Here is a 72,089-nt window from a genome sequence, read left to right as displayed (position 1 = left end):
GATGCACCTATTATGGTTACTGTTTATGCTTCATATTATTATTATTATTATTATTATTATTATTATTATTATTGTATTTCCAGAACATGAGTTTGATAGTGTGGTTTACAGACTAAACTTAAACGTAAGTCTTCAATCAGTACATAGACAAATAAGAAAAGCAATGTGAAACTAAATGTTATTATGGCAGAGCGGCTAAAGCCATCTAGCGGTAATTTTGTTTTAATGCATCCTGATTTTCAAACTTCCAAAGCAAACAGGTTTGATTTTAATATGATGATAACCGGCTGTAAAACACATAATACATTTAATTCATCTGTAGTCTGGCGCTTTTTTTTTCTTGTTTGTGCCTCACTAGTCAAAAAAGTCACTGACCGCTACTGAATAAATTTCATTCTGCACCAATTGTGGATCATCCTTTCTGAAACAGAAAAACATATTTTGTGATATCTTTATCGCCATCTTTTCAAAATGTGTTACATGTTAGTATCCATTCTAATCTGTATGCTCATGTTTTAAACTTGAACGACTTTGCAAGTTAAATGACACTGCACCAAAATTTATGGATTTTCAGAGATTATATAAAGCAATATAAATCCCTGACTCCTTCAGATGGTTTGCAGATTTTCTAGATACCATTAGAAAGCACTATTAAATGCCTGCCACTGTTTCTCTATTGTCAGATGATGATTAAGCACAGGCTTTACAATTAAGCTCTCATGTACCTGTTTATTTAACATACTAAATTAATAATAAAAAAAGGGATTCTGTTCAGTTCTAAATTTGCATTTGATTTAAAAACAAAAATGTCACTAACTGTAGCAGGGAGAGCTGTACACCTGAGAACAGAGAAAAATGCCCTTGAAATCACAGACCTTCAACTTTCCATTGTGCAAGAGGGCACACTAAATATACACTCCATTCAGAAGCTTTACTAATAATCCTGCATGATTCCTTGGTATAAGCTTAACTTTACAATATAAAGCCAAGGATCTTTCACTTCAGTTAAATAAAAATCAGAGAAATCTGCTGGAAATCTGCTGGAAAAGGTCAAAGGCTTCTTTCCTTATTGGATTTTATCCAAACAGGTCTGCTGCACTGCATTGCTTCCACATTTATTGTCTTTTTTTTTATTATCTCTGTCCTCGATTTCTTTTACTTCACAGGTGCTGGTACAAAATAAGTGTGTTATTTTTTCAGGCTTCTTACGGCTTATCTATCTATCTATGGATAAGAACATGGTTCAAATTATATATGATTAGTACCAGCATGTTGTCTCTGACATGCACTCTTTAAACTAGGCATAGCATCTTTCCATTCCACGTCAGTTTTAGTCACTGAAGGTAAGACGATGCACACATAGATGCAGTAACCATTGTCAATAACCACATATTCCCCCCAGAAGAAAAGGAGAAATCAGTAGTTTCCTTGACAGTTTTTTGGCATTCATTTCTATTTTCAGGGGGTCCAGTCCCTGTACAGTATATTGGTTCTGACAAAAAGGCTTCACCTACTGCTGAACTGATCGGATCACTCATGTTGTGTGTGTGTGACCTGTGACAGATTCAAACTCAGCCTTGAATATGTTGAAGCCAGGGCTATATAACTGCCTCATCCTCCATTGCTAATGAATAATGCTTTAACCAAGTGCAGCGAGCTGATAAGAAATATGCAGTGTCTAGTGTTTTGTACAAATCGAAGCTCTGCTCTCTGTTACTTACCAGTGGGGACCATGATCTACTCAATGAGGAGAGTAATGCTGTTTTTGTAGTGCCACACAATGGGGCAGTTTTCTAAACAAATGCTTATTATTATTATTATTATTATTATTATTATTATTATTATTATTTATTATTATTTATTATTATTTTTTTTATTTTTTTTTTTTTTACTGACTTGCATTCAATTAAACTGTTTGAGAAAATATCTTTCCCACTGTGTCCACAGTTATGTCCACCACAAAATAGATTCTTACAGTTCCTTTCCACTGATTTCCATAAGCAGTTGTGGCGAGGAGTGGTGTGTATAGTTATTAGGCATGGCGCTGATCTTAATAAGGTAGTCGACTACATCACAAAGGGCCCCTAAGAGATATGTTATGTTCACAAACTACAACAAGGTACTGCGCATGTTCTCTTAATTTGGAGAGCAACCCGCTAAGCCTGTGACTACCCCAGAAAGAATGACAGCTACTCCATATTAAAATATATAACCAGTTTATTTTTCTAATATAAAATACAATTTTCATATATCCAAGGCAATATAACACTATTCACCCTGGTTCCCTTACCATCTGGTTTGCTGGAGGTGTGACCAGTCTGTTTAACAACAATCACCTCTGGCTTTTCCTCTTTAAAATCTCTAATTTTCTTGCCCCCATTAGAGATCACTACCCTTAATTTACAACAATCCAACTATTTACTATGAAAATATGAATTATAAAAGGCAGGTTAGTGTAGGGTTAAGTAATTGCAGGAAGGCAGACATTTAATCATTCTGCAATGAACCTGGTCATGAAACTTCCTTAATCAGATCAGCACTTGCCACCTTTGACAATTATTTAAGGCAAAATTGAAAAAATAAAAAACTGAATAAAAGCTATGTTTGACTAACTAGGTAACCATTTGTCGCCTTTCAATTTTTAAAATTTGCTGACACTAGATTAGTTTTTTTTTTTTTTTTTACAGAACAAAATGCCTTTAGGCAGTTCATTGGTTCAATCCTAATGGTACTCATGATAACACTTTAAACACTTCCAAGGAACTGGCAGAACTCATTTTCCAGTTTAGGTTGAATGTCTCTGAGCAGCTATCCATTCAAACCCATTGTAGGTCACTTCTCTGTTGTCAGAGTTGACTGTCCAGTTTATTAAAGAGTACAATTATTTCACTGCATCACTTAGTCCTGCCTCAGGTCTCCTATTCGTTGGGAACTTTGTTTGGATCAATATATTGGGGAAAATATTCATTAATTTCCTGATCAGTGATATCTGGCTTAATCGTAATTCTGTAGACCCTGTTCTTGCCAATGTTACATTAATATGTTTGGTCTACACAGTTTCACTTTACAGGATCATAGGGATATATATATATATCTATATATATATACTATATATATATATATATATATATATATATATATATATATATATATATATATATACAGTAATTGGCAAATAGAAGGTTGTTTATAATCAAGAACAATGGAAATAGCTGGGGATATGTCTATTGTTGTTAATAAAAATGATTATTAATTTACCACAGTGTAATTATAGAGTTAACTAATGTTAAAAAAATAAAACTGTATTATGGTGTGGCACGAAAAGGGTTAAAACCAGTTCTTGTGTTTCCAAAAAGGTAACGCGGACACGGCTGTAAGGGAACTGCATTTCCCAGAGAGACTAGCACAGTCAGGAATTGGCAGCTTGAAAAGCTGGTTCAATTTAAGACGGCGCTGTACTAGTGTTGAGGGTGGATAAATCAGAAAGCAGGTTCTACACATAGACTTTGTTTTTAAACATGTTATTCACCAATATAAAAGTTTAATGTTTAACGGTCCATTTAATCAGCACTTGTCAGACGCGTCAGGTCCAATTTATTTTCACACACACTGTTAACTTTACACGTGTTGTTTATATATATATATATATAATATATATATATATATATATATATATATATATATATATATATATATATATTTTTTATATATTTTTCAGAGTAAAACAGGTTTAAAAGGCATTGCATAGCAAAAGGACATCTTCTTTGTTTGTGTCCGTGTTATCTCTGTGGTGCAGGGGCTCTATTGCTCAAGACCGCCCCTTTTTTCGTCTTCTCTCGGCTCCTATCATTCTCACACGGCCACTGAAATGTTTTCTTGGCTTTTTCTGGAGAAAAAAACTAGAGACCCGTGCTTGCCATCTTTCAGACCAGAAAGGGAAAATTGTAATGTTGGACTTGGTCCGACATAGGTCCGCAAAGGGTTAATGCCCAAAGTGGAACAAGTGATAATTATGGTTTCAGGAAGCAATCTGGGACTGTGTTATTAAAAGAACATTAAGCAGAGTTATTAGGGTTATTATTTTAATGAACTTTTAGTTGGGTTTTGACCAAAGGACTGCATAAAGCAACGGCCCACTTAAAGGGCACTCCCTTAATGTATGTTTATGAGTTTGAACTTTGATTTATTTGTTAATAAAAGAATTACCAAAATATTATACAAAATTTCAACTTTAAATGTCTAACTTTTTTGTTGAGCATGAACATCCATGCTTTCGCTCTCCTTTTGAAGTGTATTATGCATGTTCAATAAGAATGTGCAATGACTCTTTAATAATACACAGCCCATGTTCTGATTATGATTAAGAAGTATTTAAAATATTGTCTATTCATAATTTTTTTCTTTTAATGCACCAGTGAACATGAGATTTAGCGTAAGGTGAATTTTTCAATAAGTCCCCATGTGTAAAACCAAGATAAACACACTCTGTTGGGTTTGCCACTGCAATTAGATGATGGATTTTTTTTTTTTATTAAAAAGTTTAAGGTATTAAAAGTTCATTACGCTTCTCAAAGACACTTTACCAAGAATACTAGAAAGCTATTCAAGCAAACATGGGCCTGTGTTAATATTTAGTATGTTTTCTTCTGTATATATTGATAGTTGATATATCATTGTAACATAAAAATCTGACTTACAAATGGGCTATTTAAATTTATTTTTGGCAGGTGGAAAGAGACAAGACCACTCATTAATGTATAGGTTACTGAAGCCCTGTGAAGAAAACATTAGTGGGGAACTGAAGTTGAATGGGGAGGTTAGGACCACTTCAAAGGCATACTAACAGTTTTCCTAAAATGTATGTTTACATTACAAATAATAAAGTATACTGTGGAATAAAATATACTTGGTAATCAAAGCATTTTTCTATAATACAAATGGCCTCATTTACGAAAGGCCCCTTAACTTTATGGTGTGGGATAATTGCAATTACTGTGCATGTTAATGATTTCCGTATTTACGATTGCCATTTTATTAATTGTCGCGTGCGATACTTGGCATAGTATGGCACGCACTAAAGTTAGCGCTTCACGCTATGGTAATCAGAATGAATATGTGAATTTTATGGTAATGCTTGCTGATGTATTAAAATAAGCATCCAGCTCAGAATGAAATGAGCTATATTCACATGGCATTTACTAAAGGGCGAATTAAACCACTGATAGGCACATTATTTAAAAATATTTTTATGGGCTGAAAACTAGTGATGTGCAGTTTGATTCTTTTTACTGACACGATTCATTTGAATCATTCAGTTTACTGAATCAATTCAACAAATTTGTTGAAGCTGACACCCTGGGATTCTTCAAGAAGCTGCTTGATGAGATTCTGGGATCAATAAGCAACTAACAACCAAACGAGCAAGATGGGCCGAATGGCCTCCTCTCGTTAGTAAACTTTCTTATGTTCTTTTGTTCTTATTTGTTCATTTGATTCACTAGCAAGGGCCATTTAAGTTAAGACTTTTCATTTGGTGGGCTGCACTGTAGAAAAATAAATTTAAAAAAAGTTACACATCGTAATGTACCTGAAAACATCTATAGAAATTGTATGTAGGCCAATATACTCAAATATACTACTTTACACAAACCATATTACCCCCACTGCATGATTCCTAGTCATCAATAAGTATACAGGCACGGTAACAATCAATTCATCAACATATTACTTAATGTATAGAAATAGGCAGATATAACTAGAAACATCTTTCTTAGAACACTGACAAGAAAAAACTCAATATCACAAATGTCATATACTGGAGGAAATAGAAGAGCATTGTATTTTACTTTCAATGGAAATCTCAAACAGTAAAAAATAAATATTGTGCGCATTAAATTATTGCTCACAATACATGTAGTGTGCAGGGTATGGTATGTAAATTAATGCGTTCAATTAGTAAATGGGGCAATAAGTTTAGATTTATTACGCACATTAGGCTCACTACTTCACATGTGTGCTAACTCCAAATTTGCCCTTTTGTAAATGAGGCCTGAAAGGTTGAATTTTCCTCTCAGTTTCTGGACTCTAATCCATGTGACTGGCACTTGTCTTAAGCAATCGGTCATCAGTCACTTACAGTAAGACCACATTGATCATATATTTCTAGTCAGATATGTCTGTTATTCCTAGAGGTGGTACTTGATTTTCTGGTTGCAGTCTGACAGATTGTCTCAAATATCCCTTTCAAACACTGATAATGCTTCTATCCTTTTTTAACTAAAATGACTGCCATGTACTTCAGACCCTACTTTAGGTGCATATATACAGTTAAGGAGATACTTTATTTGATCTACATTTTCCAGCTTTTAAATGTCTTACCTGTTTAATAACCTATTATGTGTGATCTGTTTCTGCTTAGATAATTATTTGTCATGCATATACAAAAAAAAGAAAAAAGCTTAAGAAAAGACTCTTCAATGATGATCTATCATTTTATTTGCAATTGTATTAGCTTTCAAAGCCTGAGTTGTTTAGCAGTTTTTTTTTTTTTTCAGATGCACAAACTAAACCAAAGGTAAATTTGAATTTAAGGACAGTAGAAGATCACCAAGCCTCTCTCTTCACAATAGGTCCTGACAGCTCCAGACGCAGAGCAGTCTTCTATCATGATGGTGGAATGTTAACAAGATGCAAGGTCGAGGGTTGCTAATGATTTATAACCTCAAATACAGATGTGATTGACATATGAAAGAAAAAGCCATGCAACACATGCCAAACTCAGCTAATTACAGAGCATTTATCAAATGTTTCTATGCTGCCTTATTCTGGTGTTGGCAGATGTACACTATTTAACTACCATTAGACAAGCAGCTGATGAATGCCTGCAGTGTATATGTTGAAGACTCTCTGCAGCGTCCACTAAAATCTAAAAAGTTATTTACTGGGGCTCAAGAACCTTTATTGATTCGAGGATCAATACTTTCTAAGGGGACCATTATGTTTTTACGCCTTAAATGCTTAACTGTACCCTGTGGCCCTGCAGGGGGAACTCTATTGATTCTGAAATAAATGAGAGGCTAGTGTGAACACTTAATCATTGATATTTGAAACCATTGAGATCAGAGCATTCTTCAAATGCATTTCTAACTTTTAAAAGCTGGAATAGGCATGGTGTTTGCATCCTCTTTCAAAGTTTTTCGTTTGCTGATCAATTTATAAGCAGACGTATATTTTCTAAGAAGATATCTTTTATGCATAATTCTCTGCATTTTTATATACAAATATGTTAAAATATTGAAGAGCATCTTAAAACAGCATATTCTAACATCGCAGTTCTCAACTATTGGGATGCACCCTTAGTGGGTGAGTCAAACAGTTAAGGGGAAAGTGGCACGAGTTTGTATACAGAAAATAAACCAGATTGATAAACCAGATTGTCAAAGTTCTTATAAATGTAATGTTGGTATTTTTTTAAATATATTTCTTTTTTTAGAACTGGAAAGCTGTACATAATAAAGCAGATAACCAATCACCAGCGATTGTGTTTTAAGGCTAAATACATGCCACATTACAGGTCTATCATTGTTCTAGAGTTCTATAATGTGTGTGCTAAATCAAGCATTCTGTGGTATCTGAGACACTTAAAAACCTGCTTTGATCAACTGCTGGACCAGTTAATCCCTGTCAGTTGATTTACTCTGGCAGCAAAACCACCAAAAAAGGCAGATTGCTTTTTCATAACATGGCATTAGAATTCAGTCAAATCCATTTTGTTAAATAATTTGACTGAACAAATGCATTGGCAACACTAGGGGGCAACATCAATCTCCCTGTACAGCAAGTGCATGTGTGTTGGGGGGGGGGGATCGTATTCTATATTATTGATACAGTGGTTTAAAAAAAAACCTTAAATAACCGAAGATTAAAAAAATATGGAACTATTTAGTACCAAGACATTTTGTAAGCATGGGGCTGATTGGGGTAAAAATGGGGCATACAGCCCTTGCTTGTGTTTGTTGGAGAGAAGTTTTTATAAGGTTTATGTTTTTAAAAACAGCTTGGCACCTTTGTAACGAGTTGTTGTATTGCAATAAATGAACACAAAATATTTTCTGAGGAGTGGCTGTTGCTATTGCTGCAGCAAAAACATGTTTGCCTAATGGTTTGCCTAATGGGAGCTATTCACATGGAACTAGCCATTAGCAACATCTTCTAGCAGAGTCATTTATGTTCTTAGAAAAAAGGAAATGCATTACTTCAGTCTAGCTTTAAAAATGATGTCTGCGTTCAATCCAAATAAACTAGTTTAACTCATATGGGAAATGTACTGCTTAATACATTGATACATTTAAAACGATCATTAAAAAAAACAAAACATTGAGAAGCATGTCCCCTCATGAAAATAATAAGTAAAAAATATTCAACGTATGATACGATAAGCTATGTGCTTGAGGAACAACAGTGATTAGAAACTCACAATGAATAACTTAAGGGATAAGTTATCACTCATTTTAAAGAGCGCTCAGAGAAATGAGTACGGTAAGAGTAGTCACGCGAGATATTGACTCATTTCCTTCGGTAATCAGGACAGTCAAGCATTGTGTATGCGTTGTGTAACTGTCGCTCTCTTCTGCATGTAAAAGGATATGCATGTGGGGTGTCAGAGGTTGTTTAATCAATTATAATTATTAAAAGCTATAATTCATGCATCTCAGCCTTTCCTCATTTAATAACATCTTCTCCCAACTGAAAATACAATAAAATCTCTATGATCACACAAGAGAGTGAATGGAAGAATGTAAATTGTTGATTAGGATATAGTTTTTTTTCCATTACAATATTTTGTGATTAGGTCACAAAATGAAATGGAGAAAAAAAGCATCTAATTTAAAAAGGATATGACTGGCATGATGGCAAATTGGTGCTAACACTTTTGTCCAGCAGTTCAATTGAGTAACTATCATTATAAGTTCCCTTGAAGACTGTCAATCAATGGTTTGGTTTACATATAGTTTAGAAACTCCAAATTCTCTCTCCGTTGTCATGAGAACGTGACACAGCACACACATATCACACATTCCTCACACTATGGCAAGTGCTCGGCCTAAAAACAGTAAGGCTAGCAAGATTGGACTAAAAACTAAAGTTTTTTATTTATTTATTTATTTTTTGCGTGGCAACAAATTTGAAAGCCATACCATATTTCACAAGACTACAGATTCTGTTTGTGATGTAACCTTGCAAAACTTTCTACAATAACTAAAGGCCATACCAAGCAATTATTTATTAACCACTAAAGATCTGCTGGAAGTAGGCGTGGCAAGTTTCTCTGACCAACATAAAAAAAAAAAAAAAAAAAAAAAAAAAAAGCATACAAGGGGTTTGGAGTCTTCTTCATTTAGTATTTTAAAATGATTTACATATTTATTTGTTTTTATATAAGCAAGGTTCTAAAAAATACTGAAATTACTACAAATTAAAAAAACAGCCCCTATCAAAAAAAATAAATACCAAAGCCCTTTGCAAAGCATAAAAAGATATGCTTTATCATTTACACAGTTCTTATTTTAATGTTCAGTGATTGGACAGCTGACTGCTTTAACCTTAACAGTAAGATAAGATGAAATTTGTATTACACTAGCCTTAAATAGCATCTATCATAAGTATCTACCAAGAAAACAAAAGTCATGTTTAATACCCCACATTGTATTAAATTAGCATAGCTGGGAATTAGAGGAAGTGGATTCCTATATTATTGATGCGGGCCACCGACATCAACACCCGGCTTGAGTGACCGAGTATAGAGTGAAGAATATTTATACAAAAAATATATTATATGAAAGTAAGGAATTGTTTTAACCTTGTGTGATCCTATGTCGGACCAGGTCTGACATTACAATTTTGCCTTTCCAGTCAAAAAGAAAGTAAAGCACGGGTCTCTAGTCGTTTTTTCTCTGGAAAAAGCAGAGAAAACCTTTCAATGGCCGAGTGAGACCGATAGGATCCAAATGAAACCAAAAAAAAGGGAGTATCTCATAGCCCCCTGCATTACAGAGGTAACATGGACATAACAAAGGAGGTAGCTGCTTCTGCATACCAGCGCTCAAAGAATATCACAGACATTCACAGAGCTTTTTGAGACAAATGGCTTCTGTTCTTAAAGAATATACACAGCTATGACATATTATATCTTACAATTGAAAAGTTGAAACAATGTCTCAGTAGTTTTCTGCCATCAGACTCCACCCTGATAACCCTCACACATGCATTCATAAAATGTTACCATACCTTCCTCCTCATCACGAGAAACCGACAAATACTACCAACCTGTCACCTTCTACTTAATTTCCCTGTACCTGTGTTGTGAATGAACAGCACCAACAGTATTATGTAGTAACCTTTCTCTTACAGACCTTCTCCACAGTGTACTCCCTTAGCACAGAGAGCTCAAGAATGATTAGTGCCTGCTGGTCCTCTGATTAGATTACTCCATCTGGACAGCGTTGACTACAATGCAAGCAGGCAACTGGTAAAGTCCTAGACAATTGCTGGTTGGCTACCATATTCATAATTTTAACACAATGCACTTTATGTTTGGCAGTTTCAGACATATTCTCCCTATTACCACCATTTGATTTACATATTGCCTTTCCATACATCCACCTTGAGTACACTCAGCTTTGTTTACCTTCGGCCATTCAGGTAGTGTTATTGTAGCTGATCTGAAATTAACAATACATTGAAAGATGTCACATTAAATGACAATGACTAGGGATTAACAAGTTTCAGGGCATTTCAATGAATAATGTAATATCAAAACAAATCCATTCCTCTAAAAGGTGAGTGCTACAGGGTTTTAGTAGGTTTTTTTTTAACTAGTAAAAAACATACTAAGATGGAACATGTAATTTATAATCTACTTTAAGGAGCAGCAGATGCATGTCTTTTGGTTCACAGAGTGATGTTTGACCCTAGTAAAGCCACAGCAAGCTTTATTAAAGCATAATGAAAGCATGGGTAAGCACTGTAAACAACAGCAAGGTATGGCAGACCAGAGTATATCCATGGGAAAGACATGGTAAAACTGCAAATACAAAGTGCAAAAATACCATGGTAAACTTTAATAAGGGAAGAGATGTCAAGGGGCATTATTTTGTAACCCAACGCTGAAACTACCTTTGTAAGGTATTGTGGCAAAGTGTGGAGTGGATACAGGTGAGTGCAGTGCAGAGCAGATTAATCACGCAGACAATTGCTTTCAGGTACAAGGGTGTTTTATTAATGAATGACAATGTCCAGTGCCCGAAGGCAAACACCAGTAAATAATAAATGTTGGAGTGATACAGCGGTGTGTATGTAGGTAAGTCCAGGTTTTTACACACACTAACACTAAACACAAAACAAGACAGTGAAGTGATATTACGTGCTAGTGGTGCAATTTACAGTTCTGTGAAATGCAGGGGTGAAATTGATGTCTGGGTTGCTGCTGGCTTGCGCTACAGCTCTGGATAGTGTTACTGGGAGTCTATTGAGACAAACAACAGTTACAGCTGACACTAACAAACACAAGACAAACACTCCTGGTTTTCAGCACAATATAATATTCCTTCAAGGTCAAATCCAACCATTTACAAAGGAACAGATTACTTTGCTATGCCCCTATTTTAAGCCCTCCCTCATGACCCCTTGATTGAGTTCGGGTACCATAGCTCCGTCCCTTTTCTAGCCATCTGACTTCCACCTACCCACGGGAATAAAGTGTCATGCCTTTTAGTCCAGGGTACTCTGTTTCCTTTACCTAGTGCCCTCACAGGTCTGGAGGGAGATCTAACACCAAGTGTCATTCGATCTCTGTCACAGGTATGTAACGTCAGCACTGTCTGCTTTCAGGTGAAGTTGAGTGCACACAGGGCTATTTAGAAAGTAGCAAAATGGACGCCTAAAACAAAATATTTTTTTTGTGTAAAACTGAACAGAGTTGTAGGCTATGACTTTAAAAATCTGTATTTTCATTGTGAATGTGTCCTTTTCATCTGAAAAATTGAGAAGCTTCTTAGATGGTTGCAGCAATTAAGTCTGTCCTAGCAAGAGGTAAAGGGAAAATGTTTCTAACAGATGGGGCATAGCCATAAAGCAGACAGTCATAGGCTTTTCAATACCATATTTCAATACAACTACTTCTCATTGTGTAAATGTAGTATATCCCTACAGAAGTTGAAAATGAACAAAGAACTAAATCGCCATACTAAGAACACCAGCAGAGATATCTGGACAGATTAGGAATTTGGATAAACCAGTTAACTGGGTTTCTTAACCCAAATTAGCCAGCCCACTTATAAACAACCTTTCTACAACCTGTTTTAATATTTTTTGTCATAGCTATTTACCTATTTGAATATGAAAAAAAAGTGGTACTATTGGGAATGTAGCAAATGCCAATCAACAAGATTGTAAATAGCAAACTGTCAGGTTATTCCTTACATTAACCTTTCTGGATTCAAAGATAAGTGCCACCAGTGTCATTCTGAAAGGAAAAAACAGATAAAAATGGCTACAATAGTAATGGTGTTTCAAACTATAGCAAAACCAAATAGACAACATAGTTACCATTAGAATGCAGCAATGTAAATTATGAGCACTGAAGAGAAACCAGAGGACTATACAGAGATGTTAGAAGTGTTTTGAAGGCTGTGTCAGTATAAATGTCAAAGGAAGAAATAAATTAATTTGAGTTATTAATTTACTCTAAGGTTCTGAACTAATATGGGGGGCATGCACATTGTTTTTCTTCTAACATGGCCTCTAAATATAATTACTTTTCTTATAGAAAAATTAGAAAAAAAAAAAATAGATAAAAATTATAAGAATGTGATGTGGCACTCACATATCAAGTACATTCCTTGTGCTGTAGGAAGTGTGTGGCCAAAACATGGTACCAAGGACAAAAAAGTCACATGTGTACCCCAAAATGTATTAAATTAGCATTGTTGGGAATTTGTGCCAACGGTCTCCAGTATTATTGTACTAATATAAACTAATATATAAGTATTAATATAAATATTTTCCTCATAGTTAAAGAATATAAAACCTACAATGCTAAAATATTTAAATTATGTAAAAATAAGTAAATAAACAATTGTCCATTGGCACATAATAGTAATAAGGCCCTTGACAATGAAGCAAAACCAGTCCATAATCCTTGGTTTTGGGTTTTATGGGTTCATATTTAAACTATTGATAGAACAAAAGTATGAACCCAACACTGACCCATATGTTTCATAAATAAATCTCACAAGGCACACAAGTTGTACATTATAAATATCATATGGGAGATACTGAAATTGGAGAAGGAATCTATGAAAAAGACCTAGGAGTTTTTGTTGACTCAGAAATGTCTTCATCTAGACAATGTGGGGAAGCTATAAAAAAGGCTAACAAGATGCTTGGATACATTGTGAAAAGAGTTGAATTTAAATCAAGGGAAGTAATGTTAAAACTGTACAATGCATTAGTAAGACTTCATCTTGAATATTGTGTGCAGTTCTGGTCACCTCGCTATAAAAAAGATATTGCTGCTCTAGAAAGAGTGCAAAGAAGAGCGACCAGAATTATTCCGGGCTTAAAAGGCATGTCATATGCAGACAGGCTAAAAGAATTGAATCTGTTCAGTCTTGAACAAAGAAGACTACGTGGCGACCTAATTCAAGCATTCAAAATTCTAAAAGGTATTGACGGTGTCGACCCAAGGGACTTTTTCAGCCTGAAAAAAGAAACAAGGACCAGGGGTCACAAATGGAGATTAGACAAAGGGGCATTCAGAACAGAAAATAGGAGGCACTTTTTTACATAGAGAATTGTGAGGGTCTGGAATCAACTCCCCAGTAATGTTGTTGAAGCTGACACCCTGGGATCCTTCAAGAAGCTGCTTGATGAGATTTTGGGATCAATAAGCTACCAACAACCAAACGAGCAAGATGGGCCGAATGTCCTCCTCTCGTTTGTAACCTTTCTTATGTTCTTATGTTCTTAAGTTGATGGCTACAGTTTGAGATATGGACTGACACTGTCTTCTGCAGCAGTTATGAGTGAGTTATTCCAATCTGTGCAATTCCAGCTGGAAAATGTACCTTCACACGGCTGAAATTGTTGTCATGATACACAGGGCTGAGCCTCTTTCTTTCCGGCATCACTGTTGTGTAATCTCTTGGGTTTCTACTGTCAAGATCCTAGTCACTCAACCCAGCTATTTAAATTTGCTTTGATGGGATGCTTTATCACCAAATAAATTTGTCCAAGGTCTTTCAGGAACATAACTTTGTAAGAACAGTAAGTAGCAAACACTCAAAACATATTCATTCAGTTTCATGAACTAGTTCACAAAAAGGGTACATGTAGAAACACACCTTAAATTATTATTATTATTATTATTATTATTATTATTATTATTATTATTATTATTATTACATTCTTTTTTTTATTTTTTTTTTCTTATTACTGACACATTATTTTTACTCCATGTTTAAACACTTCAACCCAGATGTAAAAAATGAAACCCCTTCCCAGGTACCAGGGTCCATGGTGAAAACTTTATATATATTATATTATTATTATATATTATTATTTAGTATATTATTATATTATATATAATAATAATATAATAATAATAATAATAATAATAATAATAATAATAATAAATAATAATAATAATAACAATTTTTGTTCCTGGGTAATAAGTGTTATTTCCTAATTGCTTATGCCTCAAAAGTATAGAAAATGGCTATTATTCCCCACAAACTTTGCTTTTGTGACCAGGACAGTGATATTTCAAAATATCACTATTTCCAATGGGAGAACGGGCAAATGTGTGTCTTTTCTTTCACATAAAGTCAGAAAAAAAACAACATATGAATCCAAATTAACATGTATTTATACTAAAGTAATACAAAAATGACTACAAAATATTTAGAAGTCAGTAGTTTTTCGAGATTTACATTTATACTGTATTTACAGTTTGCACTGTTCTTGGCTCCACATCCTCTTCATCATCAACGCTGAGTGATAAGTCAACATCACTGTCGCTGGTATCGAAATCCTCCAAACCAGCTTCATTCCCATTGTCGCTCTCCACATACTTCACCATGTTTAGCTTTCGCTAAAAACGATGTATGCTACCAGTGTGTACAGAACAGGGTAAATAACACGGGAAAAGATAATAATAAAAATATCCCAAATAATAAACAATATTCGCCCCGCAATAATACAAACACAGTCACCAGTCTTTTGTGCGTGCAGTAGTGCTCACGGTGGGTGATACAAGTTCAAATTTGTGACCATGGTGAAGCTCTGTCTTGTTTACTGCTGACCCTTGGCAACAGCTCTGGATCTGTATTAGCAGTCTATTAATGCACAAGACATGACAAGACAAGACAATTACGAGACAAACCAACAAAACACTCATGGTACTTTTTACGTTCAATGAAGTCTCTCACAGTCCTTCTTAGTTTATTTACACGAACCAAAGAGAAGGTACAGATTACGATTCTCCGTCCCCTTTTATGCTGTCACACACGACCCCTTGGTAAATGAATGCAACTGCCAATCCAATCTGTGGCTGCCATGTCGTTTCCCTTCCAGGTCAATGCGTTATTGCAACAGAGTCTCACCCCCTTCCTGGCTGTCCGACTTTCCTTGAACCTTGGGAAAGAATTGTCAGGCCAGCCCGTCCAAGGAAGTTCTCACTGCTTAGCACCCTCACAGGTTGGGAGGGAGATTTACAACCAAGAATCCTTGTATTTCTGTCACAGTGATCAATGTGGAAAAGCTAAAGCAAATATTAATATGCCCAAATATTTGAGAACCAAAGACAATCACAACTGACCAGAATTCTCATTCATGGGTCAACTTATTATCTACATGAGCAGAGCAACTATCTCTTCAATGAGGTGCAGCAAATCAATTTAAATGGAGCAGAGACTCTAAAAGACTACAATTTGACAAATCAAATACCATCCATCCCTCTTAATGTTAAACCTTAGGGACCCAAGTAACAATAACCTAACAATTTGGTACTGTGTAATCTATTTGGGCCATACATTTTAGCATCATCCACCTGGCATTTCTAAAAGGTTTTCAAAAGTATTTTAGGGATAATTATACACAGGAGACCATGTGTAGCTTATAAAAAATGTCTTTGCAAGTGATCCATTGATTGTAAACACATTCACTGGACAGAAGTCAGATCTGTTGTTTCAGAAAACAATTTAGTCCTCTGTGGCGTGAATCCTGGAATCCAAAGGAGCAGCTTTGGGACTCGGTTTGATAAATCATGCCAACAGCATGAAGCTACAAACAATAACTGTGAAGAGAAGTGGGGTTGATCAATGGAAAACTGCCATGCTTAGATACTAATCTAATTGGACTCCAATTACTTTTTAAAACAGTAGTTTGTATGCAGATGTTCTGTCACATTTCTCATCTTTTTTAAACAGAAAATTATTTATCAGATAACTTAAAAAATAAAATAAATAAAAATTAAGTTAATTGCTCTGGGTCTATCCCTTATGGTCTGGCAACCCAGAGCAATAGAGGATTACAAAGTCCTTTGTTGTGTAAATTAGACTAACCTAGAGTAACTTGAAATGTGAAGGTGCCCTCAACAAAACTTGCAGACTTAACCACTGTGGGGCATTCAGATGCCAAAGATGCACTCCAAGAAAGGTTTCCTTTTAACAGTAATCATCTTTGGCTGGTTGATCATCAACAGCCAGTCCACATTTAAGAGGTGTGAGATACAAATGCCACACTTCACTTTCCTTCAGTCTTGTTTTCATACAGTGCAGGGTACTGTATAATGCTAAGACTTTGTAGTGACAAATTGACATCCAGCAGTGAAAATGTGCAATTTAATAGTCAGTGTTTTCCATCACAGACTGAATCTGCAGTTAATCAAAACTGGCATTTGCATTGCAGATGATAACTAGTAGATGCTTATTGGATGCGGCAATATGGAGGAATCAGAAGGGAATTAAGACTGATAATATCTGAAAACTGTCTGATGTTATAGAAATGTGTGAATTATTCTGCTGAATCTGTATCAGTCTCAGAATCAAGTTATCATTTCAGGCATGTCAAGAAATTAAAAGCAGATCAATATATATATATATATTTTTTACATTAGGAATAGGTGTTTCAAAGGTGAAGATTTATTTGAGAATATATTATTCCACAATGTTCAGCTCTGCTGGATATTTCCCAATACATCAGTGTGATGGGGTACTCCCCACCCCTGTGCATAATATGTATGTATGTATTATTATTATTATTATTATTATTATTATTATTATTATTATTATTATTATTATGTATAACTGGCGAGAAGCCTATAGTATTATTGTATTATGTATGATTTTAAATGCAGGACGGCGAGCTGCCGTCCACCATGTTAAGTATGTAGTATTGTTTTATTTTGTAATTACCTTGTGGGAATACGTGACTGATCAGCTACCAAGTATATAATTAGCTGACAGTCACACATCCTTGGTTAACCCATGCACAGTGTGACTGAGGGATAAAATAAGTTAATTGTTAGGCAGTTAGTCCCATGGTCACAATTGCAAAAGAGCTGCAGTCTAGCTGCACAGGGAGAGTTTAGAGGAGTTGAGAATGAGAGTAAATGCTACCATTGAGAGATCTGAAAGATATTCGTTTCATGAAATACCGTATTTGCTAGTGTTTATTTGTTTGGCCAATGTGGCCTTTTCTTTTTGTGTGTTTTGTTTAAACTGTTTATGTGTATTATTTAATAAAAAGCTGAGTGCCATTGCGCCTCAGTTTTGCTATGCAGTTACTTGTGTTTTGGTTTAATTTCCATGGTCTGACGTCATGCCTGCCACAATCAGATATACTACCCCGGCTCTTCTTTGAAAAGCTACCTCTGCTCTTCTTTGAAAAGTTAAAGGATGCCTTGGAACCTTTAATATCCACCCAGATTACAGGAACTCAATTGTATGTCCTTGCTCAGTTGTTTTACATTTAAGCTGTAATAATGTACTGTACTTTGAAGTGAAGTTAGGCTAAATTAAAAAAATCATTAAGCAAACAAACTATAGAATTCAGAAAGCATTAGTCTGTTGGTAAGAACCTTGCATTCATGTTCATTTACAGGTACGCTGACATTTTATCAATCTGGCTTTTTCCTAGCTTGGTCCTTCTTGTGGGTGTTGCTGGTAAGTACTGGGTGTTACTGGTAGTGTATATTTTTATTGTTTAATTGTCTAAATCATGTCTTTAAATCAGTTTAACTGACACTAAATGGTTCTTATTTGGAATGCACCAATAACCAATAGTATGTCAGAATCGGTTCAGATATAAGGTACAATTACCCAATTGGCTATTGTCAGTTTTTGTTGTTTTAGATGATTATTCCCACCATTATTTACTGCATATTTAACTTTAATGTAAATATCCTGCTGGCGTCCTGGCCCTTTAACACTAGAATGACTGCGTTTATAGGCATACCTAGAACAACCATGACCAGTCAATTTGACCGCATATTAAAAACAGCATAAATATTATAATGAAAAGACAAACAATTGAATATAGGTCATAGTTTCATTCAGGAACATCATATAAAGCATCTACACAACCAAAACATCGTAAATAAGCAAACATTTGCACAGAAACCAAAGCTATGCGTTCATATACAGACATACTAGAACTGAAATGACATGCATAAATAAATAAACATTTGGACAGAATGAGCTTCATTTACAATTCTTTCCACAGTCTAAGTGCTGCAAAAACCACACAGATATTGCACTTTTGTCTCTCTCTTTTGTATCAGAATCTTGTTTGGTAAAATTGGCAGTAATTCCAAACACTCTTTTCTGTCCTGCTTCTTCAGCAATCCATTTGCAATGTGTATTGGGGTAACACCTAATTTCTTAGAAAAACATGTGACTTACAGTAAACAATGCAGACAGACAGCATGGCAATGTGAGCTGTCAAGGCTGACTGATGAGCTATCAGGAGGCTCATTAAAACAGCAGAGGAATGAAGACTGATATAATCAAACTTCAATACAGTTGCAAGTCCCGATTGATAACCACAAATAATATCGCAAAATGTAATTGTTATAATATGTATCGGTCAATTAGACTACGCCGGGTCAGAATATGTATGATAGTATTTAATCTCGCTAATTTTTGCAGCTATGCAATTATTTCTTTGTCAGAGAAATTAGCACATATATTTAAGAAAAGTCAGAAAAGCCCAGGTTTATCTTAAACACACAGCAATTGATCATTCTAGTGTTAACTCTTTTTACTTAGGCACTGTAATACAGACCTACCTTGGTAAAGTAAATGAACATTTTCACACAAAAACTTTACAAAATAAGAGAAATGGTGACATCAAAGGCACAAAGACCTATTTGCTTGGAGGTCTACCTTTTTTTCTTTTGCACATTTTTAATTAATCCTTTCTTTTGGTTGCTTTTGGTCCCTTTTGTATAATTCCATAATTCCTTTATTTATTATCTAATTTGTTTAAAAAAAAAAAAAATTAAAAAAAGAAATGTCCATGTTACCTACATGTGAAGTTTTGTTATACACTGCTAAAATATTTTTTTACAAAAAATAAATAATGTTTTGTTTTTTGTTTTTTCTTCTGTGGCTTTTGTTTTCTATATTGAACAGTGTGAGTATGAGGCTATTTGTTTTTATGGAAGCCTAGTGTGTGCACATTAATTTCATGTATTAATTTCATGTATCATGTACCTGTAACCTTTACAGTTAAAGAGTTATAGCCACAAATCTAACAGTAAAAAAAGGCAAAATTAGCTGGGACCCTAAAGGGAAACCCCTGAAACCAACAACAGGACAGCTGATTGCAAGTTGTGGGAAGCTACAATTTCATAAGGATATGCCCCTTCTAAAGATTACAATACAACACCTCAGTGCTGAGCTTGATTTTTTATTTTTTTTTTTTTAAGGGCGGTTAACGAAAAGAAACAGGGTGAATCGTAAAATATAAACAATCTCAGATAAAGCAGCTGACTAGCCCAAGCACTAACTGTTCACAGCAATTTGATCGTGAAGATCCCAGGGCAAAAGAAATAACTAAATATTTAATAGAATTTCTATATAGCTCTGGATAATCACCTGTTTTCGATTATAGAAGACATTGGATTTCATTGTCTCACTGAATGTCTGAAGCCTCGTTTCAAGTATATGTCAGAAAGGTACAATGCTGTTTTTTTTAAAACTCTTGCAAATAGTCATTGAAAGTGATTGTGTATCTTCACTAAGCTTCACGACAGATGGTGGCAGTGTGGCAGGGTTAAAGCCCTGCCGGTGTACAGGTCTGGGGAATATTGGGTGGCAGGGAGGAGGTTAAATTCCTCCCTGCAAAAACATGTGGGAAAACAGGTGTATAAAAAGGGTGAGCATGGGTGCTAGAGATAATTAGTGGTGAGAGTTAATGTCAGTGTTAGTTGATGAAGTCAGTGTTTGCTGAACATACCTATATATATGTATATATATATATATATATATATATATATATATATATATATATATATATATATATATATATATATACACACAGTGGCTTGCGAAAGTATTGACCCCCCTTGGCATTTTTCCTATTTTGTTGCCTTACAACCTGGAATTAAAATGGAATTTTATTTGGATTTCATGTAATGGACATACACAAAATAGTCCAAATTGGTGAAGTGAAATGAAAAAAAAATAACGGAAAAGTGGTGCGTGCATATGTATTCACCCCCTTTGCTATTAAGCCTCTAAATAAGATCTGGTGCAAACAATTACCTTCAGAAGTCACATAATTAGTTAAATAAAGTCCACCTGTGTGCAATCTAAGTGTCACATGATCTGTCACATGATCTCAGTATATATACACCTGTTCTGAAAGGCCCCAGAGTCTGCAACACCATTAAGCAAGGGGCACCACCAAGCAAGCGGCACCATGAAGACCAAGGAGCTCTCCAAACAGGTCAGGGACAAAGTTGTGGAGAAGTACAGATCAGGGTTGGGTTATAAAAAAATATCCGAAACTTTGAACATCCCACGGAGCACCATTAAAGCCATTATTAAAAAATGGAAAGAATATGGCACCACAACAAACCTGGCAAGAGAGGGCCGCCCACCAAAACTCACGGACCAGGCAAGGAGGGCATTAATCAGAGAGGCAACAAAGAGACCAAAGATAACCCTGAAGGAGCTGCAAAGCTCCACAGCAGAGACTGGAGTATCTGTCCATAGGACCACTTTAAGCCATACACTCCACAGAGCTGGGCTTTACGGAAGAGTGGCCAGAAAAAAGCCATTGCTTAAAGAAAAAAATAAGCAAACACATTTGGTGTTTGCCAAAAGGCATGTGGGAGACTCCCCAAACATATGGAAAAAGGTACTCTGGTCAGATGAGACTAAAATTGAGCTTTTGGCCATCAAGGAAAATGCTATGTCTGGCGCAAACCCAACACCTCTCATCACCCCGAGAACACCATCCCCACAGTGAAGCATGGTGGTGGCAGCATCATGCTGTGGGGATGTTTTTCATCGGCAGGGACTGGGAAACTGGTCAGAATTGAAGGAATGATGGATGGCACTAAATACAGGGAAATTCTTGAGGGAAACCTGTTTCAGTCTTCTAGAGATTTGAGACTAGGACGGAGGTTCGCCTTCCAGCAGGACAATGACCCTAAGCATACTGCTAAAGCAACACTCGAGTGGTTTAAGGGGAAACATTTAAATGTCTTGGAATGGCCTAGTCAAAGCCCAGACCTCAATCCAATTGAGAATCTGTGGTATGACTTAAAGATTGCTGTACACCAGCGGAACCCATCCAACTTGAAGGAGCTGGAGCAGTTTTGCCTTGAAGAATGGGCAAAAATCCCAGTGGCTAGATGTGCCAAGCTTATAGATACATACCCCAAGAGACTTGCAGCTGTAATTGCTGCAAAAGGTGGCTCTACAAAATGTTGACTTTGGGGGGGGGGGGGGGGGGGGGGGGGTGGGGTGGTGAATACTTATGCACGCTCAAGTTTTCAGTTTTTTTTTTCTTATTTCTTGTTTGTTTCACAATAAAAAATATTTTGCATCTTCAAAGTGGTAGGCATGTTGTGTAAATCAAATGATACAAACCCCCAAAAAATCAATTTTAATTCCAGGTTGTAAGGCAACAAAATAGGAAAAATGCCAAGGGGGGGTCAATACTTTTGCAAGCCACTATATATATATATATATATATATATATATATATATATATATATATATATATATATATATATATATATAATCGCTGCTGGTGTGTAAGGGAAGCCGTGTTTACGATGTGAAAGTAACGGCTTGGTCTGTTTGTGTTTTCTTATTATTTTATAATTAAAGTGCACAACTGCACTTTAAACTTGCAAGTTCTGTCTCTGAGTCTCACTTCCTGGTAGCAGCAGCCTAGCTAGTGATGCTGCCCTGTCACACAGTTGTTTAACGGGCCAATGGATTCACAAAAATTACAATTTATAGATAATAGCATTTCGTGTTGAGGACTTTAGTGGATCCCACATGATGCAGGCCATTTAAGTGGTCTTTGACAAGAAAATTGGAAAATTCAGCAGACCAAAATTCCTAGGATTGTAAGAGATAATGGAGGAAACATTGCAAAGGCAATGCTGTACTCTGGTATGTCACGTTTACCTTATGTAGCACATAAACTTCATCTTATGAAGGAAGGTGTGTTGTCACAATGTAACGCTTCTGACATACTGGCTATTGGACGTTAAATTGTTGGACATTTCAAACACTCTTCATGGTCTATTCCCATCTACAGGGAATGCAGGCTGAACAGGGAATGCCTTTCAAGAGGTTACAGCAGGATCTAAATACTAGGTGGAACAGTACTTGTTGTACAATGCAAAGCATTTTGGAGCAGAAACATGCTCTAGGAGCTTATGCTATCAACTATGAACTTCCTGCAACCATCACCGTGTGTCACTGGTTCATTGAAAAGGTAGTGTTTGTTCTAGTGCCTATTGAAGATCTAATATGTGTAGCATCTGTGTTGTCCTTACCTGTTTTGGATGTTATCCCATGCATAGTGGCATTAAAGAGACTTCTGAGCAAAGATACAGATTTAGACAGTAGAGTTAAAAAAATGAAGAACACATGGCTGGGTGACAGAAACATGGTTCGGTGAAATTGAGTCAGAGCCTCTCTATGTCATTGCAACCCAACTGGACCCAAGGTATAAGGACAGGTACTTTACAGATGTTGAGAAAAAGCTGCAATCAAAAGGATTGCTCTTGTCACACCTGGAACAAATGGAAGTTAAAAAGACTGTCACAGAACTAACATTAAGAGAACGTCAGCAGAAAGAAGCCAGATGATGTACCTTGTGCAGTACTCAGCAATACCCTGAGTTTTGAAGAAATACTGGAGGAAAGCGTCTGTGATGTAGAAATGAAAAGCGATGGGATAAACAGCAGAGCCTGATCTAAGTGCCAACGCTTTCAAGAAAATCTGAAAAATTGCCATACTGGAATCATAATGAAAGTCGTTTTGCAACTTTGGCTGAAGCTGAGAGAAAGTTTGTTTCTGCTCGATGCAGCAGTATTGACAGTGGACATTTATTTAGTGCCTCTTCACATGTTAAGAATGAGAACAGATGAATAAATTAACAGCTCAGGACGGCAAGGAAAACAAACTATTGCAGTATTTTTTTTCACGGTTATCCCCAAAATCCCCATTTCTGAAAGAATGGTGTAAATATACATATTTTCTATCACTTAAGTATACATACAGCAAACGTTTGCCTTATTGACTAGCTATCTGTTACACTGCATTTAGGTCGATATCAATTCAGTTTGCTTCCAGTGAATGACTGAACACACTGCAATGAGCTGCACAATTTCTTTAAAATGCCACTGCCAGCTACACATCTGGAGGATCCAGCATTTCTCCTGCCAGCTTTGCCGTTACCACAGTGCCCCGCACCACTGCCACCTGCATCAAAGATCAAAAATATTTTTTTGCTAAAGATTGCTCTATCTAGTACAAGAAGGAGACATTTCATGGGTTTATTTTCACATTAAATATTTTTATTCTGTTTGATAATTCACTGGTGAAAATATAATCTTTAAAAAATGAAATATTCTACAATTTAGCTTTTACTGTTTTTCAGGAAAATGTGACAATGCTATTTTTCCTGCTTTAATAAATATTATGTTTAATTGTGATATATCTTAAAATAGCTATTTTAGACCATGAAAGCATATCAAATGAAGCCCCTCCTGCAAAAAGTGTGTCTGTCTCAAGGAGGTCCTAAATTCAGCCAAAATATGAAAAATATAGGGGATGAGACGGCATCTGAGCAAACAGCGCTTTGAGTGGAAAAGTGCAGCTTGTAGACTGACATTTTGGCATTGTATTTCAAGATGCTATTGCTAGGCCCTTTGCTTAAAGCTGTAGGACTTAAGGAGCTTCCATTGCAATCAAACCTTTGATGGTGTGATATTAAATTTGCAAACAGTGGTTTAAGAGAGTGTTTACTGTTTTTTGTAAGGACAGGGGGAAGTTTTATTTTATCTTTTGTGTGGTTCAAGCAACGGAGCGAGTGCAGGTGCCATTTAAATGTAACTCCCCCACCAGGGTCGTCGTGTGTTGTTCTCTTTCTTTGAACACACTCACAGAGGGTCTGGGGTTCTTTTCAGGGTCTCAGTTTATTCACCAAAATTTGTAAGAAAGAAGGATTTGAGAGAGAGGTAACACAAAGGAAGGGTACAAATGAATAAAGCAGGTAAAGATAGAAATAGGGTTTTGTTTTAAAGATAGGTGAACAATCTTATACAGAGTTAGAGGGTGGTGGCGGCCTCTGTAAGAAACAGATATACATTATCATTCAGGGCCTGCCATCTCCCCACGTGTTACAGCATCTCTTGTCAAACAGTCAAATTTAACTGTTCTATACACACATTTGACTAAAACAACAATAGCAAAATCATACCTTTGTTACGTGAAAGTATACACCCCCGCTATTTCTCTTTTCAGGTTTCCCAGAAAATCTGCGCAACCGGTGCTTCAACACAGCTCTTTCTCCATCCAAAGATATTCGCGCTCTGCTGAAACTGTTCTGATGCACTCTCTTTTAACTCGGTGCCTTAAAGGGATAGTCCTGCATTTGGCCGATATATATATAAAAAAACACTTGCTTCTAACCACCCGGTCACATAAAAAAAAAATCTAAAGGTAATGTAATGTACAGGACTGGTATGTTGACAATTAATGCACATATTTCACATAATGTGCTATACAGTTATAAAACCAACAATTCTAATCAAGTAAATCTAATCATATTATAATCCAGTAGTGTTTATATGTTGTCTTGGAATATTAATTGTATCCTTTTGTATGTTCTCACTGTACCTGAATTGTCAAAAGTAAAAGAAAAACCCTGTCACAGTTCAAACTCCTTAACATCGATAAAATACATTTTTCACTTTAAAACATCTTTTTATCATTTTTCATCAAACAAGATTGCAACATTACTGAGGGAGAGAGGTTCAATTCCTCTGAGACAGAATCCTCAGTTTACCAATCCTTAAGAAGACTACCTTACACAAACCCAATGAGATGCAGAGATAACAGTCCTTTACATTTCACTAAACCCCTCTATTGAAAGTGATATCAAAGATTGCTCCATTCTGCTGCAGCACAATCTCTCAACTAGGGGAACAGGAGCAGAAGCAGCCCACTGAGATTTGACATGACAGCCACTCTCATCTTATTGAGGTGCAGCCCAGTCTATAGTGTCCATTTATAGAACATTTGACAATCTTAAACACACTGTAAAGGGTTTTTTTTTTTTTTTTGTTATAGTGTTCTTTGTAGCTTTCTCAAGGGATCTTTTTATTTTATTTTTTTCATGAGACAGGAAAGATACCATACCACTTTTCTGCCCTCTTTAAGTCTCTTAACATCATTCTGCAAAACCCTCTGCTCCCACTTCAGCAGAATAATTCAGGGGGAAGTCATCAGAATAACTGAATTGCTATTTCTCTGATATGTTAAAGAATGCAATTCATGGGCTTTTGCTTTTAAAATACAGACTGTGCTTTTCCCTGCCAGCTCAATTATGAAAGCCATTACTGGCACTGAACAACTGTAAGTGATATCCATTTTAAGTTAACTGATCCCTGCTTTAAAATGTTTAAGTCTATTAAACATTGTTCCACAAAACAAGCTTTCTATGAGAAAAAAGTAATGTCACATCTGTAGGTTAGTTAGATAAGTCTGAAAACAAGATTTCAACAATAGTAAATAACTATAATGAAAAGCTTGACATGAACGACCCCAAGGGCAAGTTCGTGAATCATATCATTAATGTAGCAACTCAAACAATGGTACTTATTCTTGAACACTTCCCATTATTACACATTATTAACAGTAAGTCTTTCTAGTAATTTCAATAGGCAATCTGAAACACAACAATTGAACAATCTTGAATAATGGAAAACAAGATGAAAAGAATGCCCTTCTCAAGTTTGCATGTCTGTGCAGTGTTGGGCTTGCGCCAGACATAGCGCTTGGAATTTAGACCATCAATTTTCATCTTGACTGACCACAGAATCTTTTTCCACATGTCTGCAGTTTCATCTACATGCTTTTTCACAAACTCCATATGTGCTTTAAGAGTAACGGCTTCTTTCTTGCCACCCATCCAAACAGGCCAGCTTTGTGTAGGAACCGGCTGATGTGTGAACATTGACTCCCATCTCAGACACAGAACTTTGCAGATCTCTCAAGGTCACTGTTGACTTCAGAGTGACATCCCGAACCAGTTTCCTGCTTGCCCGGCTGCTGAGTTTGGGAGGACGACCTGATCTGGGTAGTATGATGCATCTTCCACTTCTTAATGATGGACTTCACTTTGCTGAAAGGGATAATCAGTGCCTTAGAAATTTTCTTGTACCGTTCTCCTGCTCTGTGCCTCTCTACCACTTTATCCCTGACTTGTTTCGAAAGCTCCTTGGTCTTTATTGTTGCTTTTTAGGACCACTATGTGAGTTGCAGCTTGAAAGTCTTTATATACCTGAGAGAAATTATCTACAAGTTAAACCACTTTGAGTACACACAGGCTGAAACCATTCACTAATTTTGTGACCTTTCAAACAAATAATTTTCATCTGAGTTGATTTAGGGCTGCAGTAGCAAAATGGCTGAATACTTATTCAACTGAGATTAATCTGTTTTCCACTGTACATCTTACTTATATATATTCTATATGCATTATATTGATAACTTTATCAATATGGAGTAGTTTGTGTAGATTCTACATGTAAAGTCTAATTTGAAAGCGCTGTGGAGTACGTTCAGGTGCCAACAAGATGTGAAAACTTTGCAGGGGGGTGAATACTTTTGCAAACCACTGTGTGTGTGTGTGTGTGTGTATATATATATATATATATATATATATATATATATATATATATATATATATATATATATATATATATAAGGTGGTACTCTACCTATGCTCATTTCTCACACAGCTTTGTGTGTTTGCTTCTCCTGATGAAATAAACAATGACCAATATATTTACATTTAAAATACGAAGAGCACCGCAACACTCCACTATCAGAGCTGTCTAATATATGCTATGTATACTCTGTTGAGAACATTTTGATGCTACTTTGCTCTAGATTATACAAGGCTTTACTCAGTTCTTGCAATTCTTATAAGTATATACTCAAATGTAGTTTTGCTTGTTTGGCACACTGTTCACACTGATGTTTACAGAGAACATGCTTTTTCTGTTTTGAAATAAACAGTGACGCATTTCTAGATTGTTTTTAATTTAATAAAATAAATCAATAAAGGCCTTAAACATATCACAAGTGTTTCTATTTGTATCTACTCCTGCAAATAGTGGAAATGGTCTCCATGAAAGTAACTGTACTTAATAGATGATGAATTCAAAATTGAAATGAATGATATGGATATCACAGTGGTTCTTTGAAGCATAAATTCAGGACAAAAATAAAATACAAACAAACACTGTATTATTATTTTATTTTCTTGTTCAGTGGCCTGTGACAACTTGCATATTGTATCCATTTTCAAATTCCATTATGAATCTCTTACTTCTATCTGCATATTTCCTCCACACTCTTTGAAACAAATGCTTTGCATTTTCTCTGTTTTCTTTCATTAATTAGCTAACTGATGGGGCATAACTGTTGCCACAGTTCATTGAACAGTCTAATATCAAATTCTGTAGTTTTGTCACTTCATGTAAATGCTGCTTACCGCTTCAATTTATTGTTGTTGTAAGCAGCATCATTTCAGTAATGAAAAAAAAAAAGTCCTGGAATATCGTGTAATGGCCATAAATCTATTGAAATATATTATTTTACTCTGTCCCTGAATACCTTTTAATTACTTTGTTACCTTACTTACTCATTTGCTCCTAATAAAGCACAATTAATGATAATTACAACTTTGATCAAGATATTATGTGAGGTTTAAGTGCCTATTCATTTTCTCATATTTAGGAGGCAAGTAATAAAAAGGACATGAACAAAACCTAATCAAAGTTTCCTAATATCTACTAACTTTACAGAAGTCTTACTTGGGTATGTTTCCCACACACTGCTAAAATGCATTTGGTACTCGGTATTCACACAGAAAGTGGGATGGGAAGGCATCAGGGGTTATACTAATTATATACACCAACGCACAATCAAGACAAATACAACCGCTACAAAAAAACATTTATTAAAAGAGCAAGTTCATATTACTTCTGTTTTACTGCCTGCTTACATTTCTTTTTGCAGTAGTGTTTGTGTGTGTGTGTGTGTGTGTGTGTGTGTGTGTGTGTGTGTGTGTGTGTGTTGTTTAAGTGTTTGCCCTGAGTTTAGAAGCAGCTCTTCAGTTTTAGCTGTCAACCAGACATGTTTTAAAATAGCCCCGATCACTCAAAGTGGGGGTTTGTGTAAGCACCAGCACCATCCAGTGAACACCTATGTATAGCCAGAAATACAAAACTGAACTTGATCCCTGGAGGTGTTCACAAGATGGCGCTGTTGGTTATTAACATAAACATACTCTGGCAGATCTAGCCTGTTACATACGGCTATGGTTGACAACTAAAACAGAAGATAAGCTTCTGAACTCAGACCAAAATTATCACAGACTATAAACAAATATAACAAGCACCATTAAAGGGTACTGGAAGAACAGTAAAAAAAAAAAAAAATAAATAAATAAATCTAAAAACCCCTGGGTGCAAGCAAAAGTTATTTTAAATTCGAAAATGTACTTATTTTGTATTGTTTTCAGTTCAGGTGTTTTTTGTTTTAAGAGTAGCCTACCAAAATAAATAAATACATTTAATACATTTTTATACATTTAATACATTTTTTGTTCCTCTAAAAGTAGTGACTGAGGCATTCATTACATAATAGATATATGGTAGTAAAACCTGATGTAATTAAAAATAACAGCAATAATGGCTGTGCTTAGACTATGCCCATATTTTGATACGAGGTACTGTATATTTGTCACTCCCTGTCCAGACTTCATTTAAATATGACTGTGTCACTTCTTGTGAGAGAAGAAAGGAGCAAAACAGTTCCATGCGCATGTGCCTTTTGAATTCCAAACCTGCGACATGTATCCTCCAGATTGAGCCTTACATTTTGAAGGCGATGATACATATATATTTTTTTAATGTATTAAACATGTTGCTTCAAAGCATGTTGTATTACCCTGCAACAGAGGGTTTTTTTTTACATTTTTTATTTTTTTTTTAATGTAGTTTCATGTAGTTGGAGAAATGCACAATAGTAACACATCTCACAATTAAAATCGAGATAACATACAGTATCATTTGTGTTATTTTACAGGGTTTGGCACACTAGACATTAACAGTGTTGCTAGTTTATAGGTAAATGATGTCTGTTTTTACCTACACAACTGACACTGCACTTTAATAAATGTAACACATTGTTGACATTTTTAATTAAAGCAATTTGTCACAGACAGCCCATGAATGGTGTTCCTTATTTTAGAGCTCTTCAGGTGGTGATCAAAGCCGAGCATCAAACACATATGGGATATAAATCTTAGCACTGCTAACAAAAGTCAATTCCACATTCAAGAGGCACAAACATTGCATCAGTATAGCTATGGGTAGTTTCTAAATGTCACTATTAATTGCCTATCCTTCATTAGTGTGGGCTGTCAACTAATCTTTGGTATATTAAAACATATATCTTATTGTTGCATCTAAATTTTCATTGATGCATAAACCTTAACACATCAGGTGCACTATGGGATAATGTCATTTTTGAAATCGATAACCCATCATTGTTTACAATTCTAAAATAATAGGGAAGCACAAACCTTTTAGCAGATGCATTCTTGATTTGTTCAACCGTAGGTAACATAAATATTAAAAAAAAAAAAAAAATGTAACAGCACCAGTAAAGAAAAGCTTTATATCCAAATGCACTGGATGAAACCAAAAGGCAAACTAGAGCAACAGTAATTGTACACAGTAAATTCAATGACAAGACCACTCTGATTGTAAACTGAGGTAAGACACCAGTGTTCGGTTGTCATCTTGTGACCTGTCCCTAACTAGAAGCCTAGTCATTCTGAACTGTCATTCTAGCATTTCAGGTAGGTCATTCATTCATTCATTCATTCATTCTTTATCTTAGTAATGTTTCTTTTCTAATAGAATAAAAACAACAACTTACAAACACATAGTTGAATTATTAAAATATAAATTTGAGTTCCTAAAATCTTTTTGTATACTGTGGCATCAAGAAATAAAACAGAACAACATTTCACCTTTTTATTTTATAAATGTGTAATGTTATTATTATTATTATTATTATTATTATTAGTCCTACAACTTATGTTGTAGCGTGTCTGGGTATAAAATAAACAAATTGCCAACAAATTACAAAACACCACCTCGTATAGCTGACGTGCAAGATTACATTTGGTCTCCTCAAGGGATAACTTATTTGGGATGTAAAAGTTTCCCTAAAAGATTATATCACACCATTATTGGGAAAGCACATTTGAATAAAATAATGTATGTACCGGTACCCAGATTTCTTTTTCTACTTAAAAACATCCCATGTTTACCTTCATAAAAAAAAATCTTCATCTAAAAACAAATTTTTTCTTATGGGGGAAAAAAAAAAAAATTCTAGGATTTATTATTCTACTCCTGTTTTACCTAGGCAAGACTGGGGGGTTGGACTGTCTAATGTATATACAGTACATATGCACTTAGTTGTAAAGTTAAGCCCCTTTGACGTTGGCATGCTCACTTGACCACCTGTTCAAGCTTTCAAGATGGCGTGCTTGTTACAGACGCTTCCATCCAAGCTTCTCTGGATCGGATCGTCAGCCCAAATGTTGATTACAGCACATGTTTCTTCATCCCTGCTGCAATGTGGCTCATTAGGTGTCACAATCAACACAAATATGGCTAAACGAATAAAATAAAGAGAAACATTCCTTGCGGAAGTGAAACCATCATGTAGGAGTGGCTGTTTGTTATACCCATGGGTCAAAGCGCTTCGACTCACATCCTGAGGAGGTTCTGAGTAGCCAGAACCCGGGTAGGAGCTACACTGTGGAACTGCCTTTAGGAATATGTATACATGGCGACAAAATTAGCAAACTTGTAAGAGGCAAGCAAAATCAATTGCAGGATGTCCTCCAGGTGCTTACTTGCAACCAAGATGATGTCAGAAAAAACATACACACAACAAAAAAAAAAAAAAAAAAACAGCTACATTTAAAAACTTCATTTTTATCAAAAATATCCTTAAAAAGATCATATGGTTATTTATACATACAGCTCTGGAAAAAATTGAGACCACTGCAAAATTATCAGTTTCTCTGGTTTTACTATTTATAGGTATGTGTTTGGGTAAAATGAACATTTTTGTTTTATTCTATAAACTACTGACAACATTTCTCCCAAATTCCAAATAAAAATATTGTCATTTAGAGCATTTATTTGCAGAAAATGACAACTGGTCAAAATAACAAAAAAGATGCAGTGTTGTCAGACCTCGAATAATGCAAAGAAAATAAGTTCATATTCATTTTTAAACAACACGATACTAATGTTTTAACTTAGGAAGAGTTCAGAAATCAATATTTGGTGGAATAACCCTGATTTTCAAATACAGCTTTCATGCGTCTTGGCATGCTCTCCACCAGTCTTTCACATTAATGTTGGGTGACTTTATGCTACTCCTGGCGCAAAAATTCAAGCAGCTGTGCTTTGTTTGATGGCTTGTGACCATCCATCTTCCTCTTGATCACATTCCAGAGGTTTTCAATGAGGTTCAGGTCTGGAGATTGGGCTGGCCATGACAGGGTCTTGATCTGGTGGTCCTCCATCCACACCTTGATTGACCTGGCTGTGTGGCATGGAGCATATTATTTCAGAATAAAAACATTTGTTTTTGTGAGGTTCCTTGGTCAGGTAGTGCATTTAAAGCAAAGACTCAACCATGAAGACCAAGGAGCTTTCAAAACAAATTAGCGATAAAGTCATTGAAAAACACAGATCAGGAGGTTGAAAAAAAGGGTACAAAAAAATATCAAAGTTTCTGAATATCCCTGTGAGCACAGTCTACTCAATCATCAAGAAATGGAAGGTGCATTGTACCACCCAGACACTGCCTAGATCAGGCCGTCCCTCTAAACTGGGCAGCCGGGCAAGGAGGAAACTGGTGGTCAGTATATTTGTAAATCTCAAAAAACTACTAACTTCTAAATCTTTTGTAGTCATTTTTGTATTACTTTAGTATAAATACATGTTAATTTGGATTCATATGTTGTTTTTTTCTGACTTTATGTGAACGAAAAGACACATTCGCCCGTTTTCTCATTGGAAATAGTGATATTTTGAAATATCACTGTCCTGGTCACAAAAGCAAAGTTTGTGGGGAATAATAGCCATTTTCTATACTTTTGAGGCATAAGCAATTAGGAAATAACACTTACTACTCAGGAACAAAAATTGTGTTACATAGTGTTATTATCATTGTTTCAACATATGATAACTAGCGAATGTGTAGACTAGATATTATCTTTTATTTTTTATTTTGCCTAAATGTATCCTTTTATTCTTGACTGTGGTCAAACACACTTAAATCCGCTTATGTTTGTTTTTTTATTACCTGACAAATAAGCCATACATTTACAATAAGCTGACCAAATGCTTCAACTTCTGTTTAATTATAACAGAAATTTACTGAGAAATATTTTTCAAGGAACTTTTCTGAGTCTATTGGAGGGATAGTGTTTTAATTGGTTTTCTCAAAGTATCGAAAGCAAAGCTGTTTATCATCAAGACTAACAGCATCTGAAATATGTATGCACTCCACACCAAGATCACATTCATTATCTGCTGTAACAGCTCTATGTGGTTTCTGAAGTGCTGTTCTGACCTTGAGGAACTCTGCTGCTGTATTGGGAACTTTAATACATCTAAAAGAAACCTGACAGTGTCAGTGATTTGCTAGATCTTTCTGACAGGCACTGCAAGATTACAGTGAAATGGGGCCAGAGAAAGTAAAAGGACAGGGCCCAGTGTCTACATATTTGCTTAAAATACAAAAACAAACAAACATATTAGAGAAAGGATAAAAAAAATCCACATCATCAGAATGTATGTACATTTTGGCCTAAGAAAAGCTATATTTATTTCATAATGGGCTCTGACTTTTGACCTACAGTATCAGCACACTGTTTAGCACAACAGTGCAAATGTGATGTGGACCATATCCTTATCACAAAATATATCATAGAATACTTGAACTAATCTTGTTTTGCTTCATACCAAGTATGTATGAGCATGTATCATTTGTTTTCTTTTTTTTATATAATACTTTCAAACATTTTTTTTTTAATATGTAATACAGATTCTGCACTAAACCCCCAGCCACTCAATATATTGTGTCAATCTATTCAATTTTTTTTTTTTAATTTTAACCAATCACACCTCTCTGGACGTATGAACGTGCTCCTGGGGCCGGTTGTAATAAACAGATCAAATCCTGGATAGAGGCTCTGATCTTGCTCCTATGATGTATTGTATTGCACTAAAAAGATCAGAGCTGATTTTGAGCTCAGTATCTGATCCTATTTTGCTTCAGACCAAGATCAGAGTGGGAAAAGAGCTTCACTGAACGTTTTATAAATGAAGAAATTATATGTTTAGTTTTGAACAAAGGAATAAACTAAATAATGCAATTCCTCCATTTAAAACTCTGATACCAATCTGATCCTGCTCTACAGATAATGGTTGCGAATTAAACAAATCAAACTGTAATATACATATATATTAAACAAAGGAGATGTTTGACATACACCATCAAAATACATAAAGGAAACTTTTTACAATTGCTAAAGTAATCTTTAAATAAGCGCACTGTATTTAGATTATTGATCGACACAACGGTAACTTAATAAACTTCAAATATTTGCAGGATTTCACAAAAGTATTTCCCTCAGATTATTACATGAAGACAGAGATACTTTAACGTTTTAGAAAACATTAACGTTATCTAAGTAATGGTGCATTTAAAAGTTGCCATAAGTACTAGATTAGGAAAATACTGCTCTATAGAAAACACTCAGTTGGCTCTATAATATATCAAGGCCTAACACAGCAGACCTGACTGAGTGACGAAGCCTCATAACTAAATATTATTACACAAGTTTTGTGTGTTGACAAAGTTATACTGCCGTTACCATTTTATCAGTTACAATTAAGTAATTGGTTTAATCAGATTGAACACTGTTGATTTATTTATTTATTTTTTATGTTTTGGTCAATACTCTTTTTTCTTAATGAGTTTACCTTCTCTGATAGCCTTGATCTCCCCCTGTCCGAGACATTTTTTCCAGTGGTAGCTAGTATCATCAGTTCTTGATTCAATTTGCTCAAAGTGTGTTGATAATTTGCCCTGAATCGATGCTGCAGCAGCTGTTTGCGTGTTTGGAGGCTACCTTACAGTATTGTGAGAGTATCCATCAGAAAACGCTCACGACCGTGAACAGTAACATTTACTATAAACTTGGAAGTAAAAAAAAAAAAAAAACAACCAGATATTAACACACTCAATCTGTTTATAGAAGAGCTGGATTTTTAAATTATAAATGTAGTAGTTGCTTCTAATAGGTTCCTGTATGGACAGGATTTAAAAAAGAAAAAAAAGTGTGGATAATATTCTAAAATAATCTTTAAATGCTGCGCCACGAATATTCACTTCTCATTGGTCAGTTTCGCTAGTTACGGCATGCGCAGCGCCAGAATCGGATCAGTGGAGCCTGCTCATGATCCATTTAGTACAACACCTTCTCAAGATCCGGCTCCAATGAGCCGGAGCCTGTTTTTTGATCTTGTTAGTACAACCGGCCCCTGTACAAAACGAGAACATCTGGAGGGAAGAAAGATGTAGGCAAGTATTATTGCTCGCTTTTAATTCTGTTTTTCTACTTATAAAGTCTTCACATTTTAGATAGAATCAATAATTAATTAAATTGATGTATATAAAGAAATTAAAAGTTAATTACAAATGTCCTGTGAATAATAGGTAATTTGCATTGTCAGAGGAAAGGGACTATGATGAGCTTCTACTATCACCAGTAACTACGTTTAAAACTAATGCTGAATCCAGCTCATCATAGTATCCTATTATTTCTATGATGCAAATGATGGTCTTTCATTTCTAAAAGTACCTACATATTGCAGCGCTTCCACAAAACCACTGTCTCACATATCTTTTTCTCTAAGAGCTTATCCCTTACACACACACACATGTAATCGGAGGAATCAGAGCACAGCCTCTTTCCAAAACAAGGCTGCAACATTGGGTGTTGAATTCTGGTTCAGCCCCAGTGCTAATTGTGGAAACAGAGCTTAACTGCTTATACTGCCCGTGGAAACTAGCCCTTTGTGTTCAATATTAAATGTTGTTTGTTTTAACATACAGTATGTAATTCGAAAACAAACACAATTGTTTTGTGTTCAGTGTTCTGTGGTAGTAGAAATTGAACTAAAGTACTTTGTTTAATTTAACTGACCTGTGTTTAATGAGATTTTAAGGCATAAATAAAAAACCTGTTTGTTGTGATTGGTTCCATTCATTGCTTTGGCACTAAAGCACATTCTGACTTATTATTCTGAAAGCTGCTAACACTGCACTCTCAATTACATTTAGATTAACCAGCAAGTTTCAAATACAAAATACATTCAGCTGATACATAGTTTTTAGTTAGCTAAATATAACGAGGCCAGAAGATGGAAGCCCATTCTGGTTGCAGACTAGACAAATCTGGAGGGCATTTTCCATTTAACAAACTCAAGACTTGGACACACATGACCAGAGAGATAGTGCAGAGCAGAACTGCAGAGATGATGTAAACATCACACAAAGCGATGTTCTCAGTTCCCTTATGTAAAACTGTTATTAAAGCAATGAGGCATTTCAGTGACAATAATTGTTTAATAATTGTGTAATTAAATTCAAATTAATTTAAAAAATAGTATGTGTGTGTGTGTGTGTGTGTGTGTATATATATATATATATATATATATATATATATATATATATATATATATATATATATATATATATATATAATAATTAGAAAGTCGATATTCTCTCCCTACCGTCACAATTTATATGACATAGCAGCACATACTACACACATTCCTCATACTACAGGAAGTGTGTGTCTAAAACACTGTATGATTTTAAAGGGTGGGTAAATTGCCTTCTCTTGTAATTTGAATATTAATAAGGTTATTTGCATTTGGAAAATGAATTTCTCTGGCTAAAGAAAACTATATGGAAACCCACACTACCAAAATAGCATGAGAAAAAGTTGAAATGTATTATTCTTGTTCCATGGAAGCTTCCCCATTATGTTCTCAATGGCCTATTCTCTGCTAGCACCACTATTTGTTCTACCTTGGCTAGATAAATGATAATATGTACAGATAAAATTCATATTGGCAGTTCAAAAAATACCATAGAATGAACTTATGTATTGCGTAGGGCAATTAGCCATTAACTGTAACTGCAAACACGATGCACTTGTTTAAATAGTAGTGCTCTTAAAAATGTTAATCCACAATGAATTACAATTAAAACAGATAAAATAACCCTGTTATTTCTTCCAAATATATTTACTTTTCTTCACTATACAGTAGAAAGTGTAAACAGAAAACTATGATGGCACCATCTAGGTGCTAGCAAAAGTCTAGAAATAAAAAAAAGTCTGCCTGATTGCCTGCTTCATTTAAGAAACTAAGAAATAGTGTGTGCAGATAATAATCAGGAAGGCAATAAATTGTACTTCCATTGTAATGACCTCTTTGCTGCTCCCTGGGGCATATCTTATGTGGCCAGTGACATTTCTACAGCTCTCAAATTCAATGCTTTTGTTCTTGTAAAGTGTACAGTAGCTGCTGACTCTAGACCTTGTATTATTATTAATCCTTTGACCATGGTATAGTAACTTGTAGAGTTATGATTGTAGTCATACACACAGGTTTTTAAATAACCTTGTACTATTGTCAATTGACAGCACTGTTATCATTTCTCCTTTTTGAAATATTAAGAAGAATCTACTGTGCATAACTTGTATAACTGGTACCACATTTTCCATGTCTAACACAATTATAAACAAGCTACACATATTTTATTTATACCATCATGCTCTGCTGTTCTCTGTACTAAATGACTGTCTCATCAGAGATATGTCTCGCCTTGAGATGCAGTGAAGTGCTGGAAATGCCGGGTTCTGAAGTGGCCAATGCCTCCTCATAATCAAATGTGATCAGTCAAGTTGAAGAAGCAAAGAACCAATAATTGCTCTATCTACCATTACCATCACAAGACAACCTCAATTCTAATCAACAAAGAGAGTGACCCTGTTTCCCCTTGATGCACAGTATAGATCATGCAACACTCACAAAGTATTCAGATTTTATGGAAAGGTTTGCCCATTTGGCCAAAGTAAAGCAATTTTAATTAACAAGGTTAAATCTGCAAATTGTAAAATTTCCGTCATTGAATAAACCCAAATTAAAGCAACAAAGGTGCAGAGATGAAGGAAGCAATAAGTGTAGGAAAATTAATTTTGCTCATCAGTTGTATTCATTAAATCAAACATTCAGTCCTCAAGCTTGGTCTCATGTATATTAATTTCTTTTTTTCTTGTTTATTAAAACAAAAAAGAACATGACATCAAATGTTAAGCAGAGATGGTAGCAGGAGAGCCGACAACAAAAAATTGTATTGTAATGTTTAAAGGGTAACCTAATTTATTTTCTTTTGGCATTCCATTTTCAATGCATATCATTTAAAATACATTACTCTTTAATTTTTAATATATCCAGTGCCAAGACTGAAGCAGTGGGATGAACATGAGTTTCAGATGACAGGTGAAGCTTGAAGCCCCGATGTCTGCTAATTCAGTTTTGATTAGGACATGGGTTTATACTGAAGTATAGATGGCATTTGCTGAGTGAAATGTAAATCTGATCTGAACATATGACTCCATGCTTCACTGCAGTTCAGCTTTTTGAATTTGCCTGTACATTTATTGTGGAAAAAACATGCAGCCAGTTTCTGATTGCTACGTGCCATTGTTTATTTGCAATTTCAAGCTCACAGAATGAATTATAGTAAGTTTTCTACATTTATGTTATTCTTAGAACATAATTTTAACGCATTCACACACTATTTAAATTTTTTTACATTTTTTTTTTATTTAAATGTTTAGAATTTGGTTACTAGTGTTAACTCACTGACTATGACAAATATACTTATTAATTTTGTTAATAACTGGTCCTACAAACGTATATAGGTATGGTCTTTTATTTTTGTACATACTACATGCCTCCACTTAACACATTCACTTTTAATTCATGGGTGACATGGAGAAATGAGCAATAATGTGTGTGTGTGTGTGTGTTTGAATTTCTTATTTAAATCTTATCTGTCATATTCTTTTTTGTTGTTTTACGGTAACCAGTTATAGAATTAAGGAATTACAGATTAACAATTATGACAACAAAATAATTCAGACATGGTGCAAAATGTTTAATAATACAAGCCTAGATAGAAAATTACCATTATTATTAATATTTGCATACATTTAAACAATAATACAATGCTTAAGTCATTTTCATTTTATAATGCTCAAAATATACTAGTCTATCTCAGGTCATAAAAAGGTTTGCATGGTAATCGGCTTTTTGTTGACTCACTTATTGGCTTTTAGAGGCAGAATATGCAGAGGGATTTTTCTTCCCTGTTATTTTCTGTAAAACAGGGTATATGTGCGCAGTAAGGGCTAATCAACTGAAAATCTCAATAAATAGCATACAAAGACAACAGAGAATATAATTTCCCTGAGGTTTGCTTATCGTCAGATTAATTAGCAAAATACAATAGCTTATATTTACCATATAGACAATGGGAACAAAACTGTTTAGAAAAAGTGTGGAAGGTTCCTCTGGCATAACCAAACTGTACTGTTACGAACAGAGGCATGTGCATTAAAACAAAAGGAAAACAAAACAAAAAAAAAGCCAGGAAAATCAGGAGGTAGAGGCCGAGGCTTTTGTACAAAATCCAGTAGGGTTCAGCACAGGCACGGGGTGCTTTTAATAAGCACAGAGACCAGATACACAGGCACAGGAGCTTGCAAAATCCCAGGAGTCTACAAACAAGTGCACGAACTACGAGGGAGAACATGACTGGCGACACCTACAGTAAAATCAGTCAATCAACAATTATTCATCACTATAAGGTAGGAATAGAACACTGTACTGCTGCAAAATTATTAAAATCTAATTAGTAGCAGATTAAATAATTAGATGTGACGCTTCCTGTGCAATTGTCAAAATATACAGTGAATGGATTTAATTTATTGTGATCATATACAAACCTATAGCCATTCACTATAACAAAATATTAAGTTTTATACCACAAGCATTGTTATATCTGCGGTGGGATACATTTTTGTTATTCCGCTTAAGTGAAATAACATGCTTAACAGGATTAGTTTTTGGTGTTGGTAAAGCTCAGCTCAAGGTTCTATCTAAAAACACGGTTGCAAAGAGGCCATAAACTGGGTTCTGAATGAATCTGCGGCAAAGGATAGTCTGTTTGAAAATTAAAGTAAAATCTACCAGGTAAAATAATCCCTAAATTAATTGATATAATATAAAATAATGCACAAAATCTATTGCTATTTATTTTGCAACAAAGATCCACACTCAACATTTGATCACCAAAATATTTATAACTTTTTTTTGAGGCAGACACAGAGCATTGAGTGTTGCCATGCCACACAGAACTGCAGATTTATTTAATACAAGTGCTGACACTATGGTATCAGCGCATAGGGCATAGTGTCACATTTAATAAAGAAAACAAAACTAATTAAAAATACAAATAAAAGTTTGCCACACAAGGTGAACATATTACACTACGAAAACCCTGTCCTTAGTAAACCTATTTCATGGCTCCCAGAGTCCCAGCATCCTAACGGCGGCTCTTGTCTCTACAGGCGGTCTCGGCTGGGCAATGCTTTCACGAGCACTGTCTGGAGCGGAAGGGTTTCATGTCTCTATGGAGCAGACGCTCTACTCCTCGTATTCATAGTATGCGAGATACATTATATATATATATTATCATATATAATATTATATATAATATTATATATATATTATAAAAACAAGGCTTGGAAAAATTTTTAACCTCCTGACGGACTTGGACACATATACATATATGACCATGCATATATATATAATATACTATATTATATATATCATATACCATGGTTATCATATCGGTTACGATATATAGCTGACCATAGGTACCATGGTAATAAATATAATCATGATCCGCTTTACACTAAATAAATAACTATGCGCCACTGCATTCTAAATTCCATGACAAACTGCCATTTTATTTGTTAGTTACAGAACCACTGTAAGAACCTACTGTATTCCTTCAAATTTACGACACCCTTGAATTTAAGACGCAGCCCAATTTGAGGAAAAAATAAATATGCATTTACAAAGATAAAACCCCCATTTATCGTTTATTGTACTGTGCACTGTATAATACTTAAGTTGGTGTCTCTGTCATACACATACCACCACTCATTTATGGCATCACAAATCCTGGCAACAGCAAGCACGACACAATCTCCATGACTTCAGGCAACGTGTAACCCAGCAACCACAATGGCAGTGAACATTGCTTGGCATGTCGAAAAATACGGGGGTTTGATCTCCATTTCTGATCTGTCTAAACTGGTACTGTTTGTTAGAAATGCTGAAATTGTAAACATTTCTCTTGGAATTCCTCAGGAAACTTGGTTGATTTTTTTTCAGCAGTGTATTCGGCCAGACAACTTCGATGTCTTTTCTCGTCAGTAAGTCACGTTGCTGTTTGTGTACCCGGGTAGTCACATTTTTTGTTGTAGATTTTAATGCTTTACGGTCCTATTTCGGACCAGGTCCGACATTACAATTTTCCCTTTCCGGTCCGATGTCCGACTGTCCGACATCATCAAAAAGACGTCAAGCACAGGTGTCTAGTCACTTTTTCTCCGGAAAAAGCCGAGAATACCTTTCAATGGCCGAAAGAGACCAATAGGAGCCGAGAGAAGCTAAAAAAAAATAAAAAAAGAAAGGATGGATCTGAGCAATACACATAACCCCTGCACCACAGAGATAACACAGACATAAATAAACAAGATAGCTGCTTGGATCGCATTATTGAGGAGTTTGGTGATAAAACGAGTGATCAGGAGATGATTTATCAGTATGCACGAATATGAAGAATACAAAACAAGGGGTGAGGGGGGCTGGAGATGCAGCACTGAGTGTGCTGTTGATATGCAGTGCCTTTTAAATATGTTTTATTGTGAAAAAAATACTTTTAAACTAAGTGTAAAATAAACAGCATGTGTGAAAATAAATTGGACCTGATGCGTCTGACAGGCGTTGAATAAATGGACCGCAAATCTGAGTGCAGTATAGGATGCATTACTATACTGTACTCAAATTTAATATGCAGGCTATATTTGAGAAGCAAAAAATGGTTAGAAAGTGTCTTAAATTCACAGGAATTCCCTTTAATTTATTTGGGGATGTGTGACAGAGACAGAATGATTCTTGGTGATAAATCTCCCTCAAGACCTGTGAATTTGCTGTGTAAAGGGAACAGAGTGTCCCAGACTGGATGGCCAGACAATTCATTCCCAGGGTTATGCAGAAGTCGGCCATCTAGAAAGGGGATGTAACTACAGTACACTAAATCATCGACCCAGAAGGGAAACGATGTGGCAGCCGTGACTTGAAGGAGCAGTTGCAATCCTTAACCAAGGGGACTGTACATAAGGGACATAGCAAGGTGATCTGTTCCTTTGTTATGGTTAATGCTGAACCGGAAGGAGAGCCTGTATTATTATCGTGTTTTGTTTGTCGTGTCTAAAATAACTGTCTATTGTTGTTAGACGGCTAACACGATCCGGAGTTGTCGCTATAGGCCAGCACTTGAGATTAACTGTATTTGCACCTTGAGCTCTACAGCACTACGGACTCTATCGTGTTTGTGTTTATTGCTGGTGATATAAGAACTATTATTTTAGGACTGAACCCATGATTAAACAGAGCAATACACTATGCTGTGTATTGCCTGTTATCACTTATTATTTACAATAAATAAATAAATAAACCATCATTTCACCAGTACTTTGTTGTTTGTCCTTGTCTTGAGCACTGCATCACCCCTACACCTGTGCACTGCAAACCACTTTGCTACAGGATGAAACTCCAGCTAACTGGTAGAACACCAACTTTCTGAAGACAGCTGTCCACCTGAAAAAATTAAAATGAAAAAAGTAAGTTCACCAGCACCTGTCAAGAGTTGACACATAACAGTAGATGATGAACAGCTAAATGAAATAGAAGAAAACAACACCACGGGCTGCTAATGTACTTAGAGACTGGCTTAAACATTCATTTTATGGAAATAAGTAAAAAAAAATCTCAACAACATTAAGGGAATTTTATGCCAGCGCAAGTTCAACATGGGACCAGTATTTCGTGTCGTTTTATAATGCCGAGCTGGACTAAATAAATATTTTAACAGTAGAAGTTTTAACATCTCTGCCTACAGCAAGTTTAAATACCTGCCAGTCATTAAAACTCTGCGAATAGCAGGCCAGATACCCACCACCCCCCCAAATTACCAGCATGAATTTGAAGTGTCTGTGGGAAACTGAGGCACTGTCCCCTGACACCATGGTCGGATTGGTGGGTGAAGTCTAGTTCGATCTTCAACTTAATCTAGCATGACTTGGACATGAGGGTGTCCGACAACTAACAAAAACATCTTTTGAGATCCAAAAGGATGAAAATGGACTTGAATATGTGTGCCTCGTGTAACGGGGTTGCTCATGTTATGTTAAAATAGACACGTTTGAGTAATTATGGTAGTATATACATTTTTTTATTTAATGTTATCTTTTTGATATTATCACCTTGTGTAACAGGGTCTTGCTTGTGGGTGTGTGCAGTCGCTGCCGGGTGACAGGCAGGAGATCAAGGCAGGGGTTGAAGTTGAAATGCCGGCACAGACGTGCAGGATTTATTAACAAACAGAAAGCAAAAGTAAATAAAAATGGTCATGTGACGTTACCAACGATGGTAACGCATAGAGGACTACTACAGCAAGCTGTACAAAAAGTGCAAAGTAAAACACAGCACAAAAAACTATCAAAATAAAGGTGCCGTAACAATGGTCTCCATGTCCGGGTAGCGTGGACAATCTTTAACCCTTTGTCCGTGGCTTTGCAGCAGCCTCGAGGTGAACAAACAGGACCTCTTTATACCTGACGCCGTGCTGAAACACACCTACCTGCCGATTATCCCCAGTTGGCAATCATACAGCAGGCAGGCTATCCCAGGAGCATCAGGTACTTCATTAAATTAATTACAACAACGTACACACTTATTTACAACATATACACACAAAACCCACTCTTTATGTTTAAAGCATGTTTATTTTGGCACATTATTTTCTGTAGATTTGCACTGATTACACTTATAACACGTTAATGCTCCCCTGTTCGCAGCTCCCATACGTGTAAATTGATTAATTTGGAGAAGTTGAGAACCTGGTATAAATGTTCCTGCTTTCAATCCGTTTCAGAGATTAATTTGTCCATTGTGAAGTGAACCTGGGTTTGTTTGGAGGCTGAATGAAATGAAAGAACCGCCAAATTTAAGGGTGTATCTCCCTGCCTACATTTATTGTCTCCATTCTGTCGTGCGTGTGTGTTTTCATACTAATATTTTAAAAAGCATTGGGGTTTTAGGAGTGCTGGAGACGGGCTGCATTGGTTTTATTGTTGTTGTTTTGTTTATTTTTGTGAGCCCTGTCTCTGTGTAGGTAATGAGACGCACTGCCCTTTAGTTTTAAATTGTAATTCTGTGTTTGGTTATTGTTTTAATTAACGGGCAGTACAAACCACTTGCCGTGACTGTGTATTCTAGATCTGCCCTGTTTGTTAAATGTAGTTTATTGTCTGTATTTAATAAAACGATGTTCATTGCCCGACATAATAATGTCGTCTAGATTATTCTGCCTGGCTGATCCCACCCCGATCAAAAAAGAACTAGTGCCCCTCCTAGGTGCTATACTCACATATAATGAGGGAACAACTCACCTCAAAATCCGGCTTCAACTATTGCAGCTGCCCCTGCCTTCCTCGGTGTCAACTGTAACTCTGCCCATCATCAGCTTGTTCTCAGTCCTTCTAGTGAGATGTCACTTTCGATGCAGAAATTCACAATAAACAGACATGTGTAATTTATTTTTAACAAGTGAATAATACATTCAATTAAATTTGGTACTATATTACACTGCTGATGTATACACAATAAAAGTTTCTGGTTTTGTCTTAATTTAAAATGTGTTAAAAATTTAAAACTTTTCTTTCCCCAAATGACTGGTAGCCATGTTATAAACGGTATAAACCACTTAGGGCCGTGCGGTTCACATTATATATAACACTTGTGGGGTGGTTAAAGTCCCATGGCTTACGCCTCAGGCCTTATCACCACCCCAGGCGTGGTATATATCATGTGAACCGCACGGCCCATAAGTGTTTTATACCATGTATGTATGTATATATATATATATATATATATATATATATATATATATATATATATATATATATATATAGATAGATAGATAGATAGATAGATAGATAGATAGATAGATAGATATCCCTTGGGTATTCTGTATTAACATTACAAATTATGAGTGTAACATTATAAAAATGGGGTGTAAATCAACTTATTTGCAACTCATGAGTCTAATCTTTCTTTTTAGATAAATATCAATATGACCCCCTCTAGATAGTTTTTTCACATGTTGTATACCAATAAAACGTAATTGAGATGTTATGCCCCAATTTTATAAAATGTGCTGCTGTAGGGTAATTTAAATCAATGCTAATTGAGGTCTTATGTTCACTTTTTCATTGTTTAATGTGGGGTTTTCTACATTTGCTAAACCACAAGGGTATTTAAACACGTAAATAACCTGTTTAGTCAAGCAAGTTATAAAATCATTTAACTGGTACTCTTTATTCGTATTAGGGTAATTAAAGGTAATGATTGTATACATGTTATTGCATTATATACAGTTATCACATCTGCAGCTACCCAGTGATGGAGGTAGTAGAAAAGTAATTCTCAGTTCTGCTGGTAAATAGCTATGTACTAGAGCAGGGGTTCTAAAAGTGCCCCCCCCCCCCCCCCCCCCCCCCCGAGCATTTACTTTATTGTTACATTTTACGAAAACTTTTGTAAAAAATTGAGCATGTAATTTGGGGAAAATTAATAATACACAGCAATCAAAGTTCATAAAAATTCCATGACATACATTTTTTAAATGTTTTAGATCAAATCTAGACCAGCTAAAGCCAATTTTATTAATCAAGTTGTTACAGTCGTTATGTGCACTGTCCCTTTAAAAAAAATACAAAAATAACGACGCTTATAGTGCAAAGTATTTACCGACTGCAAGAAAGATTGCGGTTTAGTATGCAGGCAGTTTTTCTGTTGTAAATTTTATTTTATTATTTTAAGCGCAAAACTGTATTCAGCTTCTACTACATCGGGAAAATGCTCTTTGTACAGTATTGTAGTTTTGGTGTTGGATTGGATTTTTTGTTGGGGAAAGTACTACTGTAGAAACAGTACCGGCTATAGTTTAAAATTGTCACTGCTACATTTTTTTATGTTTCTGAATAAGACTACAGTTAGGCTACAGTACAGTAGCTAGTAGGATGTTACGTAGCAAACGTATTTAATTGCTTAAAAAGCACCAATTTAATGGCTGATAATTTATGAATAATTAATGCTGCACTTTAAATAGAAACGTGATTCAGAAAGAAAAAATAAATAAAAACATCAAGGTAAAATACAGTAACTTCTGTGTTTTATTTCTGCACATTTACTACGGAAATAGCTCTAAATGTCCACACCACGGAACAATTTACATAATTTGTTTAATTCGAATTTTGCACATCTCAAACTATTTGCATAGTCCCCAGAGATTCGAATTAAGCAGAGTTCACTGTACATACATTCAGCTCTTAGTGAAGTGGTTAGTTGTACAAGTCAAGATACATTCTGCCTCACTACTGAAGAATAACCCACAAAAGATTTTATTGGTATAGTTTGAAGGGGACCTATTTCGGTATTATCTTCTTTAATTGTTGTGACCAGGACAATGTAAGATGTGATAGCATGATATTGGTGCTCAAACCTAAGTCTGTTGTGACACCAAGATACAGGATAAAATACAAATACATTTCAAAGCTGCTGGTGCTGCAGTGGTAGTAATATACATTCCTAATTTAAATACAAAAATGTATCAGAAATAAAAAAAGGGACACATTTCGGACACATTTGGGACACATTTCGGTTTCATGAGTGGGACATTCTCTTGTGCAGCCCCCCATCCCATGCAACCTCTGGAAACTGGCCCTCCATCACCAAAACTTTGGGAACCCCTGTACTAGAGGATCTTTTATATATCTACCTCAATTATAAGAAATTAATAGAGAAGTCTTAAAAGACAGGTGGGATCTTAAGATCGCTACCTAATATATGTCAATACTCTTTTATAATTGTATTAATGCAGCTTGTTAAATAGGATAATAATTATAAATTAGAGCCTTTCTGTTCTATGTGGATGAACCTTTGGTTCAAGTAAAGTGTGTTTGTCCAAACTCCGTGCTCTACTAGTAAAAAATATACTTGTGGTATAAACAAAATATTGAATGATAATTTGTGGTGTACAGTTTGTATTCACATTAGGAGGATGTCCCAGTAAACCACAAGCCTGACTGCTAAGTAGCCTTTATGAAATGTAATGACAAACATGGACAACTTCATTTGACTTTAAAAAATGGTTGTGTATGTAATTACAATTATGCACCAAAACTCATTTAAAAAAAAAAAAAAGGTGAATGTTATTCTCTATCTTTTTTGATTTATATTAAAATGAAAGTCATTTTAAATTTGTTCTATGTCATAACAGTTAGATAATATGTGCACAGCACCTAATGAAAGAATTGTCAGAAATGGAATTGCAGCCTAGGTTAAACATGCAGACCAGTAACACAATGTTTGAGGTAATCAGAGCAGAAAGTTTGTTAAACATTAATTGAATAGTAAGAAAGAACCAGATGTGCATTTTTAGCATAGACACTGTTCAGTCATGAATCCGGTTTTATAAAGAACCACAGTAAACAATAAACCCATTTTTGTTTTGGACCAGGTTTTTCTTGGGTTTTGGTTTTTCAGATGTTAGTAATGACGTTTACATCCTCTCTACTTAATGGGTCATATTCACCAACCTATAACTCATTCGTTTTTAAAGAATGTTTTTTCAAGGCCAATTCTTATGTAACGTCCCGTTTTTAGTGCCCCAAAAATACTATGAAGTTCAATAAATGAGCTGATGATTGGTCTTGCTTGATGTTTATGTCACTGTGACATGGACAGTTGTGTGCTGATGTTAGCCAAGATGCAGGAACAAACTGACAAGGCAGTACTGCGGTGCAAAGGCGTGGCGGGACCGTGTTTATTTAACCCTTTGTGGTCCTATGTCAGACCAGGTCCGACATTACAATTTTCCCTTTCCAGTCTGATCTCGGACCCTATCCGACATCAGACACAACAGGCCATCTCCCTCAGGTCCTGCACGTTGTTTCCCTCATGTGGTGGTGCGGCTTCGGAATCCCCAGGCAATCCATCTTCATTCCATGGGCTCCCTCAGTCATCCCTCAGTCAGACTCCAGACAGGCCCATGACTTCTCTCTGGTGGTGGATGCATGGGCTTCCTCCTTCTGGGCACCGCACACCTCGTGACTTCTATACTGTTCCTCCTCCAGCCCTATGAAGATACAGCTGGCTGTAAATCCTGCACCTGCAGTATCCTTTCTAACCTTAGTCCAGGTGGCGCTGATGAACTCATGATGACACCACGTGTGACATGGATGGCTGTGTGGTGACGTCAGGCGGTTATTTAAACGCAATAAATAAATGAACAGTTTGAACAGAAAACAGTACTCACAGAGCAAAATAAAATAATAAACAAAAACAAGTCATGAAAACAAAATAATCTTAACTAAACAAATATGGTGCTGGAGCTTCCAGCATACATGCTTCTAAACAATAACAAAATGGTGTGTTTTTTAACTAAACACGAAATGCCTTTAAATCAAAACACATTAACATCCCCTGTTGAAATCACCCACCAGACAGCACATGTGCAGGGCTCCTTGGTAGGATGTGTAGATAAATGAAAAAAATATTTTAATGCATTTTAATTCCAGGGTATAAGGCAACAACATGGTGCGCACGGTGCTCGGTGCACATGGTACGGACGGTACCCAGTGCGCATGGTGCGGTACATCCAGAGCATGCGGTGTCTGGTGCCAGCGGTACTGGTGCATGTAGTGCTTGGTGCAAGCACGCTGCGCACAGTGCTGAGGTGTCTAGTACCTTTGTGCACATAGCGCCCTCGGGTGCTCTGTGCACAAGGTGCCTTGATGCTCTCTGCCTGTAGACGGTGCTCCACTCCACTGTAGGCTACGCACTGCCCCGGTTGTGTGACTGCACGTAGTCCAGGCTAGACACCCTTGTCCAGCTGTTGTGATCAAAAGAGCGCTCTCTCTCGATTTTTTGGGAATTCCCATGCAGTTTCATTGCTGGAAGCCGGCTTGCCACTTCCCTGGAATCAAAAAAAAGAAAAAAAAGTAGTAGCAATGCGATTCCTACACCAGGACCCAGCTCTGCTCCATCCCGCTGTTCCGGAGTTGAATCAGCCAGCTTGTTTCAGCCTGCCTACTCGGCGTGCTTGGTCACCTGCCTGGGGTGGGGAATGTGTTTCTCTCATAGCTGAATTGCTGTGTGCGTAATCCTCTATTCTTTTCCTATTACTGCCTTTGCAGTTAAAATAATAATAAAAAAAGCAGTACACTTTTCTTCCTGTCTAACACACCGCAGCTCTTTGAGCCTGTGCTCCACTCCAGCATATGCTATGCGCTGCCCCATTGTGTGACTGCACATGGTCCAGAACCAGGTTATTTCCATGCTGCACCGTGCGCTCCCCTGTACTGTTCTCCTGATTGCCTACCACAGCCACTCAAGCCTGTGTATCAAACCCCAGTGTATGCTATGCGCTACCCCGGGTTGTGTTGACTACATGCGGTTAAGGCTAGGTGCTTCTCTGTGCTTAGATGCTCCATGCCTTGGTGGGAAACATTCCATTGTAGATCTGGTGTAGTCGGATTACTGCACGGCATGGTGGTGGCTTAGCCTGAGCGTAGTTGCCCACACTGTAGCCGTGCACACCCCTACACTGGTTTGGCCTCGTTACCCCGCCCCTGTCACATAATGAAATGGGTGTTTACATTTGATTATGTTTGTACTTTATATTTGGGATTAGGGTTTAGATTAAGACTTTTTGTGGACGAAAGGGGAGTGTACCCAAAACTGCACAGAAGAAAAACAATGTTAGCAAAATGGGAATCTATAGTAATTCAGGGGTGTACCCTGCTATTCATTTGTATCCCTATAGCCTCATAGGGCTTAGCACATGTTTTACCAGGGCAGAAAATATAAAAAGGAGAAAGATTTAGATGCCTGTAAGTTTTTAAACATAAATGCACTACAGAATTTGAAATGCTGGTGATGTTTAGACTGGACTCTACAAGGTGTTGAAAGCGTTCCGGAGGGAGGCTGGCCCATGTTGACTCCAATGTTTCCCACAGTTGTGTCAAGTGGGCTGGTAGTGGATCTCTACTCCGAATAGCTTGTTCCATCTCATCCCACAGATGCTCAATTGGATTGAGATCTGGTGCCTGGGCTGGCCACTGCAGTAATTTGAATTCATTCTGATTGGCAATGATGTTCAGATATCCTGTGGCATTCAAACGTTGCTCCACTTTTATCAAGGGGCCCAATGTGTGCCATGAAAACAAACCCCACACCATAACATTACCACCACCAGCCTGCAATATTGACACGTGGCATGATGGATGCATGTACTCATGTGGTTTTCTCCATACCCTAGTCCTCCCATCAGCGTGAAACATCAGGAACCGGGATTCATCAGACCAGGCAATGTTTTTCTAATCCTCCAGTGTTTTCGTTCCTTTGCCCACTGCAACCGCAGTTTCTTGTGTTTTGCTGAAAGAAGTTGAACTCTGTAAGGTCATCGGCTGCCATACCCCATTTATGTCAAAAGGTACGACGAGTTGTGCATTCTTTTATGGATCTGTGGGCACCAATGTTGTACTGGACTGTCAGTTGACTAACTCTAGCCCCTGTTGCTCTGCACAATTCGTGTCAGCCACCTTTGGCCTCTTTCATCAATGAGTTGTTTTCAACCAGTGACCTGCTGTTGGGTGGATGTCCTTTGGGTGGTGGACCATCGTTGATACACACGGGAAACTGTTGAGCGTGAAAAACCCAGCAGCATTGCAGTTCTTGAAACACTCAAACCTGGCACCTAATACCATACCCTGTTCAAAGGCACTTAAATCTTTTGTCTTGCCAATTTCTTCAAATAACTTCATAGGGGTATTTAAATTTTACATTTCCTTTACTATTTATGGTTTTGAGCTTGTCTGGAGATTCCTAAATTCTGTGACTCAACAGCCTTCCTCATCCCATTCATACCATGTGACCTGTCAACTCTGCCAACACCACTTGCTCTCTGTCAATGCAAGTATGTAGTGTTGGGGGGCCTGGAAGTTGAGAGATCATACTGTCACATGATTTAAATGGAATGTGGAAATCCTTTCTCCAGACAAGTTAAAAAGAGATTTTATTTTAAAAAAAAAGATACAAAGATTAATCTACTTACTCTTCAAGAAAAATCAGCATGCAACTTAGTATATTTATGAGGTTTGAACTACAGGCTATTTAGTGTTCAGTCTGCAAACAGACTCAAGTCTTAATCTCAAAAGTTTCATACCATTCGCAATGAGCGAAAAGTGAAATAACAGGCAATAAACACTTTTCCACTGAAGCCTTTTAAACTATGTGGGGTTGGATTATTTAAGGCAGGGATTTTCATTCGGGGGTACTTCTAAGGGTCTAGGGAGAGAGTTAGGTGCTGCTCATGAACTTTGCAGTTTTCAGCACATCCTATAATTGAATACTAATCAAGGAAGCACAATCTTTCTGCATTTTTTTTTTTAAAGTATAAGTTATTTGGTAAACATAAATAATAATCGCAATGCTCATACTTTTAAATGATTTTTTTTTTTTTTTTTTTTTTATTAGATGTGGCTGCATTTGATTAACATCAATAGTGGCTGGTTGAGTTTGTTTTTGGTGTTTGATAGAGTACATCCAGATTATCTTTTGAATCGTTTATCGAGTCAAAAACGTGCAAAAGAAAAAAATAAGAAAACACAGAGTCTACATAAAGTGCAAAGCGACCAAACGTTATACCAAGTACCTTTGGATCATTTTTATGTTGGCTTTAATAGAATGTTTATCAACGTTAGTTCTTATAGTTTTATCTTGAGGTTAATGTTTTTGATCGAAACATTTTAAATGCCACACATAATTATGCCGAGATGGTAAGTTTTGGATTATTTATAATAACTTTGCGGAATAGAAAGTGAATATGCATGTTTCCAAAGAGATTTCCACATACTGTCTTTTGATTCTGTGCATCTAAAGACTTGTAATTACAAGTTTTAAGAATTACTGTTTGGAATTATGTCTTAAATAAGCAGTTTGTCAGTCCCAAACAGTTGTCACCTACTGTACTGTAAAATATCGTGATCAAGTGGCTATTGCAGGTGGCAGGAAACAGTCATAAGTCAAGATTAAAATGCCAGAATTGAGCGTTTATTGTCACAGGTGAAAATTGGCAGTAGAAAACACTAATAATTTAACAAAAACAAATCCACAAGCCTGTATTTAACACAGATATGCTACCCCGAGTACACAGCTACTCAATCACTCCAGCCTTACTGGAGTCTCAAATCTAGTCCTCTAAAATGAGCTCTACACAGGTACTTGTACCACCCTTATCATTAGCCCCTCCCCAGGACTAATCCACTAAACCTTAATTAAAGTATAGTTTTATAAATGTTACAGTATCTGCATTTAACTGATTTACACTTATTAAAATGTTAAGGTAATGTCCCTTTGTTTAAACATTATATACCCACTCTCATCAGTTAAGCATACTATAGTTAAAACCCAACCAAAGGATATATTTACCCCCATATTAACTATTAATAAGCACGCTCACAGGTGTAATAAAGTCCAATGTCAAGGCGCGTGTTCCCCAAGATGGCAGCGCCCAGAGCTACAACCTTGTTGGTATGTTCACAATTATGCAAAACATGAAATGCATTTAAAAAATATTAACAAGTGCTTTCACTTGTCTTTAACTAAAAGAAAGTTTGTGCTTTAAAATAAGCTTTAGCAACTTGCTAGTGACACATTGTGTCCTTGTAAATCATATGTGCACCTGTTTATTACCAAACACAAAAAGTTACAGCAGTTCTCAGAATTAACTCTTACACTGTCTTTTCTTGTTATTATTAATCACAAACAACCAGTATAAAAATTTAGGATAACGTCCTTTTGTTACACAGTGCTGTACGACCCTAGTGATGGAGTGTGTTTCTCTTTTGTTTTCACTCCTTCACACACACACACACATTACATATTAACTAAACTGAATTAAAAAAGGAAAAACATGTTAATCAGATTATTCTGCCTTTGTGGTAGGCCTACCATTGTAACTATGGTACCATTCAGTATAGCGGAAATTGCAAGGGGTACTTGAGTTGAAACCTTCAAACAGAAGTAGTACAGTTTGAAGGTTTCCAGTGATTTAAGAAGTTCACTGTAAAGCCACTCTGCTTAGTTTTTTTTTTTTTTTACAGTATACCACATTGACCAATTTCACAAACTGTTTCGTCCTCATACATTGCTCAGAATAGCAGAGGTTAAAATAAATACAAATCTATTGATTAACCCACCAAATCAGTCATATATCACTTACACATCATAACTAAGGCACAATAGCGTAAAAATAGCCCTTATATAAGCAAGAAATAAAGTAAAAATACCACAATACATTTTTGTCCACATTATCAGATGATGATCATTCATTTCAGCTTAAATATATTTATAAACAGCATAGATGTAAATCTGAGATATGTATTGAAAATGGAGGGCCAGAAGGGCTTTTTGGAGCCTGTTTGAGTTTCAGACTACCTAGTTTGCAGCAGCTCTGATCTGAACATTAATTAACTTAGTATTTGTATACAGGAATACATATTGCATTGTATTTATTTCTCCCTTATTTATCAAAAGATGCTTCAGTGAATACACAACTAAGTGAATTTGCAAACTTTTGTAACTGGGAACACAAAGTAATACAAGTTAATTCAATGTATTATTATTTAACCAGTATAAGAACCTACAGGGGAATTACTAGGGTTGTGTACTGTAGAAGAGATGCAGCAGTACATAACCACACTCATACAATATTCTAGCAGACATAGACGGTCTCCACTAAATTGTCCTTATAGCCCAAACAGGTGCCATCCCCTTGCAGCACAATACTGTAATAATCAAGCTGAAAAGTGCATGCTGCCTTTAGCTAACATGTCTGAGCACCATTAGGCAACATCTCTTGTATAACTCTTATGCATTGTGAAGAATTTCACAGGTCTACTTATAAAGCTATTGTACTTTTCTGTCTAATTAGCAAGTAATAAGTGAAATCTTGGTTGGTTTTATTTGTACCACGACTGAAAGGGTAAGACAGAGGGAATCAGACAGATTAATTAATTTGTGCTGGAGAACCTGAACTGGTACGAACACTGTCACTGTGATTGATGGCTGATTAAAGAAAACTGCCTAAAGTCCATGAGATGGCGAACGGTTTAGCAGCATATAATTACAAAGATTAGTGTTTCAACTGTTTCTATGTTTTTTTCTTATAAAATCAAAGAGTTTATTTTTTAAACAATGGTTTGTCATTTATGCTGTCTACCTACCCATTTGCACAGTGATTTTTTTCAGGGTTGCACAGCAAAGGCATAGCTTCAATATGAACAGGAATCTTATGCTACCAGCACCTACTGATTAAAACCACAGGTCGTTCTGTCTGTTGTAAGGGATTACTCATTGAAGAGCTAGACAATTTGTGCTTTGGGAATAATATGGAATAAATTAGAAATATGGAAGTACAATGCATTTGCAGTCGCAAGAGGAAAACATCCTGTGCAATCAATTTCCTGATCAGAGTCCCATTGTCTTCTTAAGAATGCTCTTGCCTACAGCTGCTTGTGCTTCTCTAATTTTTATCAAATCCAATTACTAGTATGAGGAATTTGGAATGCGTTTTGTACATTCTCAAATGTGCTGAAAAACAGATGGTCGCACAAAGTGTTTAATAATGCGTGGCAAAGAAAACACATACGAAGAATATGGAACTCGCTGTGTTATCATTCAATAACTCAGAAAAACAGCTTATTAAGAATGAAATGATTCTATAAATTTGGTGAGCAAAAAGCTTAGCATGAGAGAAAGCAAACATTTGGAGCCACTGTGCTCCAAGTAATCAAAACTGCCAATGATCTTTAAAGGGATTTTAACACCTCAATCATTTTGCTTTTAGATTGCTACAGGCATGTAAGATGTATTTATAAAATGCCGAACATTGTTTATCCTGGTCATTGTGTTTAACGTTTATATATTAAAATATTTATTTTGTAATGATAAATGTTACATGTTTATTTTATAGCTATGAATATTCTATTGACTAAACAAAAAGTGCTAAAAGAGGGCCACATATTAATAACAACAGTCTGTCTAGTTTCTATTCTTTTACACTTAACCGGTTACCTGTAAATACCTCACTTTTGTTTTGGACCGTGCATGTTTGGTTTTTTTTTTTTTATATCCATTCTTACATTTGTACTTCTGTTTCCTATGGTATGGCAATAAAACAAGAGATTGCATCCGTGCTTATCATTGGTACTTAATCTTCCCAATACACTAGATTGTTCTTCTGAAATACGAACAAGAGAACTGTATGCTGCATATGTTAACTTCCATTTAAGTGAACTATTACCCTGTGGAAAACTGACTGGTGATTGTGAACAGGTGTAGAGGTGATGCAGTGCAGGAGTAATCACAGACAATAGTAATCCGGTTTGGAAAGTGGTTTTAATTGTAATCCGGGTCTGGCGACCAAATAATAAATCCCGGTAATACACAACGATGTGTATTGCATGGAGAAAACAACAGGTTTACAGTCCCAAACAAGTATCTACATGTATCTGCCCCACAATAATACGGCACACGGTCACCAGTCCTGGGTGCGTACTTTCTACCATCTTGGAATCCACAGTAACAACTGACCTGCTCCCTTGCAGTGTTTATAGTTAAGGATAAACCCATTACACTGAGTGTGGATTTTCCTGTGTGTCTCTGAGAGTATGAGATTTACCCTATCCCTCTCTTTTTTCGGCCACAAACCAGATTTACCTGAGTAATTTCCCCAAACGTGCATGCGCATTGCCATTTCACATGTAATTGACCCGCATGGAAACCCCATGCATGTCGTATGATTTTTTTACTTGGCCCTGGAACCACAGAAAAATGGGGTGACAGATTATAGGAATCTACTGAAATGTTTTTTTGGGATGCCCCAAGGGGGGCAGGTATTTCCTGCCTAGAGCAAAGTTCAATTTAGTTTCAGACTAATTGAACTGGATATTCAGAGATTGTTTGCGCATTAAACCTCTGCATGTCTGTTTCCATCACATTTTCACTCAGCACTCATGGGAAAGTACATATGGAGTTATAGGCATAGTTTTCTACTCAAGTATCATTAAATATGGTCCTATGCCATAAAAAACAAACAGCAATTAATAATAACTATATACAGTATAATAACGCCATGGAAAATAAATTATATATAAGATCCGTCATAGAGGGCATTACCAGGCATAATACGACCGTTTGGGTAATGGGGCGCGAGACGAAGTCGAGGCGCTATTACAACAAAACGGTCGTATAATGCCTGGTAAAGCCCGGTGTGGAGGGTCTCATTGCTCATATACTGCAATGTTAATTATACTTTTTATTGATTTTAACTGAATGTACTTCGGTTTTCCTTTTTTTTTCTTTTTTTTTACGTATCCTTCCACATAAGCACTCTAAAATGAACATTCTATAAATAGTCCTCCATAACAACAATCTTCTCTATAAAATTAATGTACCAAAAAGTGTTTTTAAAACTGTATACTTTTATTTGAATAAACAGAGAACAAAATATTGTGAAAACATTGTATTATTATTATTATTATTATTATTATTATTATTATTATTAGTGTGTAGTTATTAAAAATGCATTCGTGAAAAAAAAGAGGACAAAGCTGGTCAAAAAGATTATGCAATTGTAATAATAAATAATAATAATAATAATAATAATTAGTCTTTTGCTTGGTAATTGATTTTCATATTTTAGCTCTCAAAGAAATATAAGTCGATATACGGTACTATTTTCCCTCTATTTTTAACGGTTGCATAAAATTTAGATATTCATTTAAAGTCTAGCAAGTGTTTTCCTCAAAATTTGTTTCTATTCTTTTCCTTTAACCAGTCTCAAAAAACATGAATTGCCCAAGCTGTTTGTTTTCTTGTATTTTTTTCAGTTCTTTCTATTTCTATTAAATCAAGCCGCTGTTGGATAACGCTTCCATGTCTAGCACTACTAGCAGTACTGATGGTATGTGTTTCAGTTTGTCTGACAGTACTTCTCTTTGTACTACTTCAAGCAACTGCAGGCATCTCACAGGTGCTCGTATTTTCTGGGACGTTTTGATTTAGCCATTGCTCAATTGACATCTTATTAAAAAGGTTGAAATATACTTTAAACAACATTTTGTTAATAGATGATGGAGTGATCCTGTTTGATTTGTTTTTGTGATGCTGTTACGAAGATTCTAAGGGCATATAACGGGGATTATATCCCTCTAGCTCAACCGTATTTAGAATGCGTGGAATCTTTCCATTGAAGTGTGTGTGTGTGTGTGTGTGTGTGTGTGTGTGTGTATATATATATATATATATATATATATATATATATATATATATATATATATATATAGTGGCAGCAGTGGGGAGGTAAATAAAAAAGCAAAGACCCCTTAAGACCCCAGCAGCAGTAGAATCTTATTATTGTATTCTGACTGACAACATTTGTCATATTATTATTATTAATGTATTTATTTGGGAGACACTTATCTAAAGGCGGCCTACAAGTGTTACAGGGCAGTGCTGTACAGGGTTACAATGTAAGATTAATATTTAAATACAGTGTAGTTTACAGTAAGTACAAATATTACTACTAAAATACAATATGAGCCAAGATGCAACTAATTATATCTACAATGACATAGTAGTAGTGCAATATTGCAAGTATAGTGCATTAGCTGAGGATCCAGTGACGTGGTGCTTAGGTCAGGTTAGTCCAGTGCATTTGGGTAGTGCTCTGTCTTTTGGGTGAGGCTTTGTTGTAAGTGACTGCAGCTGATGTATCTGCAACGATACTGGAGAAAATTTGCATACAATATTTTCTAAACAAAATTGATAAGACAGAAGAAAGGCAGGAAAAAAAATCAAGCCCATCCTATCAACAGAATTTAAATAAATGTTCAAGAAAATAATGATATTCCATACAGGCAAAAAGAGTTTCACAATGCAACAAGCATACGGGTGCGCAGTGTCTTCTGGGAATAGTAGTTTATCTGGTACATGCTGAAAGGTGTTTCCAATCAGCAAACACGTAGAGGAAAACTACAACTCCCGTAATCCACACGTCAATAAAGCTGGCTTCGATTTTCCACGCTATCAAACATTGACACAGTTTATTTTTTATCTACCGTCTCATTATGTTTTTTATATTTTCCTACTATTATAAAGGATTTCTTCTTCTAGTCAAAATCTCCTTTCACCACACTTAATTGCGCATACTCAGTAAAGCAATGATTCAGCAGGGGGCGGGAGGATTTGAGTTGCTCCTCCAATTAAAACCAGGGATCAGACTACTTCATCTGCCATTGCTAGTACTGTACTGTGTACTTTTTGCAAATAGGCTTGCAATATTTTAAATTATTATTATTATGAAATATTAGGAAAAATACTCTCTGGGCTCCTCCAATTAAAACCTGCACTGAGATCAAGTGATCTGCTGCTGCTGGCACTGTGGTTGATAGCAGATAGGAGTTTATAACAGAGACGTGTTTCCACTGAGAAGCCAGAACTGCTGTTAATACAGGGATGTTGAATGTACGGTTTTGGTTAAAATGTCATTTTTTCTTGCAAGTTAGACAATATTTTAGTTTTTGTTTTAGTTTTACTGAACATTATTATATTAATGTAGAGATCTGTGCAATTATGTTTTGTACTGTGTCCCTACTGTGTTTGCCTACTGTAATTCCAGCTGTACTGTGTTCCCTTTCCGCTCTGTATTCCCCACTGTTTGCTTGCTTAACCCTCTCTCTGTATCTATGTGTAAATGTAACCTGCGTGTGTGGTGCTGTCTGTCTCCCCTGTAATTGGCTGTTATTTGTCTGTCCCCATTGGTCCCGGTGTGCGGATGAGGACCAATGGGATGTGTTTAAAGCTCTGGCACCCGATTAACATAAAATCAGAGCAGTGGTCTTGAGTGGGTGCTAGAGATTAGTGCCCTGAAATAAAAGATTTGGAACTGATTTTAGCATGTTGTCTACCCTCCTTCCTGCCTGTGCAGAACGTTACATTATAGTGGTACACAAAAATAACTACTATATATATATATATATATATATATATATATATATATATATATATATATCATCACAGAAAGTGATTTCTAGAATTGTATTGAAAAATTAAAGATTCAGCTTTATAATAAAACAACAAATCATTACCCAACATATTTTGTATGAAAACCATTCATTGTTAATTATTGACAATTATCATGATTGAAAACCAACACCTGATGATAATTATAGAATAAATAAATACATAATCATCAAGTGCTGAAAAATAAATGGGAAATTTGTGATTCAAAAAAGCAACAAAAATGGTTAAAACTAACAAGTACAGGAACAATCTCAAAATGGCAGTGACTCAACTAAATGAAGTTTTAGAAACTACTAGAAAAATAGCAGAAAAACTCTGTGTGGGCTATTACTGACAAACATACGAGAACAGGAACTACTGCGACTGGCTCCAGGTGTGGAAGACCAAGAAAGATTTCTGCAAAATCTGGAAGAAGAATCATTCGAGCAGTCTGGCAAACTCCTCAGATTGCTGCAAAAGATTTCACACAAGAAATGAGAAGATAGATGGTCAAGAAATTCATGTGCGAACAATTCAATAACACCTTAACAAAATTAATGTCCATGGGCCAAAAGCAAGATGCTAACCTTTGTTAAAAACAATACACAAAATGAATTGATTGTTTTCCATTGAATATTTGAAGAAGCTTGATGATTTCTTCAATCCAAATCCAAAATAGATTTGATAATGCCCAGTGTTAAACATGGTGGAGGATGTGTGATGGTATGGGCTTGTTTTTCTTCCTCAGGCACTGGCGGCCTTTGTATTGTAGAATGATCAAAATATCAAGACATTTTGCACTCTCATTTTTTTACCTAGAAAGCTTTTTGGATGGAGGTTTGTATTTCAGCAGGATAATGACCCTAAGTATTCAGCAAAGTCTACAAAGGAATTCCAGAAAAAAAGGAAGATTACAGTTCTGGATTGGCCATATCTCCCCAGACTTTAATCCCATCAAGATGTTGTGGATTGACTTGCAGGCTGCTGCTGCAAAAAGAAAACCAAGTCTATTTCAGAGCTCAGAGCTGTATCTGTTGAAAAATGGGTAAAAAATATATTTCAGGAAAGATGCAAGGAACTGGCTTCAAAATACAAAACAAGACTGAAAGGTGCAAAGGATGGGCACATAAAATACTAATGTTAGGGTGCCCAAATACTTTTGCCAAAGAATGAAATAAATTTTTGCATGCTATTTTTTATTTTGTGCATGTTATGTAGTAAGTTATTGTTTTATTATGCAACTTAATCTCTAATTTATATCTTGCAATAGAACAGTTCGAAATTATAGAAATCACTTTGTGGTTTTTCTAATTTTTTTAAAACTGCCAAAATACTGTTGTCTGCGACTGTGTGTGTGTGTGTGTGTGTGTGTGTGTGTGTGTGTGTGTGTGTGTGTGTATATATATATATATATATATATATATATATATATATATATATATATATATATATATTTTTTTTTTTACTGAAATTTGAGGAGGCACCGCCTCCTTGCCTCCTCTAAAGAGCCTCCATTGATATACAGTTGTAGTTAAAAGTTTACATACACCATACCCCAAAAATGCTAATTCAAAAATATTCATACTTTGACAAGGAAAATGAAATTAATAGCTAGTTGAGGCACCTTTAGCAATAATAACCTCTTAAATGATTACGATATTTGTCAATGAGCGTTTGGCATGATTATTTAGTGATTTTTGACCATTCTTCAATGCAAAATTGTTCCAGTTCATTCAAATTTTGAGGACTTCTCCTGTGCATAGCCTTAACTCATACAAAATGATTATCAATCAGATTTAACCTGTTAAACCCCCAGCCTCCCACAGGCAATTTCCGCCTGGAGGGCTATGGCCTTAAATAAATCACATTATCTTCCAAAGTATAGACAGCACAGGCATGGTTCAGGGCTTGAATTCAAGGTAACCCCCGGTGGCCATTAGGACTAAAATATAAAATATCAGATTTGATATTGATAAGTCTTACTCAGTAGCACACTGGAAGGAGATATCCAGAAAAAAAAACACATAAAAAACAAGAAACACTTTTCATTTGTTCATATTCTATCGTAATTTTTTCATTTTGTAGCTGAAGAAAAGGGTCAGATTTCTTTCCAGTGCTTCCCCAACACGTCTACTATACTGGATAAAACTGATTGAATAAAGGGATCAAATTCTACTTGAGTTTTTACAAAGCTAGGCCCAAGCGTCCCCAAACCTCTCCAAAAATGAATATCTTTATGGCCAGTCATACACTAGTTTCTTAAGCAAGTTCTAAAAGAGAGGTTACCTTCTGGCACCTCACAAGCTATTCATTGCCACATGAATTAGATTTTGTAATCCTCTTTTTTACTTATTTGTCCAAGATTTCATTCAAAAGGTGTCCATTTTAGAGCTTTGGGGTGCCCGAAATGTATCCATGATGAGTATGCATGACAAATACTCTCAGTTCATATGCCACAACTGTCAGGCACATTGCTCTCACATAACTGTGTGTTTGTGCAGGAGAATGTTGCAACTGAGATTTTTTTGTAGCTCTGAATTTTCAGTACCTGACTGTATTTTTGTTACTCACTTGCTTGAAAGTATGTAAATGTCAAGAAGCAAAATAATGAGATTTTTTTTTTTTTCAAAATAAAGTGGTTACACTCATTCAAGCACTGCTGACAGGTGAACATATGTTAATTATTGGATAAAGGTGTCTAATTACTTTCGCTATTATTAATGATTTTTTAAAACGTAAACTTTCAGTATTATAAATGAGGTGTACTTTTTAAAACATCAAAACACACTTCAAAAGAACGCAAAATTTACCATACTTAATACTTTTAGGGGTGTCGTGAGTCAGCATTCTTACGCAGCAGCTGAAGAGTCAATTACTTCCAGATTGGCTAGAAAATGGGTCTGTGTGCCGCGAAGTATAGAAATATTTCTGTTTTGAGATGGCTGATGTTGGAATAGTAAAACAATATAACAAGATCTTGTTTCTCTCCATGGATATTGTGAAACAAAGCACCACTTAAAGTAAGTTATTATGTTAAGTCTATATATGTATATATATATTTCATATTGCAATTGTTTTATTAAATATTTCTGTGTTTTGGAAGACTTCTATATTATTGATATCAAAATACATGCACAATATATATTTACAATTTCCATATCGTTGCCCACCCCTATATTGTATTTTCCTTTAGGCAAATGCAGACTAAATTTGCAACCAAATTAGTTCCTGATGTTCGGGATTGAAAAATGTTATTTTTTTTATTTTATTTTTTTTTTATTTAAAATGTTCTTGTGGTAAATTGCTTATTATACTTGGTCGCAATTTCCACTGAAGCTGGTTATTTGCATTTCTAGGAAGACCTGCATTTTCAGTGTGGTGATTATGTTTTTTATATGGTAGTGACTGTAGGGTTATAATAGAGGTGGGTAGCAGCATAAATAGAAACCTTGGCAGTGATTATGCTTAAATTGACACCGATTTAAAAACAGCTGCTTCAAAAATAAACCAATATAGTTAGTCGTAGTTTGGTTATCATTAAACACTACCGATATAGTTGACCTGCACATAGCAGAAGGACAAGGATGAACTTAGAAAATATCAATGTTAATACCACCAGACTGAGATATGTATTTGTGCAGAGGTATAAAAGTTACAGAGAACAGTGCAGCTTTCATGATAATTGTGTAAATGTCAGCATTATTAAACAAATGTAATCATTCAATAGAAAATAGTTTGCAGAAGATTCACTCAAAGGAAATCAAAACATTATTACTCAGAAGCTTAATGGATATACTGTATAGTTGGAGATGATAGGTAAAAGTAAATCAGAAGGTATGACAAGAACAAGACTGAAGTAGATTTATTTTTGTAACATTGCAATAGAACAGTGTGGTAGTGTCCTGTTATACTTGCCTCAGGTGGCCGAGGAGAACACACCAGAGACTGAGGTAGAGAGACTGACATTGTTGCACCAACACAGGTGCACCGGATTTAATTAATAAACACAAACAACAAGTAAACAATAATGCCATGTGACGCTACCAGCAACAATTAATTAAATCAATCTATTAACAATTACACCAAAAACATACAATAAACTACATATTTCCCATGTGCAGAGCTTCCACCTTGCCACAAGTGGTTATTGTATTTTAATACAGTATATTTATTTTTCACATGACATAGACATTTGATGAACTTTACCATTGCTTTGTTTCATTAACTGAAGCAGTTTAGGCACACAGACATATCTTCCAATGTGATGTAACCATAAGGCATTACTTTTACTCTTAAGATCATTACATTATGCCGTAATAACATTTTCTAATACACCTGTCAAACATTTTCCTTTGACTTCTAAATAAAACATATTTTCTTTTTTATTTATTTTTTTAATTTAGTTGTTGCTAATGTTTTTTTTTTTTTTACCTCAGTTTTCTCCCCAATCTGGAATTCTCAATTATTATTTTTTATCTCGATTCACCACTGCAACCCCCCGGCGACTCGGGAAACAGAGGCTGAAACATTCACCCTCCGAACTGTGCTCCTGCCAGTCTGTCATTTTTCGCACTGAGGATCCACGGCGAAGCCATCAGACCCATAGAGCTGATGGACAATACCAATCTGAATGGCTCCACTGCAGACCCGTAGGCACCCTACCCTGCGGTGAACTGTGGATTGCCCTGCTGACCTAAGCGCTCCCTATCCGGACTGCGCCTGGCAAATTTTGTGCTACCCCCTAGGAACACCTACGGTCGACAATGACATAGTCTGGATTTGAACCTGCAATCTCCAGGCTATAGGGTGCATCCTGCACTCCACGCGGAGCACCTTTGCTTGATGCACCACTCAGGAGCCTGTTAAATAAAATAGATTTTCAAAGCAATGTATTAAAGGGGAAGTGGAAAATCCAGGGTAATTGCCATATTTTCCAGTGTAACATGTGATTCCTTCAATGTGTAGACTCACCTGAAAACCTTTAAAAGTGGAATCAATCAATATAGAGTATCTGATACCCCATATACAGGGTGATTTGGAAATCCTTGGGACAGGCTCTTATAAGAATCTGGTAAATAGTTTTAACATTCAATGCATAAACTTAGAAAAAAACAATCTTCAAAATGCAAAATAACATTCAACCGAAATGTCTCCATTCTCAAATCACAAAATGCGAGTCTTGGGTCTTTCCCAATTCCATACATAATTATTTCTGATATATAACAGTATTTAAATTATACTTTAGAGGGGGAAAAAACATTACATTTGGAGTCTCATAAACAGACAACATAAGCGTAATGTGAAAGCTCATATGCTTGAATACTGTAAGTGTGGCCCTCAGGACTCAAACCTGTCTATGCTGCAGTCTCATAGAAAACACACTCTGCATGCTACCCAGTAAGAGCTCATTTCCCACTGCTAGCACTTCACTGTTTTGTTACACTCCTGTGTTCAAGTACTCCTAACAAGAAGAAAGTTCTTATACTGGATACCACCACAATGCTTTACTGATGCACTGCAACTCAGACACAACTTGTAGGTTTATGTAAGCTATAAAAAAAAAAAAGATAATCCAAAATGGAACTGAAATGACCTGAATTTGTTCAGCCATGCCCAACAAACATTTGTTTGTTGCTTTTTTTTCCAATAATTCAATTACCTGCTGGCCACATTTTACACTTTTCTAGTTAAACTAACAATTAAAACATTAAACCCAATTTATAGTGGGTGGCTGTGCAAAGGTGGCCATCTTGACTCCAGGTTCTTGGTTCACTCCTGAGTCAAGATGGCCACTAGACACCAAACACACACACGCATGCATGGATGGGCAGAGCCTCTGTTCTGCCACACAGTCATATAGTCCTATGGGGCTATCCTCCAGGACTGGTACATTATATTTTTGCAATGGCAAATGTTTAACATCATCACAAAATTTGCTACTGCATAGAAATTGGTAGCGATATGAATACTTTTGTTGTTTAGATGCAGGTAAGCGGGAAAACATCTGTAACGCCCCTCCCACTCCTGTTAGTGTCGAGGCCTGGGTTCCCAAGACTTATTTAAATTATAATTTGTCTGTTAGAGATATATGTGTACTGTTTCTTTAACGCGGTGCCTCCACCTATGTAAGCCATCTAAATACACGTGCACTCCTTAATAGGAATTATTATCAAATACTAACCCCAGTATCCACTCACACAACACACATCGATAGAAATAAGTAAACAATTTACTCAAATAAATGCACAATAATAAGGTATTTTCAGTAATAGCATAAACACACAATAAACAAAGGCTAGGTATTAAAATAAATAACATACAATCAATATTACAAATAATATATTTACTCTTAAATAATATGCGTTGCTATGCAAAATAATTAAACTCCTGCACTACAGTGGGCCCACATACACATGCACACACGAGTACTCACGTGTACTGAGCACCTGCACCAATATAAAATAAATATCACGTTGCAGGCCTGAACCGTCGCTCGGGTAAGTAGTGGCAATAATAAAAAAAAAAAAAAAAAAAAGTCTCTTCACTTATTTATGTAACATAAGCAACAAACTTATACTTTCAAAAAACGTTTTTTTGAATGGAAGCAGTACTCCCGATCAGCAACACAGTTCAGTTTCTTGCTTCCAAGGTAAGTTCGTAGAAGGACACAATAAGCACAACGACTGCTGAAAAATCTTCTTTTCCAGCGTGGCCAGAGGTACTCGGGGCTTTCTCCTGGTCACCCCGAATTGGTATCTGTGTCTCAGCAGCAGTTCCAGACGCCAGCAGAAAGGTAAATTAATAATAAGCAAAAAAAGACTATACCATAAAATGGTGACTGTCTACAGCAAACCTTTGGTTTACTGAAATATATTATACTTTGCTAATAAAGTACAAAATATATCGTTCAGATAATATTTCTTTTACTCTAAAACTTTTCTTCCACTCCCTCCCGTTGCGTCTGTTCCTTCGCACTCTCGCACAAACCCAATCAAAATGCTAAGTCCCACCTAAATTCCACTACCTGTTGGTTAATTGGTTCAGAGGGGAAACCTGTCCAATAGAATTGTGTTTAGGTGTAGTAAGATAGTAAATGTGATTGTGGTGCATTCTAACTATGTTACAAGAAATAAAACATTTTTATTTAAAGGAATAGTGCAAATTTGCAGCAGGGCTACACATCTTATGATAGCAACACATTTTTTTCAAAAAGATAAAGGAAGGAAAGGGTAACAACTGCTATTCCTACAAACATAGGAGACAGCACCTGACTCACAGTCTCATAAAATAATACCGCTGTATGATGAGAAAGCTGTGACACGTAAATACATTACGAAATATCTTTATGTTTTAAATTAAATTACAGTACATTTTTGGGAACTGGCCCCATAGGTATATACAAATTGACTATAACATCCTGGTGCAGCTGCTTGCGTCAAATTGATCTTATAAACAAGGCTGTGCACTGGCACAAAGTGACTTTAGCTTTATGGTTGAATGAGGCAGAGGAAAAGGCAGGGTCGATGACTGGAGGTGCTTATTGGCTTAATTTTTGAATCGGGGTTGAAAACAAGCAAGGCCTAGCTGAATGACTGATACAGTAGATGGCTGATTGAGTGGGTAACTAAAGAGCAATTTAAAAAAGGAATTGGTTCAGAAGCAGGGCCTGAGGCTAGGAATTTAGCAGGAACAGAGGTTAACACATGCAGATCGAATGAAAGAAATACTGGCGCAAACCATTCCATTAGTTTCCTTTTCATAGAGTTTTAACTTAAATAGATTACTTTTTTTTTTACGTTGGGGGGGGGGGGAATGACAAATGAGAATAACCCCAAATAACCCAAATCAGTATTGTAAAATCAGTATTGTTAAAAAAAAAATTCCTTATATTAGAGAATATGAACTAACAGGGTTGGAATACAATTTTCCCATTCTAATATTATAGTTGGGTCAGAACCTGCCAGGGTCAAGACCCGGTGTCATGCAGGTCGGCTATGCGATTTCACACTGCTTTTGATAAAGCTTCTCTGGACTGAACCGTCAGCCCAAATGTTGATTAGAGCAAATGTTTCTTCATCCCTGCTGCAATCTGACTCATGGTGTGTCTCCAGCAACAAAAATATGGCTAAACAAAATAAACAGAAACGTTCCTTATGGAAGTGAAACCTTCACATAAGTGTGGCTGTTTGTTTTTTCATCTGCGGTCATGTATTTTGTCTCGCTCAACTCGGGTCAAAGCGTGTCGACCTACATCCAGAGGTGGGTCGCTGGGACCCGGGTACGACCCAGGTACGTGGTTTCAAACTACACGGGATTGTGACCCGGGTAGCCAGAACCTGGGTCCGGACCCAGGTAGAAGTGCCAGTGTGAAAAGGGCTTTAGCAGAGGAGTTTTATTGATCAACACCATAGGGACAGGTGACTAGGTTTTCATTGTAAAAGTATCCTGAATCAATTATTCCTTTACAACTATTAGCTTTTAACTGTTTAAAAACAAATGATGCCAGAATTATCATTCAGCTTTTAAATCTCTGCTGAAACAGCAGTAAATGTTCTGTATGTGTTAATGTAAATAATGTATTGCTGGGCTACCAGAAGTAATCTTGCCTGCTCAGTCAGGCCATTTTCAGAACAAGTAAGGTACGCAGTTCCAGATTTGTAAAACCATGCTAAGTTCTGCATCAATATTTTAGCATATTTTTAAAAGTAAATTCAAGTACAGAACATTACTTGAATTCTACAATTCCAAGAATTGCATATTCCTTCCCTTAAAGTATATACATACCTTCATACATGTTGCATGAAATAAGCACATTTTTTTTTTTGGTATTTACCAATTTGAAATAGCATGTGAAACATCTGTCTTTATGAAATGTGCCATACATCTTTTTTTTAACCTTCAATTCACTACTGAAATCCTGTGGTAGAGAAAATAATGGCAAAACAATATTGCAACTGATATAAAATAAAATGGAATGGTGGTAAATTGTGGCTGTTCTACTCCAGTGAACCTGCTCACAGTCGGGTAGATAATTAACAGCTTTGAAGAATTGTTTCCCTCAGTTGCTTAGCCACATCCTGGTCTTTTAGAGATAAGCACAAGTAAATCTCTTGCTCTCACCTCTGAGAGTAGGTGAGAAAATGAAGTTGTAAAGTAAACACAGGGACATCAAGGACTTTATTTGAACAGATTTATGTGATAAATGAGATTAAATAACAGCAAAAAAAAAAAAAAAACAGAAAGAAATTCTCTTTACATTGATTGCATGTCCAACATTTGTGATTTATGTAACTTAGGTTGTGTATTTTTTTTTTCTTTTGTATGTATTATGTATTATTATTATTATTATTATTATTATTATTATTATTATTATTATTATTATTATTAATAATAATAATAATAATAATAATAATAATAATAATAATAAATGGGTATTTACAAACAGACTATTCAACAGCCAGTGTCATTATTAATCATTCATATGGATTATAGTTTTTTAGGTAAATCAGTTTGTATTTGAATACTTAATATTCTGTAACAACTGTATATATCCTATAACAACCCCCACCACTCACCCATACCTGCCACCTGAGTTTTACTTTACGATTCTCAATTATGATTGAAGATTATCAGTAGGAAGGGACACGTTTGTTTTTTTATATTATTTCATATGGTTGAGTTGAGAGAACTAGTTAAACTGAATTCTCAAAAATGACCTCCTAGAAGGTTAGTATTTACCTTGTGATCATGGGATTATAATCCTTGACAATGTCTCATGCATAGGATCATTCAGATTGGGTTACAAAATCTCAGTCTTCCAGATAAAGTAAAACATTGTTTCAGTGTTGCTGCTCTATTATATGGACACATAAAATGCATAGCTTGTCTAATTAAATGTATTATGTGGTCCCGGTTTTGACAGCTTGAAAAACACGGGTGTAAATAATACTCTTATCGCTGTGGTATACGAGGATCCTTCTAATTGAAACAGATCAAACCCATCTTGGATTTGTTGTATAGAAAAAATAAATGATGTATTGTGCTTGTGTTACTTTAACATGTGTTGGGAAAGATATACTGTATATGCATTTAATAATGAGACTTTGATCAGTAGTCATGTTACATTCATGGTCTGGATACTGTTTGTCAGTTATGATATATATATATTATATATATATATATATATATATATCAAAATGATAAATGATAAAATATCATACACAAAACCATGGGTTTAAAATGTAACATTTTGAAAAACAAAATCTAGATTATTTGATCTTTACTGTTGAAAAGATTTTTCCAAGGGTTCCAATAATTATAACAGCAAAATCTCGGTAAATAACGTCTTTTATGTTGACCAGTTTTATTGTTTTTCTAATCGTCACAACAGTCTGGAGCTTATTACATTTCTTTATTCAAGTCATAAGTAAAAACAAAATGTTGTGTTATGATTTTAAATTGAATCGTTCAGAAATCAATATTTGGTGGAATAACCCTGATTTTCAATCACAGCTTTCATGCGTCTTGGCATGCTCTCCACCAGTCTTTCACATTGATATTGGGTGACTTTATGCCACTCCTGGCACAAAAATTCAAGCAGCTTGGCTTTGTTTGATGGCTTGTGACCATCCATCTTCCTCTTGATCACATTCCAGAGGTTTTCAATGGGGTTCAGGTCTGGAGATTGGGCTGGCCATGACAGGGTCTTGATCTGGTGGTCCTCCATCCACACCTTGATTGACCTGGCTGTGTGGCATGGAGCATTGTCCTGCTGGAAAAACCAGTCCTCAGAGTTGGGGAACATTGTCAGAGCAGAAGGAAACAAGTTTTCTTCCAGGACAACCTTGTACTTGGCTTGATTTATGCGTCTTTCACAAAGACAAATCTGCCCGATTCCAGCCTTGCTGAAGCACCCCCAGATCATCACCGATCCTCCACTACATTTCACAGTGGGTGCAAGACACTGTGGCTTGTAGGCCTCTCCAGGTCTCCGTCTAACCATTAAACGACCAGGTGTTGGACAAAGCTGAAAATTGGACTCATCAGAGAAGATGACCTTACTCCAGTCCTCTACGGTCCAAGCCTTATGGTCTTTTGCCAACCTCAGCCTGGCTCTTCTTTGCTTCTCATTGTTGAAGGGCTTTTTTCTAGCTTTGCACAACTTCAGCCCTGCCCCTAGGAGCCTGTTTCGAACTGTTCTCACCGTGCACTTCACCCCAGCTGCTGTTTGCCATTCTTTTTGTAGGTCACTTGATGTCATCCTACGGTTGCTGAGTGACATTCGAATGAGTTGGCAGTCATCCCGGTCAGTGGAGAGTCGTTTTCGCCCTCTGCCGGTCTGTAGCTTTGTTGCCTCCAATGTGTGCTGCTTGGCCTTGTTCTTATGAACCGCCGTCTTTGAAATTTTAAGGATGAAAGCAACCCGACGCTCACTGTATCCCTCTGCCAGTAAAGCCAGAATTGAACCCTTCTTTTCCTCACTCAAAACTTTCCTTTTCAACTCTTTGGGCATGGTCAATAGTTATTTTTTGATTCCAATTACTTTTGAGGTACTACTAGCACTGTTTTGCCACCCAGCTAGTCCTATTGCAAGAGGATAGTGATGACCACAGGAGTGGTTTTTATACTTTTCCTCGTTAAATATGATTTGGTTCAGGTGATCCCCTAATCAGTACATCATTCTGTAGAATGAGGTGTGCCTGTGTTGGAATTCAACAGACACTGGAATGGAATGGCTGCCATACATGTAGAGGTGCTGATTTAAGAAAAATTTGCAGTGGTCTCTTAATTTATTCCAGAGCTGTATGTATGTGTGTGTGTGTGTGTGTGTGTGTGTGTGTGTGTGTGTATATATATATATATATATATATATATATATATATATATATATATATATATATATATATATATATATATATATATATATATATATATATATATATATATATATATATATATATATATATATATATATATATATATATATAGAGAGAGAGAGAGAGAGAGAGAGAGAGAGAGAGAGAGAGAGAGAGTACTCCCCCCCCCACTCCACATGAAAAAATGTATATAGAATATAAATAAGTAAGATTTACAAAGAAAAACAGATTAATCTCAGTTACATAAGTATTCAACCCCTTTGCTACTGCAGCCCTAAATCAGCTGAAGTGCAAATGATTTGTTTGAAAGGTCACACAATTAGTGAAATGGTTTTAGCCTTTGTGTACTCAAAGTGACTTAAATTGTCGATAATTTCCTCAGATATAAAAAGACTTTCATGCTGCAACTCACATAGTGATCCAACAAAGCTACCATGAAGATCAAGGAGCTTTGGGAATAAGTCAGGGATAAAGTGGTAGAGAGGCACAGAGCAGGAGAAGGGTACAAGAAAATTTAAAAGGCGCTGATTATCCATCTCAGCACAGTGAAGTCCATCACTAAGAAATGGAAGATGCATCATACCACCCAGACACTACCTAGATCAGGTTGCCCTCCCAAACTGAACAGCCGGACAAGCAGGAAAATGGTT

Source organism: Polyodon spathula, chromosome 4 (assembly GCF_017654505.1).
Source record: "Polyodon spathula isolate WHYD16114869_AA chromosome 4, ASM1765450v1, whole genome shotgun sequence".
Classification (NCBI taxonomy): domain Eukaryota; kingdom Metazoa; phylum Chordata; class Actinopteri; order Acipenseriformes; family Polyodontidae; genus Polyodon; species Polyodon spathula.
The sequence above is the reverse complement of the archived record's forward strand: the minus strand, read 5'-3'. Positions refer to the sequence as shown.